The sequence below is a fragment of the Dermacentor variabilis genome, chromosome 2 (genome assembly GCF_050947875.1).
Source record: "Dermacentor variabilis isolate Ectoservices chromosome 2, ASM5094787v1, whole genome shotgun sequence".
Classification (NCBI taxonomy): domain Eukaryota; kingdom Metazoa; phylum Arthropoda; class Arachnida; order Ixodida; family Ixodidae; genus Dermacentor; species Dermacentor variabilis.
Window position 1 is genome coordinate 192497385 of NC_134569.1, and position 60948 is coordinate 192558332.

The 60948-nt window shown below is 49.1% G+C and overlaps 1 protein-coding gene across 1 annotated transcript; it reads right to left on the reverse strand.

The window, feature by feature from the left end:
* Positions 1 to 31520: 31520 nt before the first annotated feature.
* On the reverse strand, positions 31521 to 60336 carry LOC142570612 (uncharacterized). Its single transcript, XM_075678978.1, has 2 exons — positions 59136 to 60336; positions 31521 to 31660 (listed from the first exon to the last, which is right to left on the reverse strand). Exons 1-2 carry the CDS (start codon positions 60334 to 60336, stop codon positions 31521 to 31523), a joined length of 1341 nt encoding a protein of 446 aa, XP_075535093.1.
* Between the last annotated feature and the right edge of the window lie 612 nt (positions 60337 to 60948).

A 60948-nucleotide genomic window follows, 5' to 3' on the forward strand; every position in this document is an offset into this window, starting at 1 on the left:
TCGCCATAAGAACAACCCCTCATCATTGATATAGTGAGCGGATTGTGGACGACCCGATGGTACATTTAAGCGAGAAAGCAGAGAAAGTCCACGAACTGCCTTAATGATGTCAAACCGTCGCAATCGTTACGACCCCCAGGTATTCAGCTACTGGCTCGATAACCTGGGCCAAATACACTTTCAACCTGCAGAGCTGAAGAATCGCTGCACACCTACCTGGACTCATCACATTCATATGCCTGTATAACCTTACTCTATCACCCTTCGGGGTAGCGGAGTACCTAAGGCGCTAGTATACTCGGCTCGAAATTGCGGGCTAATCCCCGGCTCCGGAGATTTCAGTTTGAATGGAGGCAAGCTGCGAAGGCGCCCGTGTGCATCGTAGCGCAGGTTAAAAATCCCCAGTTCGGCAAAATTCTCCGTAGACCTCCACTATGGCGTCCTTGGGACGTAACCCACTCCCCCCAATTGGCTATAAAACTCTCGTTACATTAACCCGTCTGTTCCTAGAAAATTCTTTTCCCGAACTTGTTAAAAAGACGCCTATTTTTTGCCACAGCGATCGGCCCATGTGGCTAACAATTATCTTACGTACCAGTGAGAGCAGACAGAATAGTGAAATTATCAATGTTGCACGAATGCCTTTCTTTTTTGTATAACTGACTACTTGACTGATCTTCCAATTTCACTACATTGAAGTGCGGCTCGTACATAGAGGTTCATGTTGGGGCCAGCAAGCTTTATTGAAGAGGGCCACATACCTCTTGGCCCATCTCCAGTGACGCAAATGCTCGTCACTTACGGAAGTTCCTTGCAGATTGGTACACAACTAGTTTGGTATGCCCACTTACGCAAGTTTTAGTGAGTTAGGTTGTTTGATGAAAATCACATGGCAGTGGCACCTACGATGTGACCGACATTCACGTCAAAGATGTACATTGAATCTGGCACTAGCCTGCTTTCATCTATTCAGTCATGCAAGTCTGACTGAGCCCGTTTTGTTCAAGAAAACCACATGAAAACTGTCTCCTTTTCAGTTACACTAATTCCCGTTATGTACTTTCATTGAATTGTGGCACACACCCAGTGTCGGCAACGCATTTAAAGTGCGGTTACATTTTTTTTGTGAAAGGTCTACGTGTTATCAGCGAAATATAGCCAGTAAAACAGGTTCGCGTCAAATGGGTCAGCTGAGGAGAGCTGCACATGCAATGCCACATACCTAGGACACAACCTGTTCAGCCTATCGGCTAGTAATGCCGTTTCGCCATAAAAACAGCCCCTCATCATTGATATAGTGAGGGGATAGTGGACGACCCGATGGTACATGTAGGCGAGAAAGTTGACAAAGTCCTCAAACTGCCATAATGATGTCAAACCGTCGCTATCATTACAACCCCCATATATCCAGCTACTAGCTCGACAACCTGGGTCAAATACACTTTCAACCTGCAGTGCTGGAGAATCGCAGCACACCTACCTAGACTCATCACATTCATATGCCTGTATAACCTTACTCTATCACTCTTCGGGGTAGCCGAGTAGCTAAGGCGCTAGTATACTCGGCTCGAAATTGCGGGCTAATCCCCGGCTCCGGAGATTTCAGTTTGAATGGAGGCAAGCTGCGAAGGCGCCCGTGTGCATCGTAGCGCAAGTTAAAGATCCCCAGTTGGGCAAAATTCTCCATAGACCTCCACTACGGCGTCCTTGGTACGTAACCCACTCCCCCTAATTGGCTATAAAACTATCGTTACTTTACCGCGTCTGTTCCTAGAAAATTCTTTTCCCGAACTTGTTAAAAACACGCCTATTTTTTCCACAGCGATCGGCCCTTGTGGCTAACAATTATCTTTCGTACCAGTGAGAGCAGACAGAATAGTCAAATTATCAAGGTTGCACGAATGCCTTTCTTTTTTGTATGACTGACTACTTGACTGATCTTCCAATTTCACTACGTTGAAGTGCGGCTCGTACATAGCGGTACATGTTGGGGCCAGCAAGCTTTATTGAAGAGGGGCACATACCTCTTGGCCCATCTCCAGTGACGCAAATGCTCGTCACTCACAGAAGTTCCTTGAAGATTGGTAGACAACTAGTTTCGTATGCCCACCTATGCAAGTTTTAGTGAGTTAGGTTGTTTGATGAAAATCACATGGCAGTGGCACCTACGATGTGACCGACATTCACGTCAAAGATGTACATTGAATCTGGCACTAGCCTGCTTTCATCTATTCAGTCATGCAAGTCTGACTGAGCCCGTTTTGTTAAAGAAAACCACATGAAAACTGTCTCCTTTTCAGTTACACTGATTCCCGTTAGGTACTTTCATTGAATTGTGGCACACACCCAGTGTCGGCAACGCATTGAAAGTGCGGTTACATTTTTTTTGTGAAAGGTCTACGTGTAATCAGCGAAATATAGCCAGTAAAACAGGTTCGCGTCAAATGGGTCAGCTGAAGAGAGCTGCACATGCAATGCCACATAACTAGGACACAACATGTTCCGCCTATAGGCTAGTAATGCCGTTTCGCCATAAAAACAACGCCTCATCATTGATATAGTGAGCGGATTGTGGACGACCCGATGGTACATGTAGGCGAGAAAGTTGACAAAGTCCTCAAACTGCCATAATGATGCCAAACCGTCGCTATCATTACGACCCCCATATATCCAGCTACTAGCTCGACAACCTTCGTCAAATACACTTTCAACCTGCAGTGTTGGAGAATCGCAGCACACCTACCTGGACTCATCACATTCATATGTCTGTATAACCTTACTCTATCACCCTTCGGGGTAGCCGAGTAGCTAAGGCGATAGTATACTCGAATCGAAATTGCGGGCTAATCCCCGGCTCCGGAGATTTCAGTTTGAATGGAGGCAAGCTGCGAAGGCGCCCGTGTGCATCGTAGCGCACGTTAAAGATCCCCAGTTGGGCAAAATTCTCCGTAGACCTCCACTACGGCGTCCTTGGGACGTAACCCAATCCCCCGAATTGGCTATAAAACTATCGTTACTTTACCGCGTCTGTTCCTAGAAAATTCTTTTCCCGAAGTTGTTAAAAAGACGCCTATTTCTTGCCACAGCGATCGGCCCATGTGGCCAACAATTATCTTACGTAACAGTGAGAGCAGACAGAATAGTCAAATTATCAAGGTTGCACGAATGCCGTTCTTTTTTGTATGACTGACTACTTGACTGATCTTCCAATTTCACTACATTGAAGTGCGGCTCGCACATAGCCGTACATGTTGGGGCCAGCAAGCTTTATTGAAGAGGGGCACATACCTCTTGGCCCATCTCCAGTGACGCAAATGCTCGTCACTCACAGAAGTTCCTTGCCGATTGGTAGACAACTAGTTTCGTATGCCTACCTATGCAAGTTTTAGTGAGTTAGGTGGTTTGATGAAAATCACATGGCAGTGGCACCTACGATGTGACCGTCATTCACGTCAAAGATGTACACTGAACCTGGCACTAGCCTGCTTTCATCTATTCAATCATGCAAGTCTGACTGAGCCCGTTTTGTTGAAGAAAACCACATGAAAACTGTCTCCTTTTCAGTTACACTGATTTCTGTTATGTACTTTCATTGAATTGTGGCACACACCCAGTGTCGGCAACGCATTTAAAGTGCGGTTACATTTTTTTGGTGAAAGGTCTACGTGTAATCAGCGAAATATAGCCAGTAAAACAGGTTCGCGTCAAATGGGTCAGCTGAAGAGAGCTGCACATGCAATGTCACATAACTAGGACACAACATGTTCCGCCTATCGGCTAGTAATGCCGTTTCGCCATAAAAACAGCCCCTCATCATTGATATAGTGAGGGGATAGTGGACGACCCGATGGTACATGTAGGCGAGAAAGTTGACAAAGTCCTCAAACTGCCATAATGATGTCAAACCGTCGCTATCATTACAACCCCCATATATCCAGCTACTAGCTCGACAACCTGGGTCAAATACACTTTCAACCTGCAGTGCTGGAGAATCGCAGCACACCTACCTAGACTCATCACATTCATATGCCTGTATAACCTTACTCTATCACTCTTCGGGGTAGCCGAGTAGCTAAGGCGCTAGTATACTCGGCTCGAAATTGCGGGCTAATCCCCGGCTCCGGAGATTTCAGTTTGAATGGAGGCAAGCTGCGAAGGCGCCCGTGTGCATCGTAGCGCAAGTTAAAGATCCCCAGTTGGGCAAAATTCTCCATAGACCTCCACTACGGCGTCCTTGGTACGTAACCCACTCCCCCTAATTGGCTATAAAACTATCGTTACTTTACCGCGTCTGTTCCTAGAAAATTCTTTTCCCGAACTTGTTAAAAACACGCCTATTTTTTTCCACAGCGATCGGCCCTTGTGGCTAACAATTATCTTTCGTACCAGTGAGAGCAGACAGAATAGTCAAATTATCAAGGTTGCACGAATGCCTTTCTTTTTTGTATGACTGACTACTTGACTGATCTTCCAATTTCACTACGTTGAAGTGCGGCTCGTACATAGCGGTACATGTTGGGGCCAGCAAGCTTTATTGAAGAGGGGCACATACCTCTTGGCCCATCTCCAGTGACGCAAATGCTCGTCACTCACAGAAGTTCCTTGAAGATTGGTAGACAACTAGTTTCGTATGCCCACCTATGCAAGTTTTAGTGAGTTAGGTTGTTTGATGAAAATCACATGGCAGTGGCACCTACGATGTGACCGACATTCACGTCAAAGATGTACATTGAATCTGGCACTAGCCTGCTTTCATCTATTCAGTCATGCAAGTCTGACTGAGCCCGTTTTGTTCAAGAAAACCACATGAAAACTGTCTCCTTTTCAGTTACACTAATTCCCGTTATGTACTTTCATTGAATTGTGGCACACACCCAGTGTCGGCAACGCATTTAAAGTGCGGTTACATTTTTTTTGTGAAAGGTCTACGTGTAATCAGCGAAATATAGCCAGTAAAACAGGTTCGCGTCAAATGGGTCAGCTGAGGAGAGCTGCACATGCAATGCCACATACCTAGGACACAACCTGTTCAGCCTATCGGCTAGTAATGCCGTTTCGCCATAAAAACAACGCCTCATCATTGATATAGTGAGCGGATTGTGGACGACCCGATGGTACATGTAGGCGAGAAAGTTGACAAAGTCCTCAAACTGCCATAATGATGCCAAACCGTCGCTATCATTACGACCCCCATATATCCAGCTACTAGCTCGACAACCTTCGTCAAATACACTTTCAACCTGCAGTGCTGGAGAATCGCAGCACACCTACCTGGACTCATCACATTCATATGTCTGTATAACCTTACTCTATCACCCTTCGGGGTAGCCGAGTAGCTAAGGCGCTAGTATACTCGGCTCGAAATTGCGGGCTAATCCCCGGCTCCGGAGATTTCAGTTTGAATGGAGGCAAGCTGCGAAGGCGCCCGTGTGCATCGTAGCGCACGTTAAAGATCCCCAGTTGGGCAAAATTCTCCGTAGACCTCCACTACGGCGTCCTTGGGACGTAACCCACTCCCCCGAATTGGCTATAAAACTATCGTTACTTTACCGCGTCTGTTCCTAGAAAATTCTTTTCCCGAACTTGTTAAAAACACGCCTATTTTTTTCCACAGCGATCGGCCCTTGTGGCTAACAATTATCTTTCGTACCAGTGAGAGCAGACAGAATAGTCAAATTATCAAGGTTGCACGAATGCCTTTCTTTTTTGTATGACTGACTACTTGACTGATCTTCCAATTTCACTACGTTGAAGTGCGACTCGTACATAGCGGTACATGTTGGGGCCAGCAAGCTTTATTGAAGAGGGGCACATACCTCTTGGCCCATCTCCAGTGACGCAAATGCTCGTCACTCACAGAAGTTCCTTGCAGATTGGTACACAACTAGTTTGGTATGCCCACTTATGCAAGTTTTAGTGAGTTAGGTTGTTTGATGAAAATCACATGGCAGTGGCACCTACGATGTGACCGACATTCACGTCAAAGATGTACATTGAATCTGGCACTAGCCTGCTTTCATCTATTCAGTCATGCAAGTCTGACTGAGCCCGTTTTGTTCAAGAAAACCACATGAAAACTGTCTCCTTTTCAGTTACACTAATTCCCGTTATGTACTTTCATTGAATTGTGGCACACACCCAGTGTCGGCAACGCATTGAAAGTGCGGTTACATTTTTTTTTTTGAAAGGTCTACGTGTAATCAGCGAAATATAGCCAGTAAAACAGGTTCGCGTCAAATGGGTCAGCTGAAGAGAGCTGCACATGCAATGCCACATAACTAGGACACAACATGTTCCGCCTATAGGCTAGTAATGCCGTTTCGCCATAAAAACAACGCCTCATCATTGATATAGTGAGCGGATTGTGGACGACCCGATGGTACATGTAGGCGAGAAAGTTGACAAAGTCCTCAAACTGCCATAATGATGCCAAACCGTCGCTATCATTACGACCCCCATATATCCAGCTACTAGCTCGACAGCCTTCGTCAAATACACTTTCAACCTGCAGTGCTGGAGAATCGCAGCACACCTACCTGGACTCATCACATTCATATGTCTGTATAACCTTACTCTATCACCCTTCGGGGTAGCGGAGTAGCTAAGGCGCTAGTATACTCGGCTCGAAATTGCGGGCTAATCCCCGGCTCCGGAGATTTCAGTTTGAATGGAGGCAAGCTGCGAAGGCGCCCGTGTGCATCGTAGCGCAGGTTAAAAATCCCCAGTTGGGCAAAATTCTCCGTAGACCTCCACTACGGCGTCCTTGGGACGTAACCCACTCCCCCCAATTGGCTATAAAACTCTCGTTACATTAACCCGTCTGTTCCTAGAAAATTCTTTTCCCGAACTTGTTAAAAAGACGCCTATTTTTTGCCACAGCGATCGGCCCATGTGGCTAACAATTATCTTACGTACCAGTGAGAGCAGACAGAATAGTGAAATTATCAATGTTGCACGAATGCCTTTCTTTTTTGTATAACTGACTACTTGACTGATCTTCCAATTTCACTACATTGAAGTGCGGCTCGTACATAGCGGTTCATGTTGGGGCCAGCAAGCTTTATTGAAGAGGGCCACATACCTCTTGGCCCATCTCCAGTGACGCAAATGCTCGTCACTTACGGAAGTTCCTTGCAGATTGGTACACAACTAGTTTGGTATGCCCACTTATGCAAGTTTTAGTGAGTTAGGTTGTTTGATGAAAATCACATGGCAGTGGCACCTACGATGTGACCGACATTCACGTCAAAGATGTACATTGAATCTGGCACTAGCCTGCTTTCATCTATTCAGTCATGCAAGTCTGACTGAGCCCGTTTTGTTCAAGAAAACCACATGAAAACTGTCTCCTTTTCAGTTACACTAATTCCCGTTATGTACTTTCATTGAATTGTGGCACACACCCAGTGTCGGCAACGCATTTAAAGTGCGGTTACATTTTTTTTGTGAAAGGTCTACGTGTAATCAGCGAAATATAGCCAGTAAAACAGGTTCGCGTCAAATGGGTCAGCTGAGGAGAGCTGCACATGCAATGCCACATACCTAGGACACAACCTGTTCAGCCTATCGGCTAGTAATGCCGTTTCGCCATAAAAACAGCCCCTCATCATTGATATAGTGAGGGGATAGTGGACGACCCGATGGTACATGTAGGCGAGAAAGTTGACAAAGTCCTCAAACTGCCATAATGATGTCAAACCGTCGCTATCATTACAACCCCCATATATCCAGCTACTAGCTCGACAACCTGGGTCAAATACACTTTCAACCTGCAGTGCTGGAGAATCGCAGCACACCTACCTGGACTCATTACATTCATATGCCTGTATAACCTTACTCTATCACTCTTCGGGGTAGCCGAGTAGCTAAGGCGCTAGTATACTCGGCTCGAAATTGCGGGCTAATCCCCGGCTCCGGAGATTTCAGTTTGAATGGAGGCAAGCTGCGAAGGCGCCCGTGTGCATCGTAGCGCACGTTAAAGATCCCCAGTTGGGCAAAATTCTCCGTAGACCTCCACTACGGCGTCTTTGGGACGTAACCCACTCCCCCCAATTGGCTATAAAACTATCGTTACTTTACCGCGTCTGTTCCTAGAAAATTCTTTTCCCGAACTTGTTAAAAACACGCCTATTTTTTTCCACAGCGATCGGCCCATGTGGCTAACAATTATCTTTCGTACCAGTGAGAGCAGACAGAATAGTCAAATTATCAAGGTTGCACGAATGCCTTTCTTTTTTGTATGACTGACTACTTGACTGATCTTCCAATTTCACTACGTTGAAGTGCGGCTCGTACATAGCGGTACATGTTGGGGCCAGCAAGCTTTATTGAAGAGGGGCACATACCTCTTGGCCCATCTCCAGTGACGCAAATGCTCGTCACTCACAGAAGTTCCTTGCAGATTGGTAGACAACTAGTTTCGTATGCCCACCTATGCAAGTTTTAGTGAGTTAGGTTGTTTGATGAAAATCACATGGCAGTGGCACCTACGATGTGACCGACATTCACGTCAAAGATGTACATTGAATCTGGCACTAGCCTGCTTTCATCTATTCAGTCATGCAAGTCTGACTGAGCCCGTTTTGTTTAAGAAAACCACATGAAAACTCTCTCCTTTTCAGTTACACTGATTCCCGTTAGGTACTTTCATTGAATTGTGGCACACACCCAGTTTCGGCAACGCATTGAAAGTGCGGTTACATTTTTTTTGTGAAAGGTCTACGTGTAATCAGCGAAATATAGCCAGTAAAACAGGTTCGCGTCAAATGGGTCAGCTGAAGAGAGCTGCACATGCAATGCCACATAACTAGGACACAACATGTTCCGCCTATAGGCTAGTAATGCCGTTTCGCCATAAAAACAACGCCTCATCATTGATATAGTGAGCGGATTGTGGACGACCCGATGGTACATGTAGGCGAGAAAGTTGACAAAGTCCTCAAACTGCCATAATGATGCCAAACCGTCGCTATCATTACGACCCCCATATATCCAGCTACTAGCTCGACAACCTTCGTCAAATACACTTTCAACCTGCAGTGCTGGAGAATCGCAGCACACCTACCTGGACTCATCACATTCATATGTCTGTATAACCTTACTCTATCACCCTTCGGGGTAGCCGAGTAGCTAAGGCGCTAGTATACTCGGCTCGAAATTGCGGGCTAATCCCCGGCTCCGGAGATTTCAGTTTGAATGGAGGCAAGCTGCGAAGGCGCCCGTGTGCATCGTAGCGCACGTTAAAGATCCCCAGTTGGGCAAAATTCTCCGTAGACCTCCACTACGGCGTCCTTGGGACGTAACCCACTCCCCCGAATTGGCTATAAAACTATCGTTACTTTACCGCGTCTGTTCCTAGAAAATTCTTTTCCCGAACTTGTTAAAAAGACGCCTATTTCTTGCCACAGCGATCGGCCCATGTGGCCAATAATTATCTTACGTAACAGTGAGAGCAGACAGAATAGTCAAATTATCAAGGTTGCACGAATGCCGTTCTTTTTTGTATGACTGACTACTTGACTGATCTTCCAATTTCACTACATTGAAGTGCGGCTCGTACATAGCCGTACATGTTGGGGCCAGCAAGCTTTATTGAAGAGGGGCACATACCTCTTGGCCCATCTCCAGTGACGCAAATGCTCGTCACTCACAGAAGTTCCTTGCCGATTGGTAGACAACTAGTTTCGTATGCCCACCTATGCAAGTTTTAGTGAGTTAGGTGGTTTGATGAAAATCACATGGCAGTGGCACCTACGATGTGACCGTCATTCACGTCAAAGGTGTACACTGAATCTGGCACTAGCCTGCTTTCATCTATTCAATCATGCAAGTCTGACTGAGCCCGTTTTGTTGAAGAAAACCACACGAAAACTGTCTCCTTTTCAGTTACACTGATTTCTGTTATGTACTTTCATTGAATTGTGGCACACACCCAGTGTCGGCAACGCATTTAAAGTGCGGTTACATTTTTTTTGTGAAAGGTCTACGTGTAATCAGCGAAATATAGCCAGTAAAACAGGTTCGCGTCAAATGGGTCAGCTGAAGAGAGCTGCACATGCAATGTCACATAACTAGGACACATCATGTTCCGCCTATAGGCTAGTAATGCCGTTTCGCCATAAAAACAACCCCTCATCATTGATATAGTGAGCGGATTGTGGACGACCCGATGGTACATTTAAGCGAGAAAGCAGAGAAAGTCCACGAACTGCCTTAATGATGTCAAACCGTCGCAATCGTTACGACCCCCAGGTATTCAGCTACTGGCTCGATAACCTGGGCCAAATACACTTTCAACCTGCAGAGCTGAAGAATCGCTGCACACCTACCTGGACTCATCACATTCATATGCCTGTATAACCTTACTCTATCACCCTTCGGGGTAGCGGAGTACCTAAGGCGCTAGTATACTCGGCTCGAAATTGCGGGCTAATCCCCGGCTCCGGAGATTTCAGTTTGAATGGAGGCAAGCTGCGAAGGCGCCCGTGTGCATCGTAGCGCAGGTTAAAAATCCCCAGTTGTGCAAAATTCTCCGTAGACCTCCACTACGGCGTCCTTGGGACGTAACCCACTCCCCCGAATTGGCTATAAAACTGTCGTTACTTTACCGCGTCTGTTCCTAGAAAATTCTTTCCCCGAACTTGTTAAAAAGACGCCTATTTTTTGCCACAGCGATCGGCCCATGTGGCCAACAATTATCTTACGTAACAGTGAGAGCAGACAGAATAGTCAAATTATCAAGGTTGCACGAATGCCTTTCTTTTTTGTATGACTGACTACTTGACTGATCTTCCAATTTCACTACATTGAAGTGCGGCTCGTACATAGCGGTACATGTTGGGGCCAGGAAGCTTTATTGAAGAGGGGCACATACCTCTTGGCCCATCTCCAGTGACGCAAATGCTCGTCACTCACAGAAGTTCCTTGCAGATTGGTAGACAACTAGTTTCGTATGCCCACCTATGCAAGCTTTAGTGAGTTAGGTTGTTTGATGAAAATCACATGGCAGTGGCACCTACGATGTCACCGACATTCACGTCAAAGATGTCCATTGAATCTGGCACTAGCCTGCTTTCATCTATTCAGTCATGCAAGTCTGACTGAGCCCGTTTTGTTCAAGAAAACCACATGAAAACTGTCTCCTTTTCTGTTACACTAATTCCCGTTATGTACTTTCATTGAATTGTGGCACACACCCAGTGTCGGCAACGCATTTAAAGTGCGGTTACATTTTTTTTTGTGAAAGGTCTACGTGTAATCAGCGAAATATAGCCAGCAAAACAGGTTCGCGTCAAATGGGTCAGCTGAAGAGAGCTGCACATGCAATGCCACATAACTAGGACACAACATGTTCCGCCTATCGGCTAGTAATGCTGTTTCGCCATAAAAACAACCCCTCATCATTGATATAGTGAGCGGATTGTGGACGACCCGATGGTACATTTAAGCGAGAAAGCAGAGAAAGTCCACGAACTGCCCTAATGATGTCAAACCGTCGCAATCGTTACGACCCCCAGGTATTCAGCTACTGGCTCGATAACCTGGGCCAAATACACTTTCAACCTGCAGAGCTGAAGAATCGCTGCACACCTACCTGGACTCATCACATTCATATGCCTGTATAACCTTACTCTATCAGCCTTCGGGGTAGCGGAGTACCTAAGGCGCTAGTGTACTCGGCTCGAAATTGCGGGCTAATCCCCGGCTCCGGAGATTTCAGTTTGAATGGAGGCAAGCTGCGAAGGCGCCCGTGTGCATCGTAGCGCACGTTAAAGATCCCCAGTTGGGCAAAATTCTCCGTAGACCTCCACTACGGCGTCCTTGGGACGTAACCCACTCCCCCCAATTGGCTATAAAACTATCGTAACTTTACCGCGTCTGTTCCTAGAAAATTCTTTTCCCGAACTTGTTAAAAACACGCCTATTTTTTTTCCACAGCGATCGGTCCATGTGGCTAACAATTATCTTTCGTACCAGTGAGAGCAGACAGAATAGTCAAATTATCAAGGTTGCACGAATGCCTTTCTTTTTTGTATGACTGACTACTTGACTGATCTTCCAATTTCACTACATTGAAGTGCGGCTCGTACATAGCGGTACATGTTGGGGCCAGCAAGCTTTATTGAAGAGGGGCACATACCTCTTGGCCCATCTCCACTGACGCAAATGCTCGTCACTCACAGAAGTTCCTTGCAGATTGGTAGACAACTAGTTTCGTATGCCCACCTATGCAAGTTTTAGTGAGTTAGGTTGTTTGATGAAAATCACATGGCAGTGGCACCTACGATGTGACCGACATTCACGTCAAAGATGTACATTGAATCTGGCACCAGCCTGCTTTCATCTCTTCAGTCATGCAAGTCTGACTGAGCCCGTTTTGTTTAAGAAAACCACATGAAAACTGTCTCCTTTTCAGTTACACTGATTCCTATTATGTACTTTCATTGAATTGTGGCACACACCCAGTCTCGGCAACGCATTTAAAGTGAGGTTACATTGATTTTATAAAAGGTCTACATGTAATCAGCGAAATATAGCCAGTAAAACAGGTTCGCGTCGAATGGGTCAGCTCAGGAGAGCTGCACATGCAATGCCACATACCTAGGACACAACATGTTCCGTTTATCGGCTAGTAACGCCGTTTCGCCATGAAAAGAGCCCCTCATCATTGATATAGTGAGGAGATAGTGGACGACCCGATGGTACATGTAGGCGAGAAAGCAGACAAAGTCCAGGAACTGCCCTAATGATGTCAAACCGTCGCTATCGTTACGACCCCCAGATATTCAGCTACTAGCTCGAGAACCTGGGCCAAATACACTTTCAACCTGCAGTGCTGGGGAATCGCTGCGCAGCTACCTGGACTCATCACATTCATATGCCTGTATAAGCCTACTCTATCACCCTTCGGGGTAGCCGAGTACCTAAGGCGCTAGTATACTCGGCTCGAAATTGCGGGCTAATCCCCTGCTCCGGAGATTTCAGTTTGAATGGAGGCCAACTGCAAAGGCGTCCATGTGCATCGTAGCGCACGTTAAAGATCCCCAGTTGGGCAAAATTGTCCGTAGACCTCCACTACGGCGTCCTTGGGACGTAACCCCCTCCCCCCAATTGGGTATAAAACTATCGTTACTTTACCACGTCTGTTCCTAGAAAATTCTTTTCCCGAACTTGTTAAAAAGACACCTATTTTTTTGCCACAGCGATCGGCCCATGTGGCTAACAATTATCTTACGCACCAGTGAGAGCAGGCGGAATAGTCAAATCATCAAGGTTGCACGAACGCCTTTCTTTTTTGTATAACTGACTACTTGACTGATCTTCCAATTTCACTACAATGAAGTGCGGCTCGTACGTAGCGGTACATGTCGCGGCCAGCAAGCTTTATTGAAGAGGGGCACATAACTCTTGGCCCATCTCCAGTGACGCAAATGCTCGTCACGGAAGTTCCTTTCAGATTGGTACACACCTAGTTTCGTATGCCCACTTATACAGGTTTTATTGGGCTAGGTTGTTTGAAGAAAATGACATGGCAGTGGCACCTATGATGTGACTGACATTTACGTCAAAGATGTACATTGAATCTGGCACTAGCCTGCCTTCATCTATTCAGTCACGCAAGTCTGGCGGAACCCGTTTTGTTGAAGAAAACCACATGAAAACTGTCTTCTTTTCCGTTACACTGATTCCCGTTATATACTTTCATCGAATTGTGGCACACACCCAGTCTCGGCAACGCATTTAAAGTGAGGTTACATTGATTTTATGAAAGGTCTACATGTAATCAGCGAAATATAGCCAGTAAAATAGGTTCCCGTCAAATGGGTCAGCTGAGGAGAGCTGCACATGCAATGCCACATACCTAGGACACAACCTATTCCGCCTATCGGCTAGTAATGCGGTTTAGCCACGAAAACAGCGCCTCATCATTGATATAGTGAGGGGATAGTGGACGACACGATGGTACATGTAGGCGAGAAAGTTGACAAAGCCCTCAAACTGCCATAATGATGTCAAACCGTAGCTATCATCACGACCCCCATATATTCAGCTACTAGCTCGAGAACCTGGGCCAAATACACTTTCAACCTGCAGTGCTGGGGAATCGCTCCGCAGCTACCTTGACTCATCACATTCATATGCCTGTATAAGCCTACTCTATCACCCTTCGGGGTAGCCGAGTACCTAAGGCGCTAGTATACTCGGCTCGAAATTGCGGGCTAATCCCCGGCTCCGGAGATTTCAGTTTGAATGGAGGCCAACTGCAAAGGCGTCCGTGTGCATCGTAGCGCACGTTAAAGATCCCCAGTTGGGCAAAATTGTCCGTAGACCTCCACTACGGCGTCCTTGGGACGTAACCCCCTCCCCCCAATTGGGTATAAAACTATCGTTACTTTACCACGTCTGTTCCTAGAAAATTCTTTTCCCGAACTTGTTAAAAAGACACCTATTTTTTTGCCACAGCGATCGGCCCATGTGGCTAACAATTATCTTACGCACCAGTGAGAGAAGGCGGAATAGTCAAATCATCAAGGTTGCACGAACGCCTTTCTTTTTTGTATAACTGACTACTTGACTGATCTTCCAATTTCACTACAATGAAGTGCGGCTCGTACGTAGCGGTACATGTTGCGGCCAGCAAGCTTTATTGAAGAGGGGCACATACCTCTTGGCCCATCTCCAGTGACGCAAATGCTCGTCACGGAAGTTCCTTGCAGATTGGTACACACCTAGTTTCGTATGCCCACTTATACAAGATTTATTGGGCTAGGTTGTTTGAAGAAAATGACATGGCAGTGGCACCTATGATGTGACTGACATTTACGTCAAAGATGTACATTGAATCTGGCACTAGCCTGCCTTCATCTATTCAGTCACACAAGTCTGGCGGAACCCGTTTTCTTGAAGAAAACCACATGAAAACTGTCTTCTTTTCCGTTACACTGATTCCCGTTATATACTTTCATTGAATTGTGGCACACACCCAGTCTCGGCAACGCATTTAAAGTGAGGTTACATTGATTTTATGAAAGGTCTACATGTAATCAGCGAAATATAGCCAGTAAAATAGGTTCCCGTCAAATGGGTCAGCTGAGGAGAGCTGCACATGCAATGCCACATACCTAGGACACAACCTATTCCGCCTATCGGCTAGTAATGCGGTTTAGCCACGAAAACAGCGCCTCATCATTGATATAGTGAGGGAATTCTCGAGAAAACAAGCTATACCTGTGGAAGAATCGGAGGAGCGACGTCTTGCTGCACTGCGCGTCGTTGATGATGATGTAGCTGTGCCACCACCTTGCAGTATGATGGTTCTTGTGGAGAATGAAAGGTTTTGCGACCGCGAAGGTAAGCGGATGGCAACATAGAGCTCCTTTTCAACAAAAATATTTGCGATGCTCGGGGTCTTGTTCCGGAATACGAGGTGCGCTACGTGCTGAAGGCGGATAGGCAGCCGGTGGTTCCAGCAGACGAGGTGCATTGCGTACTGTTGGCGGGTAGGGAACAGTCGTCGCAACCACTCCACTACTGTGTACCGCAGGTTGCCTGAGTACGTCGGCGTATGTTGGGGTGCGCAGCATCGGCTGTGGCTCACGCTCTGGATCCCGTGTGAGCTTACTCAGTTCGTCCCGGACAACGTCGACGATTGATTGTGCAGTCGGAGCCTGAGGTGTGTGCAACTTGAGCTCTCCCTGATCACTGACCCGACGAGCTTCCGCAGGGCTTCAAGGTCGTTTGGCACGCCTCCAGAGAAGACATGGGCAGGTGCACAGCTTCCCTCACGGTTTTATTGCCAAGCCCGCTGTTCCAGCGTCTTTTCGATGGTCGTTGCTTCGTATATGAATTTGGCGACCGTACGCGGTGGGTTGCGGACGAGAACTGCGAAGAGTTGCTGCTCAACTCCAGGCATGAGATGGCGCAGCTTCTTATCTGCACTCGTGTTTGGATCAGCACGCTTCAACAGGCGGGGCATGTCCTCGATGTACGTCGCCACGTTCCCGTTTGTGAGCTGTTTCCTAGCTTGAAGTGCAATTTCCGCCTTTTCTTTACTATCCGTGCTGGCGTACGTTGCTAGCAGTTGTCGTCGAAATTCCTCCCAAGAGAAAAAAGAGGGTTCGTGTTTTTCATACCACATTTTTGCGAAGTCCTCCAAAGCAAAATATACGTTACGGAGCTTCTGTCTATCATTCCATTAATTAAATTCGCCACTCTTTCGAACAGCTCCAAACAGTCTTCCACGCCTTCGAACAAGTCGCCATGGAATGCTGGCGTCTTGCGAGGTTAGCTTCCGACCAGCTGTGCCGGTGTTACCTGGCTAGTCATTGTGGCGGCGTCCGTTGTCTGAGTTTCCCTTGACTTAAAGAGAAGAGGGCCGAATTCGGGAGAGTCACCTCGAAGACGGCGGCTTGCCCGCTGGTGTACAGGTGTCAGTTCCACGGGATGGACTCGCTGGTGGTCGGGGCTACGCGGACTTCCGTTCGTGGGTCTTCGACTCATCGGCACCTCCACTAGAAATACCCAGCACCTCCACTAGAAATGTAACGATGCTAATAAAACAACGATATCTATTAAGGGCAAACTTGTGCCCACACGTAAAAATCACTGCGGCCGTGAAGAAATCCCCGGCAGTCGCGTTCTCGAACTGGCCTCGAGCCGTCATCCTCTTTCTTCTCGCGTGACACATCGTGCGCGGTGCGCGTGGCGCATGCGAACCGGGTCTAACCAGCTATCGCTGCCTGTTTCTGAACAACACCACGGTACGCGTGCACAGTGTCCAATAGGAAGGGCGCGCAACAGCTTGAATGTGACCAAGTTGTCGCGGTCATATATATATATATATATATATATATATATATATATATATATATATATATATATATATATATATATATATATATATATATATATGAAGAGAGATAAGGACAGCTCCTGAGTTTAGGAAACGTCCGGCAATATTAAAGTAATATTGTTTCAAATTTCGGAAAAAAGAACACAAGAACGTAGAAAAGTAATGGCTCTACAAAGGGTGAATACCTTTTAAGGCATGAGAAACATCTAACACAAAAAATAAGCAAAATCTAGGGAAAGTAAACATGAGCTATCAAATACCTGACTTATCAAAATAGCTACATCATACAAAATTCTTAAGGAATTGTAAACTTGGAATGTATACATCCTGTGTAGTTACGCGTAATGTTATGGAGACATTGTTGTTCTTTGGTATAAGATTCAATCAGAACTAAGTATTTTTTTCTGTAATACAAAACGCGCGTAACACAGAAAATGCACTCTAAATCTTGCCTTGCGTCCATGTTTTTGTGTATGTTGAAGCAATGCTATCCATTGTGTGAGATGTTTTCACAACCTACAAGTGCAATGCATCTTCTGTTGTATGTGTAAATTTATATAGTATCACGTAGTCTGTAGTGTGTGCTACTGTAGAAGTGACACGTTCTCGTAAGTCTAGGGCACTGTAAGGTTTCGCGTCGTATATTTTATCTTGTTCAGCACAAGCTTCTTTAGATGTTTTGTAACTGCATCCCTCCGAACAGATAGGGTCAGAGGCCTCGTCAGGCACTAACTGCCTTTAGCTTCTCTCTCTGCATCATGTTTTAGATTGTCTGCTGCTGTAACTGAAATGAATTATATATATATATATATATATATATATATATATATATATATATATATATATATATATTATTCATTCTAGTTACAACTGCTCGAAACTGTTGAAGTGGGAAAAGAATGCTAATTACAATAATAAACACCAAAATGGCGCTAAAAGTGGACCAGATTTAACACTATCCTGACTATAACAGAACGATTACTACGTCCGCGAATAATCTTGGCCTCTGTGACCAACGCCACGCACGATCTGAACATGGCGAAATACCAGAAACCCCTGCGGAAAAGCAAGCGGTCGACTCAAGTTTTCAAGCATCAACGCTTACCAGAGAAGGCTTAGCAGAAGAGGAAAAGCTTTCAGCTGTCACACAGACCACCGAACACAGCGGGGCGGCGTCAACTGCAGCCTGTATTGCCGCACTAAATCGACAGACTGGTCAACCACCAGGGTACAAACAGCTGTCGTAATATGCATTGTTTTTGCTCACTTGCACAGAGCGCTGAAATAAACTTTGGCAGAAGAGACTCATCTCTTTGCACTCTTTAAGAAAGTATCTAGATGTCGATTAAAACACGGAAACCAGAGTGGTGATCGTGTGGAAAGTCACAGTTTCGAAGGAGCGAGAAATTCTCAGCAAGCTTTCGATACCAACAGCTGTACATGACGCACCGAAAAAACTCTCACAAGCGAATTTGAAGTGGTGGACTGCGTACAAAGATGTTTTCTCATGTTCGTCGGCGCAACTCATATGATGTTGGTACGTCTGGCCACTGGTGGCCCATGCAATGTGTCATGTCACATAAGCACAAGACTTTCAGCCGCGGCACCAGTTTAGAAGACATGCTACCAGCACACCGGAGAAAGGTACCTTAAAGGTAAAAAAAAACTACGCGCTATTAATGCGATTCCTTATTCCTTCAGGCCCTAGAAGTATGACTCCCATGAAGACAGCAACCAATGTCCTTAAAATATAAAGAAACAATTTGTTTCAGCGCATGAAGTGACTACACGGAAAGCTGAAGCAAGAGAAATAGAAGGTTATGGCCATCTCCGACGCAATTATTTATTTATTTCTTCAAAGGTCTCTGTTGAGACATTACATGAGGGAGTCAGGAGTTAGCGACAAAGATAGATACAAATTAAAAAGGGTTATTTCCGATGAGTCGCTTCAATGCAAGTGACTCGATGATAGCGGCAACTTCGGCGGGCCGGCCATTCCTGCCTCGTGCTGTGCGAAGAAAAGATGATTGCTGAAAAGTAACGGTATGGCCTTGTGGGGGATATACTGTGTTAGAGTGACTGGGGCGGGCAATGCGATGTGCTCTTTTTATGTACGAGTTGTCAAAAGGCAAAGCATGAAAAAGTTTATGAAAAAGGTTAAGGTTATTCAAGAAATACTGGACATGCCAGAGTTGCTTCCAGCTCAGCGTATTGTAATCGAGGAATGCCTTTCAGCTATCAGAGTAACTACGAAAAAGAATCAACGCTACATAGATTCATGGCTTCTCCTAAAAGTTCTCACCCCATATACGCAGCCCGTCTTCCTACATATTCCTAAAAGAATATTACATTCTTCCCCTTCCAAGCGTGTGGACCGCTAGGAAATACATGAGTACGGTATAACTGGACTGTATAAGGTTCCTTGCAGCAATCGAGAAAAAAAAATTACTACGAAGATCTGTACTAGTGCCATGGCATTCTAGTATTCGATAAAGAAGTTCGTAATAAGATAACGGAGACTATTATCCAATCAACGACGATCTTCGACGCTAGCTTCGCTAACCTCGTCAAGGGACCAACCACACGCGGAGAAGTAACCGATCACGTACAAGTTTCCATGTTTGGTCTGTTCGGAGACCGCCAGTCGAAACCCGTAGGCGCGTTCACAACCAAAACCCCAATGAAAGGATGTGACCTTGCTCGGCTTGTCATGAAGCGAACACTCATTCTTGAAGAGGCAGGTGTATTTGTCTACGCTTTAATTTGTGAAGGTGCAGCAACCAACCGGCGATGTTGGAGGTGGAATGAGTTTTGCGTCAGACGACCACATGGATTATCCCAGCAACTCGTGTGTTCAACCACTTGATGACAAGCGCAAAGTTTTCGTGTTTCCTGATGCTACGCATGTAATCTCTGTCTCCGCAATTGACCTTTGAGGCAGAACACCGATCACGTTAGATGACAACATGTCTGGTGGAAACATTACAAACAGCTCTTTTCTGTACTCAAGTAAGCCTGGATGCTTACGAATGTGTCCAATGCAGTGCTTTTACATATAAAAACCACAAATCCAGGAGAAAAATTAGGACAAAACTTGCGATGCGGATATTCAGTTGGTGCGTGGCGCCTGAATTGAGGTATTAACACGACAGTGATAAGGGCCCCATGTCGCAGAAAATCCGATGTCGGTGTCCGCTATCGGCGGCGTTGTCGGTTAGAAAAAATCACCCCGAACCACAATTACGCGGGCCCTCCGCGTGGCGCTGTGATGTGTTGTGCGCGACATGGTGCGGTGATCAGGACGTTCAGGAGCAGACGACAACGAGTGCGCGCGCCGAGACAAATTGCGCGCTGGAAGGAGAAAAACGACAACGCCGAAGAGCGTCCAGCGCGTGAACGCGCGGCGCAAGAAAAACAACTAAAAGATGAAAAGCAAACCAATTAGGAAAGACCACGGGGCGTCAGGCAGCCAATAGGAGAATGCCTAATCGGCCAGAGAGAAGAAAAAATTGGAGGACGCTTAAGCTTCGCCTTCAAGAGTGGAACGCGACAGCGTTCCCGTCGACCCGCCAAGGGGTGTAAGTCAATGGGCTACGGCGCAGTGACTACGCGCCCCGCATCGGACGCGGTGAGCATCGAGCAACGCAGCGTTCGGCGCGACAACGAAATGTGCGCCTGAGCAATCGACGCACGCCTGAGCCTTAGAAACAGCTCGTTTCTAAGGCAACACCGCGTTCACTAGTGGTGGTGGTACAAGCTTTATTTAGTGAAGGCCAAAAAAAAAGAAAGGAAATGAAGATGCCGCCGTTCCGTGGGTGGCCTTCAGGCTGCCGGTCGTGGCCACCAGATCATGCCTGGCGGCGACTTCCGCTGCCCAGATCGTTAGCCGTAGCTGGACATCCGGCTCCGAGCTGGCCAAAGCAGCCTCCCACAGCTGCGGACTAGATACATGCCAAGAGGCAGGGGGGAGTGTTTAGGGCACGAATACAGAATATGAGCATAGTCTGCTCGTGGGTGACTGCAGAGCGTGCATTCAGGTGAGAAGGCACCGGGGTGAATAAGGGTAAGTCGGGCAGGAGAGAGGAAAGTGTGGGCCTGTAAATGGCGCCATGTGCTCTGTTGGAGCTTAGACAAGGATTTGTGAGGGGGAGGGAGGGACAGGCGAGAATTGCAGTAATGAAGCGTGATGTCATGGAAGGTGAGGAGGGAGTCACGCGTGCCCATCCCGGAGTGGAGGGGGCCAGCTCGGTCTGTCATCTCGCGAGCGATGGCATTTGCCGCCTCGTTGCCAGGGTGCCCCGCGTGAGCCGGAACCTAGAGGAGTCGGATACGACGAGAAGGGGGAGGGGAGTGCTCAAGGATGCGGAGCGCGGAGGAGGAGATGCGACCCTTCGCAAAGTTGTGGACTGCAGCTTTGGAGTCGCTGAGTATGAAACGGGCTGGGGTAGTGGCAATGGCGAGCGCAATAGCTGCTTCCTCTGCGGCAGTGGAGGTGGGGGCAGGTACAGTGGCAACGTTCAGGGGAGAAAGTGTATGGGAAATGGTGGCAAGGGCGTAGGCGGGGTGGGAATTGTATGGCGCCGCATCGACATACACAGCGTTAGACTGTGTGCCGTATTGGCGCCAGAGGGTAGAGGCACAGGCAAAGCGGCGGGCGGCGTGATGCTCAGGGTGCATGTTCTTGGGAAGAGGGTTGACAGTGAGCATGGAAGATACAGAGGAGGGTAAGGGGTGGGTTACACAGACAGGGGACACAGGGGTCAAGCGGAGGAAAGAAAGAAGGGCTCTACCAGATGGGGTGCGAGAAAGGCGGTCGAGTTGTGCCGTGCGATGGGCCTCCACAAGCTCTGAAAGAGTATTGTGGACGCCCATTGCAAGCAGACGAGATGTGGGGGTGTAGGTGGGGAGCGCAAGGGCTGACTTGTAGGCTTGGCGGATGAGGCAGTTCACCTTGTCTTCCTCGGCGCGAGAGAGAAAGAGATAGGGGAGGGAGTAGACAAAGCGGCTCAGAACGAACGCCTGGACAAGACGACGGAGGTCGTGCTCACGCATGCCGTGGTGCCCGTTAGCGACACGTCGAATAAGTCTGACGGTCTGGTGGACGGTGGTAGTTAGGCGGGAAAGGACGGCAGTGTGTTTGCCGTTGGATTGGAGAAGGAGACCCAGAATGCGGAGGCAGGAGACAGAAGGGACGGGGTGCGCGTCAATAATGATGCTAAGGGTGGGGGAAGAGGTGGAGGGCGTGCCTCGAGCCGGGAGGAGCAGAAGCTCCGACTTTGACGGGGAGCAGGCCAGCCCGACTGCGCGAGCATGACCGGCAACCACGTCCGCACCCGCCTGGAGGACGGCCTCCATCTCTCCAATATTTCCGGTGGTTACCCAGAGGGTGATATCATTGGCGTAGAAAGCATGGGACAGGATGGGAATGGCAGCGAGAGTGCGTGCCATGGGGAATAGAGTGATGTTAAAGAGAAGGGGGGAGAGGACGGAACCCTGGGGGGTGCCCTGATTTCCAAGAGTGAAATTTGGGGAAGTCAGAGGGCCGAATGAAATCTCAGCGGTGCGACGGGCAAGGAAAGCCGTGACATAACCATGGATACAAGGACCCACGTTAAGGGTGGAAACAGCATCTAGGATGGCGGAATGAAGGACGTTATCAAATGCTTTCGTCATGTCCAGTGCCAAGACCGCACGAGTGCGCTTGGCGTGAAGAGGGTGAAGAACTTCTTCGGAGACCTGGAGCATGACGTCATGGTTAGAAAGGGAAGGGCGAAAGCCAAACATCGAATCGGGGTAAAGGTGGTTGTCTTCTAGAAAGTTCTGCAAGCGGTCGAGAACAACGTGCTCCAAGAGCTTACCGAGACAAGAGGTGAGGGAAATAGGGCGGAGATTTTGGATGTCTATTGGTTTGCCAGGTTTGGGGATGAAAGTTACCTTAGCTTGGGTCCACTCGGAAGGCAGAGTGCTTTCATGCCAATGTTTGTTAAAGAGGTCAGTGATGGCCTCGAGAGATGGGGTGTCCAGATTACGGAGAACCTTGTTAGAGATTTGGTCGGCCCCCGGTGTGGAGGTGGTGCGGAGCTTATGCAGTGCGGCACGAACCTCACCCAGGGTGATATCTGCGTCGAGCGCAGAATTAGGGTTGCCGGCGTAGGAAGGGAGAGAGGAAGGGGGGTTGGTGCAGAGATAGCGATCACGAAGAGCAAGAAGAAAGTCGGAATCAGAGAGTGGAGATGAGTGGAGGAGGCGCGTCACGTCCCTGCGGTGCGTGGCCTTGGAATGCGACGGGTCAAGGAGGACATGTAGGAGAACCCACGTATCCCTCAGCCCGAGGTTACCGGCCATGCGCTCGCAGGTCTGGCCCCACTGCTGTCTGGTGAGAGAGGAGCAGTGCTCCTCCATGTCCATTGCCAGGCGAGCAAGGCGGAGGCACAGCGAGCGGTTGTGTTTCTGGGAAAGCCAGCGGCGGTGCAGGGAGTGATACGCCTCCCAGAGGTGCAGGAGGTGACTATCAGCCGTGTAGGAGTGAGGAGGGGTGGGGACGGTGGAGGTGGCAGAGGAAACATCCTGAAGCAAGTTAGTGGTCCACTGAGAAAGGTCTGAGATGGAGGTGGAGGCTTGTTGCCGCGACTGGCGGAAGCGATCCCAGTCCACCACCTGCACCAGACGCTTGCGGGAGGAAGATAGGGTGGGAAAGAAGAGACGGACAGGATATTGTGGTCGCTACCGAGAGAGACCCAGGTGTTCGTCCACACCGCGTCCGGGATATTTTTGCAGATGGAAAGGTCCGGATTAGTGTTCCGTTGTACGCTGGAGCCAATGCGGGTGGGTTCCGAGAAATCGTTAAGGACGGTCAACTGTTCGTTCTGCAAGAAGGTCCATAGTGCCAGGCCCTTCCTGCAGTTCTTGGGGTAGCCCCAACTTACGTGATGAGCGTTCAAATCCCCAAGAATTAGGAGCGCGTTCCGGCTCGCGCGTGAGATGGCGTTGCGGAGAAGGAGGAGGAGGGGAGCTGCAGGTGTGCGGGGAGGGCTGTACACATTAAGGAGAAAGAGGCTGGCATCTTGCCGCCGCCGGGGAAGGAGTTCCAAGAAGAGGTGAGTGCACTCCGGAACGTCGAGCGGATGCTCGATCGCCATGTAGGCGCGATGAACTAGCGTGGCAACGTTCGGAGGTGAAGGTGAAGCAGGGTGGAAAGCTGTGTAGTCCAGTAGTTTTACTGGGGAGAAGGTTTCTTGAAGGGCGATGATAGCGGGGAGGTCGGAGGGAGGGATGTTCTGGAGGTGGAGCTGCAGCGTGTTCCGCTTTGCGCGGAAGCCGCGGCAGTTCCACTGCCAGAAATTAAGGCGCGGGGGGTGTCTGGCAATCTTGAGGCCTGGGTGCCCCTGCTGGTGCAGGGTGTTTGGGAGATGAAGATCAGGGGAGGAGGGATGAGACATTAATGGTCGTCTGGGCAAGATCGGCCTCGAGGGAACTCTGGAGGGGCCTCAATTTTGGCCATGCGGTTGTTAATTTGAGCCATCCAGCTCTGCGTGTCCGTACGCAGAGCTATAATGGCGGCCATGATGCGTCGTTCATGTGCCTCGAGGAACGAGGCCGTGTGGCGGATGACAGCCTCCATCTCCGGGGTGGCGGCAGGTTCGGTAGAGGAGCGCCTCTTATGTGGAGGGCTGCGGGAGGGGGAGGCGGCACGAGAAGAAGCGGCCGAAGAGGAGGCGGACATAGGGGCGGGAGGTGGTGGCGGTGGGGTCTGGAGAGCGATGGGTTGTGAGGTTAGGTGAGGGGATGAGGTGGGGAGGTGGGGGCGCGCGAGCAGCGCCTGCAGCTGTTCTTTCAGTAGGGCAATCTCGTTGCTCTGGGCTGCGATTTGAGCTTTGAGCTTTTCTTTTTCGGGGTCGTGTGTGGGAGGCTGCGATCGCCAGCTCACCTGGGAAGCAGTCGATGGGTTGTCTTGCCCCGGTAGCGGTGGAAATGAGACGGAGCGGTGGCGGGGGCTGCGGTCCCGGCTTGATCGGGAGCTGGATCGTTGACGGGGACGCGATGAGCGGTTGTCTTTGGCGGATGGTGTTGACTGCGCTGAGTTGAATGGCGTTGACTTGGGACTGGATGCGAGTGGGGAGGGACCCCCCCGTTCGAAGCGGAGCTTAAACGGGCGGGACCCCGTGACATGTGTGCCGCTGCACAAGATGCATTTAGGAGTGCAGTCAGGGGGGTCCCGAGCCGCGTGCACAGCTCCGCAGCGTGGGCAGCGTCCGGCCCTGGACTTGGTACATACGTCGGAGCGGTGACCATGGCTCCAACAATTGAAACAAGCTTCAGCCTTGGGGCGGAAGGGGTGACAGATGAACAGGCCGCAGTTGAACACCACGGTGCGAGGGAGTTCTTTCGTGCCGACGAAGGTGATCAGGATGGACCGGGTGCGACCCATCTGCCTTGCGTCGGCGATGGCGTAAGTGCTGCTGGGATTCATAGCCTGCAGGTCCTCGATTATCTCCTCTTGGTTTCGATTGTCCACGGCGTTGTAGAAAATGCCGCGGAGGGCGTTGTCAGGTGCGGCCACATAAGCGCGCAGTGGGTACAGCTGGGTGGCGAGATGCAACTCAGAGGTTCGCACATACTGCCGGGTGCGTTGCTCCGAGGGTGTACTGACGGTGAAAGAGTTGTAGTACGGGTTTACGCGTACGCGGTCCTCGACACGGGCGTCGCCGTACTCAACGCTGGCGCTAGAACAGAGTGAGGCAAGGAGGGCTCCATTGGTGGTTGTGCGGAGGTCGAGGCCACCTCCAGGGCGGAATACGATTTTGTAGTCTTCCGCTGGGAGTCGAGGCAGCGGGACGTAGCGGCGTAGGCGGTGAGTCTTCAGCGATGGCGGGGGTGCCATGGCGGACTTGAGGTGGGCGTTCGTGGCTGAAACGGCTTCCTTTGGATGGGCCGCGCGGTGGGCTTGGAGCATTCGGGACCAGCGAGGGTCGCCATCAAATTCTTGTTGGGAGATGAGTGTACCGTCGACTATACTTTTCATATCGGCGGTTTCCAGACAAGGGGAGCGAGTGCCGGCGCAGCGGATGCCGGTGCGACGCTAGGTGCAGCTGCGCGCTGCGGGCGAGGTGGCGTTGCGGCGAGCGTTGGGCTTAGCTCGGCAGCCCCGTGGCTGGTCAAAGATGAGGTCCTGGTGAAACGTTGGTAGGCGGGTCCGGACAGATGAGGTGTCAGGAAGGTCCTTACACCTCCGGGTGCTCGGTAGCAGAAACTGGAGAATATCCCGGGCGAGATGCTAAAACCAGAAGCAGAAATCGCGGAGCCCATGCGAGGCACGTCCGAAGAACGCCGGGCGTGGGTTGCGTCTCCTCGCGTTCAAGAGAGGCGCTTTTGTACCGCTTTGAAGCATTGCACTCGTGGTTCAGAGGTAACGTCTCCGTCTCACACTCCGGAGACCCTGGTTCGATTCCCACCCAGCCCATCTTGCAAGTTGTTTTTTATTCATGAAGTGCCTGCTGGGATTTATCGCTCACGGCCAGCTCCTTAACGCTGTCGCGTTAAAACCGTGGTGCGCTGGCACAAGGGGGAGACGCAAGGGAGACGCAGAGGAGACGCCAAGAGAGTTCCAGGAAGCGACTCCAGGAGGAGGTCAGCCACCGGAGCGGGAGTTGAAGACGGGCCGTCGCGTTCCGGACCCGAGCCACCAGGAGTTCACCCGACCGGGGCCTCCTGCCAGCCCGTTCCTGTGCGTCGCCCGTCTCCCCGAGCGTGCCGCCAGCTGCTCAAGGCCGGTGAGCTTCTGTGCCCGTTGGCAGGACGACAACAGTCGGGTTTCGGGCCGGAGCTGTGGCTCGAGTTCTACGCCAGCTGCCCGGCCAGAACGCCGCCCCCGTCTGTCGTGCCGCCTGCTGTCCGAGGCCGGCGTTCGAGCTTCTGTGCCCGTGGGCAGGACAAGAGCGGTCGGGCTACGGGCCCGAGCTCTACACCCAGCTGCCGGGCCAGAACGACGCCGCCGTCTGCTCGTGCCACCAAGCCGCCTGCTTTACCTCTACAAACCAGAGCTGCCGCGCTCCGGTCGCCCAGTCTGCCATTCCACACCACGCGGACGCGAATTTGTGATGACCCTAATATGGGGGCAAAGGCTCGTCTACTGAAAGGTTTTAACGGTTCTCTTAGGCGGAGCCTCCGAGAACCCAAATGAGGACAAAGCCGTTGGTTTCGAACACACACACAGACTTTTAATCAAACTAGAAACGTAAAATAAATTATAGAAAGAAATAGAAAGAATAAAAGAAACACTCAGACATCACGGCGGTAAGACACACTTGGGGGCTAGCGTGGAGCTAACTAGTGCGCGAGTCCGGGCTTGCCACGACGGCAGGGACACAACAGTCTCGACGCAGCAACAAGCTGACAAAAGGAGTGGCGCCGGTCTCACCAAAGGTGATGGTGTAAGTTGATTGACCGGTCCACCGGAGCTGGCCAGCTCTGGCTTGGGGAGGAAAAGCAGGCGGCTTGGTGGCACGAGTAGACGGCGGCGGCGTTCCGGCCGGGCTGCTGGGTGTAGAGCTCGGACCCGTAGCCGCACTCGTCGCTCAGATGTAACGTCTCCGTCTCACACTCCGGAAACCCTGGTTCGATTCCCACCCAGCCCAACTCTGCAAAGCGTGCGAGGCCCGCGCTGACCTCGATCATATTATCTGGCAATGCCCCAAAGCCTCACCCACCAACACCTCCCACACTAACACACGCATAACTACGGCCGAGCAGTGGGAGACATTGCTGCTCAGCTTGGACCCAGAGGAACTGCTCTGGGCCGTCCGAATGGCCGAACACGCCGCCAGAAAGCAAGGACTGGCCGCCGTCTGAGGTAGGGGGGATTGGGGGTTAGTCTCCCGACCCCCGCCAACCCTGAACCCCATCAAGGACATAACAAAGTTTTATCTCTCTCTCTCTCTCTCTGCCCACGGGCACAAAAGCCCGAACGCCGGCCTCTGACAGCAGGCGGCACGACAGACGGGGGCGGCGTTCTGGCCGGGCAGCTGGTGTAGAACTCGGGCCCGAAGCCCGACTGTTCTCGTCCTGCCCACGGGCACAGAAGCTCACCGGCCTTGAGCAGCTGGCGGCACGCTCGGTTAGACGGGCGACGCACAGGAACGGGCTGGCAGGAGGCCCCGGTCGTGTGAACTTCTGGTGGCTCGGGTCCGGAACCCGACGGCCCGTCTTCAACGCCCGCTCCGGTGGTTGACCTCCTCCTGGCGTCGCTTCCTGAAACTCTCTTGGCGTCACCCCTGCGTCTCCCTTGCGTCTCCCCCTTCTGCCAGCGCACCACGCTTTTTCTTCTCTCTGGCCGATTCGGCATTCTCCGATTGGCTGACGCCCCGTGGTCTTTCCTTGCTTTTCATCTTTTAGTTGTTTTTCTTGCGCCGCGCGTTCATGTGCCGGACGCTCTTCGGCGTTGTCGTTTTTCTCCTTCCAGCACGCAATTTGCCTCGGCGCGCGCACTCCTTGTCGTCTGCCCCTCACCGTCCCGATCACCGCACCATGCCGCGCACCACACATCACAGACGCATAGCCATTAGCGAAATAACTGAATTGCTCAAAATAAACTCCTTAGAAAATCCGTAAAGCCTGACTAATACATAAACTACAAAGATAATAGCATCGCATTGTACTTTATTTATAAGCGAACACAATTTTAACACAGTAGAACACAATTTTCTTACGCAGAAACACATACACAAACCCTTTTTCCTTGCTTTTTTTATTTGAATATACTGCAGGCCCTTCACGGCCCGTGCAGGAGTGGAACAGAGATGCAATGAAAAAAAAATCTTGATGACAAGTCAATACACTGAATGCAGTTAATAAAAGAGTGGATGTTATTGCAACACACAATATCGTTAGTTACCTGGTTCCACTGGGAAATGGCCGACGGAAAAGCGAATGTTTGTGAACATTACCACGACTTGGGGGAAGATAGATTTTTTTAGAGTGATTAAGTCTGGTTGAACGTTTTGGAGGATCTTGCAGGTAATGAGAACGTGCTATTTGGAAATGACCATGGTATAATTGATAGATGAATTTTAGTCGCGAAATTGCTCTTCTCTGCGAGAGGGGTTTTAGGTTTGCCCTTGCTAGCAGACCTGAGATACAGGACTGCCTTTTGTAGTCTGAATATACAAACCTAATTGCTAATTTTTGAATGCGTTCTATTTTATTTATAAGGCATTTTTGATGAGGGCTCCAGATTAGATCAGCGTATTCTAGGCATGGTCTTATTAGTGTTTTGTACGCATTTAGTTTGAGGTGTGGTGGTGCTGCTCGCAGTTTCCTTTTTAAAAAGGATATTTTGCCTATGGCTTTTTCACACATGGTCGAAATATGAGGCTCCCAGTTAAGGCTAGGCGTTAGTTTAATGCCTAGGTATTTTACCTGGTTGCTTTTGTGGATTGTTGACCTTCCGATCGAATATGAAAAGTTAAGCGGGAGTTTCTTATTTGTGAAAGACATGTAATGTGTTTTGGTGTGTTCAGTTGCATGCCCCAAATGTTGCACCAAGAGTAAATTGTTTGAAGTGAATTAAGAAGTTCTATCTGGTCTACTTGGTTGTGTACGACTGCGTACACGACACAGTCATCAGCAAACAGGCGCATCTGAATTGAGTTTTTAACGCAAAACTGGATGTCGTTTATGTACATCGAGAACAAAAGTGGTGCCAGAACTGATCCTTGAGGTACTCCGGAGTAGACATCGAATGGTTGTGAAAGGTTATTATCGATTGAAACGCTCTGTTTACGATTGGTTAGAAAACTGTTGATCCAGGATATTATTTTATTACTAATACCGAAAGCTGATAATTTTGTAATTAAATCCTGGTGCGGAACTACGTCAAACGCTTTAGCAAAGTCTAAAAAAACTGCATCTAATTGGCCATCATTATTAAGTACGTTAGCTATGTCATGAGTTAGCTCTGCTAGTTGGGTTATGGTTGACAGGCTTGATCTGAAGTCATGTTGTTGTTTATATAGGAGTTTGTTTGTTTCTAGGTGAGTTATTATGGCCCCAAATATTACGTGTTCCATTATTTTGCAGCATGAGCTTGCTAATGACACTGGGCAGTAGTTATTTAAATCTAATTTCGAGCCCGATTGATGCATTGGAATTATTGCAGCCTTGAGCCAATCGTCTGGTAGCACTGATGACGGGGGGGGTTGGTATGAGCCATTGATGAGTCACTACTTGTAGTCTCTACCTGCTGCTCATCATGGAAGCAATCAGCACCATGCTGCCAGCTGACTACCCGATCCGACCCATCTGCGTGCAGGCAGTGGCTTGCCATCAGCCAGCCAACCACCATGGCTGATCAGCCAACAGCAAGGGAAGGTCGCCGCCGCCCGAGTGTTCTTCATTGGAACACTGACTCTCTACGGCGGCGACAGGCAGACCTTTCCCTGCATCTCCTGCAGAGCGACTACAACGTGCTTGCTCTGCAGGTGGTGTACGCGATGGCTGAGGACCTGCGACTCCGGGATACAACTGTTACTCAGGCGCCACCACCTGCACGACACGCGGCTGCACGGACGCGCCGTGCCTGGACGACGCCCACCAGCCCGGCAAGCCACGGACAGCCATCTACGTGCGGTGCAACCTGCCGCATGCTGTGGTTCCAGTGGCCGACGTCGTAGGAGGCCCCCTGGAGTGTTGCCCTGCCACGGTGCGCCTCGCCAGCCAAGACACGACCGTGGCGAGCATATACATACGACCAGGAAAGCCATGGGACTCCTCCATCCTTGACCAGCTGGCTCTCCGTCTGGGGAGGCACGCAGTCCTGTGTGGCGATTTCAACGCCCACCACACGGACTGTGAAAGTCGTCGTTGCTCCAGCCGATGCCGAAGCCTCCGCGACGCCATCAGCAGAGCCGGACTGGTGATCTTGAATAGCGAGAACCTACCGGACGTTCGCCGAGGGGTGAACTCAGCCATCGATCTCTCCCGCACCACAGAACAGTGCTCCTACTCCTGGGACACAACTCAGGATACTTGGGGTTCGGACCACTTCCCCATTGTGATGACCTCTGTACACGGAAGTAAGCCAAAGACCAGAACTTTCCACGTAATAGACTGGTCTCTGTTTAGGAAGCACTGCAGTGAGGTCGCCGATCGTTGTGAATTTCTAGATGCCGTCGCGGAGTGTGCCCAGGCGGCTACCATTCAGTGCTTTGCGTCATCGAACACCCCTGCCCCGGATCTCCGCCTACTCAATCTCCGTGCCTCCATGCGCCGCGCGGAGCGCAGAGCAATTCGGACAGGGAAGGCAGAGCACTGGACTGAATACAGACGAGTGGACACCTGCTGTAGAAGACAGGCCCGGCAAAGGAGGAACCAGAGCTGGCTGAGCCTGTGCTCCAGCATCAGGGACCGTTCAAAGGGCCCCCTAGCCTGGCGACTACTCAAGTCACTGACCGGCAAGAGGACGAGCCGTCAACCCGTCCTCGCTGTGGCCATCTCGCTAGGAATCAGCGAAGAGGCCCTCGCGGAACTTGTGGCGGACCGGTTCGCCCCTCCCGTGCCACAGAGTGCCGCCATGCTGCCGGTCGGACACCCCCCTGCCCAGCTGCCCACCTGTCTACACAACATCCAACCTGCTTGGACGTGCAGGTAGGTCGCTGCCCTCTGCCAAGAGCCACTAGCACTGCACGAGCTCCAGGCGGCTCTGAGGCGAGGGAAAGGCCGCAGCGCACCAGGAGCAGACGGTGTAACGCCACAGATGCTCCGCAACTTGGCCACCAGCGAGCAACAGCGCCTGCCCGAATGCTTCAATGAGATCTGGCAGTCAGGGCAGGTGCCAGAGGCACGGCGCACAGCCATTGTGGCACCCATCCTCAAGGCCAGAAAACCGGCTAGGGAACTGTCATCCTATCGACCGGTCTCCCTCACCTCCGCTGCCTGGAAGGTGATGGAGGCCATCGCTCTGGCACGACTGGACTGGGTGGCCCGTGCTCCCGGCTTCCTGGCAGATCAAAGACGGGCTTCCGGCGGCTGCGGTGCACTGCGGACTCCACTACCGATGGCCTGCACGAGTTTAACATTATGTCTTTGGGGCTCTGCAATGCTCCCGCTACATTCGAGCGCATGACTGATACCATCCTTCGCGGACATAAGCGGAAGACTTGTTTATGTTACCTGGATGACATAGTTGTTTTCTCACAGGATTTCCCGACACATCTCACCCGTTTACATGGCATCCTGACCTGTCTCAGCTGGCCTACGGCTGAACCTCAAGAAGGGGCGTTGCGCTGCCCGAAAATTAACTGTCTTGGCTTACTTTGTCTTGAAAGACGGCATCCTTTTTGATCCCGACAAGCTTCACGCAGTCGCCGAGTTTCCGAAGCCTACATCTATCAAGGTCCTGCGCAGTTTCATAGGTCTGTGCTATTGTTTTCAAAGCTTTGGGCGCTACTTCGACTTCATTACCGCACCTTGACAATGCTACTTGCCGCAAGCAAAGGCATTTCCGCGGGGTCATCAGCATGCGATGAAGCCTTTGACAAGTTCTTCGAGTTGCTGAATTGACCGCCGATACTTCGCCATTACGATCCAACTGCGCCGACAGTGATTCACAACAACTCCAGTGCTGTCGGCCTTGGGGTGGTCTTGGCCGAACAGACAGCTACGATTGAACAATGCGTCGTGACTTATGTTAGCCGTACCGTTAAACAAAGCTGGGCTTCATTACACCGTTAGAGAGAAGAGATGCTTAGCCATCATTTGGGTATAGGGCATGTTTGTTCCTTGTCTATACCGGCGTCCTTTCAGAATCATCACTGATCATCACGCTCTTTGCGGGGTCTGCTCCTTGAAAGACCCGTCGGGCTACCTCGGCCGTTGGGCGCTTCGCCTGCAGGAATATGACATTCGTGTCGTATACCGCTCTGGTCGAAAGCATCCCGACGCTGAAGCACTCTCCCGCTCGCCGATGACGCCTGATGTGGCTTCTTTATCTGTTCCTTCTTCGACCTCAGACCCGTCACTACTGACGACTTTTGACATGCCCTCCGAGAAATGCAAGGACCCATCGCTTGCCCTGCTGCTAGACTACCTTGCTACTCCAACAGCCGCCTTTGCCGTGCGAGATAACACACTCTACCTTAGCAACTATATGCCTGACGGTCGGAAATGGCTTCTGGCTATCCCTCGTCATATGCGCTCCGATATGTCCACGTACTTCCATGCTGACCCTCAAAGCGCCCACGCTGGCGTCCTAAAAACCTTCACAAGGCTGCGTCAACAATATTACTCACGTGGAATGTATCGGTTTGCGCAGCAGTACGTTCGATCATACAGCGCCTGCCAGCAAAGCAAAGCTCCCTCACTGCGCCCTACTGGCCCCCTCCAGCCGCTACCGTTCCCTGCTCGGCCGTTCGACCGCGTTGCTTCTACCTCTATGTCCCGCTCCCATACAGCGGATGTGGAAACCGCTGGATTATTGTTGGCGTCGACCACCTGACGCGCTACGCCGAGACCGTGGCTATTCCCACCTCGACCGCGCGCGACGTTGCGATGTTCAGTCTTCGCAACTTCGTCCTTCGCCACGGTGCTCCTCGAGAACTACTCAGCGATAGGGGTCGTGTCCTCTTGTCAGAAGCAATACAATCCCTTCTTCGCGAGTGCCAGAACATTCAACGGAGTACGACCGCGTATCACACCCAAACGGTCTGAAGCGGTGCTTCAACCGAACACTGGGCGACATGTTGAGCATGTGCGTCTCGTCCGACCACACCAATTGGGACCACCGTACTACCGTTCGTTACTTTCGCTTATCGTTACCCCGACAGAAGCGACCACTGGTTTCTCACCTTTTTTTCTCTTGTATTAGCGTGCGCCTTCGTGTCCTCTGGATACCATCCTGCTCTACCGACCTGACGCTTCCGAGTGAAGAACTATTTCAGAAGTCGCCCGATAGCTGAAGATTGCCGCCAGCTGGCTCGTTCACTGACCAGCGAAGATCAGGGGCGTCAGAAGACAAGACGCGACAGTCATCAGGCCACGCCTACCTTCCCTGCTGATTCGCTTATTTGGCTATGGATACCGCCTCACATGTCCGGCCTTTCTTCTAAACTACTTGCGCGGTAGCACGGTCCGTACCGGATCATCGACGCCTCCTCCCCTGTGAACTATATCCTTGAGCCCGTCACACCATCGCCGGACGTTGGTTGTCGAGGTCGCGAGACAGTGCATGTTAGCCGGCTTAAGCCTTATTTCGACCCCCTCATCTTCCCTGCTCCCCGAGTCGCCAGGATGGCTCTGTTTTACACCCGGGGATAATGTAATGAAGCGGACGCGCCTCGTGATTTCGACAGCAGTTCGGAGACGACGACGACGTTCGTTGCTGCTAGAGGCTGCTGTGGACCTGGTGCTTTTCAGGTTTAATAAAACAGCATTAAATATATATATATATATATATATATATATATATATATATATATATATATATATATATATATATATATATATTGGCACGCACTAGTTACGCTAGAGGTCGAGGAAGAAGAAGTGTGCGTGGTAGCAGCTGCAAACACGAACTGTAAACGGCTGTTCGCTTAGAACTGACTGGCTGGCTTTTCCGCTCGTGACAAACTGGTGGAGGTGCGGGGTACGCATCCATCGTATGCCTACGGGTCCTGAACCAGAAGCTACCGACGCCAGTACCTCGGGGACGGCAGAAATCTATCGAAGCAGCAGTCGCCTCCAAGGTCTTCCACCGCAATACAGTCCCCTGGCAAGCTCCGTGAGGAAGATGTCAACAACTACCGAAAGCCAAACCGAGGTGATCCCAAATGCTCCCGTACCATGCATTCTCAACGCGCCTCGCACGCCTAACCCGTTCCATGGCGACGCCTTTGAGGACGTTGAAGACTGGTTGGACCATTTCGACCGGGTCGCCGCCTTTAACGACTGGGACGATCGCCGTAAGTTGAAGAACGTCTACTTTTCCCTTTTAGACGCGGCGAGAGTATGGTACGAGAACCGCGAAGCCTCATTTACCAGCTGGCAGGAGTTTTACCGACTGCTATGCGAAGCCTTCTGCACTCCCGAAAGGAAAGAAAGAGCCGAACAGGCACTGTCTTCGAGGTTCCAAATGCCAAACGAAACCGACGCCATGTTCGTCGAAGACATGACGCGATTGTTCCGTCGGGCGGACCCACTAATGCCAGAAGACAAGAAGGTGCGTCTGTTAATGCGAGGCGTAAAGGAACAGCTCTTCGTGGGCCTCGTGCATAATCCTCCTGCAACAGTCTCTCAGTTCGTTCGTGAGGCAACAGTCATGGAACGTATGCTTCGGCAGCGGCTCTCGCAGTATCAACGCCAGACCACCATGACTGCTTCATGCTCTCTCGTACCTGCAAATGATGACAGGGAGTCACTTACCGAGCTAATACGACAAATTGTTCGAGAAGAACTGCAAAAGTCCTATGCATCGGCTTCGACACCTCCTAGTGCCGCGGTTCTTACGGATGTCATTCCAGAAGAAATCGGCAAAGTGGTTCATCCCTCGCCACCAACACGACCCGAACCTCCCACGTTCTCGTATGCGGATGCTCTTCGGGCTTGCGCGCCGTCAACGGGCCGTTTTTCGCAGCCGCCTGCTGGGATTTCTCGACGCTCCCAAAGTCCAATCCACCGCACGAATCCGCCAGCACCCTTTCATCCTGGTCCGCGCAAATCTACAGTATGGCGCGCCCCCGACAACAGTCCGTTGTGCTATCACTGCGGGGAGGCTGGTAACATGTATCGCGATTGCCAGTACCGACGGATTGGTCTGCGGGGATACCATCCGGACGCCCGATGCCCGCGCTATGGCGAACGCCCGCACGAAATCGAGAAATACTTAGAAAGTAACCGGCTTCCTCCTGCCCAACAGCGAAGACCGTCACGGTCGCCTTCACCTCGTCGGTACGCGTCACCGAGCCGTGCTCGACCCGCCTTTGATTCCGCTGGAGTCAACGGTGGAAGCCCGCGCCGGGGAAACTGAAAACGGCGACCTCCGGGGGTGAGGCCGCTGTCATGCGAACCGTCAAATATCCTCCGCCGACGCCATCCCCTCGCGACGTACCACTCGCGACGTACGCCTTCATTCGCAACTGCAAAAAAAACCTTCTGCTGCTATTACTGCTTGAATCGACGGTTATCCAGTAACTGCACTTGTAGATACGGGAGCTGACTGCTCGGTTATGAGTGCCTCACTGGCGACTCGGCTACGCAAGGTGCTGACAGCGTGGGACGGCCCACATCTGATTACGGCCGGAGGACACCTCGTGTCACCCATTGGACGATGCACCGCCAGACTTGCAATTTCTACTTCGACTTTCGTAGCGTCTTTCCTTGTGCTGCCCAAGTGTTCTCGGCTAGTTATACTGGGCATGGATTTTCTCCAGGAATATGGGGCGATCATTAACCTTCGTGACTTGTTCGTGACTTTTTCTAACTATGTTTCTTCGGATTCGAATGTGGCGGATGAACATCACCGCGCGGCTTTACGCGTGGTCGATGACTGCGTGACGTTACCGCCTCGAAGTAGCATCTTCGTCCTCGTTGAATGCCCTCAAGAACAACTAGGAATAGGCATCGCCGAAGGTAACCTCACCATATTGCTGGATCGCGAAGTCGGCGTCGCACGAGGTCTCGTAGAGCTCCAACATAGGCAAACCACGATTCTAGTTACGAACTTCAGTGGCGAATACAAACACTTTGCAAGGCATACCACCATGGCCTACTTTGAAACGGTGGCCGAGTCCAACGCCTGTGCTTCGGTAACGACAATCTCGATTCCGGAACTCAGCGATGTGGACTTGACCAGTCACATCAACGTCAACCCACAGCTCGACCAAGGCGAGAAGGAGAGGCTCCTTACTCTGCTATCGTCATTTAGCGACTGTTTCGCCACCACGTCGAAGGTCAAACAGACTTCTTTAATCAAACACAGAATCATCACTGAACCGACCGTCCAACCTGTTCGCCAACACGCTTATCGCGTGTCGCAAAGAGAACAGGATGCTATTCGTCATCAAGTGAAACAAATGTTCGACGATGATGTCATTCAACCATCGACAAGTCCTTGGGCTTCACCTGTTGTATTAGTTAAAAAGAAAGACGGTTCACTAAGATTCTGTGTCGATTATCGCAAACTGAACAAGGTCACGAAAAAAGACGTTTACCCACTTCCTCGAATTGACGACTCCTTAGATCGCCTGCGACATGCCCGTTACTTTTCTTCAGTGGATCTACGTAGTGGGTACTGGCAAATTGAAGTTGACGAACGGGACCAGGAAAAAACGGCGTTTATAACACCCGACGGTCTCTATCAATTTAAGGTCCTCCCTTTTGGATTGTGTTCCGCTCCGGCCACATTTCAACGCATGATGGACACAGTTTTATCTGACCTCAAGTGGAACTCGTGTTTAGTCTACTTAGACGATGTAGTTGTTTTTTCCACCACGTTTGAACAACACATCCAGCGGCTTGAGGCGGTTCTTCAAGCTATCCGCACCGCCGGCCTCTCCCTGAAGCCCGAAAAATGTCACTTTGGCTACGAGGAGCTCAAATTTCTAGGTCATATTGTCAGCAGCACCGGTGTGCGCCCTGACCCTGACAAAGCCCTGGCAGTTGCTCTGTTCCCGATACCGAAGACAAAACACGATGTCCGCCGATTTTTAGGGCTTTGCGCGTATTACCGCCGTTTTGTACCCAATTTTTGTGAAATTGCCGAACCTTTGCAACGACTCATCAAGAACGACGTCACATTTGTTTGGGGCCCAGCACAATCCGACGCCTTCCACGACCTTCAGCGACGTCTACAGACACCACCTATCCTTGGTCACTTTGACACCGAGGCTGACACAGAAGTGCATACTGATGCTAGTAACGTTGGTATCGGCGGGACACTCGTTCAGTTTCAAGCTGGTGTTGAGCGCGTTATTGCGTATGCCAGCCGAACCTTGTCCGCTGCTGAAAAAAACTACTCAGCAACTGAAAAAGAATGTCTGGCAGTCATATGGGCTATCCAGAAGTTCCGCCCATACCTGTACGGACGCCCTTTCCGTGTCGTCAGCGACCACCACTCTCTCTGCTGGCTGGCGAATCTCAAAGATCCTTCAGGCCGTCTCGCAAGATGGAGCCTTCGGTTAGAGGAATTTGATGTGACCGTCGTCTATAAGTCTGGCCAGAAACACACTGACGCCGACTGTCTCTCCGGCGCCCCCGTCGAACCCGCACCACTAGATACTGACGACGATTCTGGTTTTCTTTGCACTCTTCCGTCTTTAAACCTTGCTCAACAGCAACGCCAAGATTCCGAGCTCCTGCCCTTGTTTGAATACCTTGAAGGACGCCGCCCACAACCCCCACGGCTGTTCGCGCGCCACTTGTCCCCTTTCTGCCTACGTGGCGACATCCTATACAAGCGGAACTTTCACCCTACGGCAGCCGTTTTCCTGCTCGTTGTTCCCGCTACTCTCCGTGACGACGTTCTACGTGCATGCCATGACGAACCAACGTCCGGGCATTTTGGTTTCACGCGTACTCTCGCGAGGATCAAGCAGAAGTACTATTGGCGAAAACTCACAAAAACCGTGAAGCAGTACGTCAGAAGTTGTCGAGATTGCCAGCGCCGCAAAGTTCCACCACTAAAACCAGCCGGTCTGCTTCAGCCTGTCTAACCTCCTTGCTCACCTTTTGAACAAGTCGGGATGGATTTACTTGGCCCATTTCCCAAGTCTTTGGCTGATAACCGCTGGATCGTCGTCGCCACCGATTACCTCACTCGATACTGCGAAACACAAGCCGTTCAGCGAGCTACTGCTTCAGATGTTGCTAACTTCTTTATCAAAAATATCGTCCTTCGACATGGTGCTCCCGCTGTCGTCATCACAGACCGTGGTACGGCCTTCACTGCCCAGTTGGTCCGAGACATTCTGCAGCTGAGAGGAACAACGCACCGTACGGCAACTGCGTATCACCCGCAGACTAACGGTTTAACAGAGCGTCTCAACAAAACGATTGCGGATATGCTTTCCATGTATGTTGCCACGGATCATAAAAATTGGGACGAACTGCTCCCGTATGTGACATTCGCGTACAACACTGCCTTACAAGAAACCACCGGGTTTCCTCCTTTTCGTCTGGTCTACAGACGCGACGTCACCACTATGCTCGACGTGATGCTCCTACCAACTTCGTCTCAACCTACCACAACCTATACAGACGCCTTTGTTCAGCGTGCCGAAGCGGCGCGGCACCTTGCGCGGCAACGAATTCTACCCCGACAAAGTCAAGATGCTCGTCGATACAACAACATATGCCATCGAGACGTCACATACAACCCGGGAGATCTTGTATGGGTTTGGACCCCTATACGTCAACGAGGCCGGTCAGAAAAATTATTGCGCCGATACTTTGGACCCTACCTACTTTTGCGTCGTCTAAGTCCTGTCAACTACGAAGTTATTCCAGCCGACACTTCGCACCACTCCCGTAGACCACGTTCCTCTGACATTGTTCATGTTACCAGGATGAAGCCTTACCTTTCGCGCTCACTCTCATCCACAAACTTTGTGATGCAGCCCCTGTCGTCTCGTCCGTTGTCTTTCTCATTTCTTTTATTTTTCCTTGTGGCATTTAACATCTCCCCAACTTTATTTATTTATTTCTTCTTTTTTTTTGGAGGGAGGGGTAATGGCACGCACTAGTTACGCTAGAGGTCGAGGAAGAAGAAGTGTGCGTGGTAGCTGCTGCAAACACGAACTGTAAACGGCTGTTCGCTTAGAACTGACTGGCTGGCTTTTCCTCTCGTGACAATATATATATATCGCTTTAATGCCTGATAGGTTTACTGAGTATGAATTGCATATTATCTTGCTTCGGTACAGACAAACATGCCATGTAAATTCGAACCAAGGACTTAGGGAAAAACTACGCAGCAGTAAAACATCCAGCAAGTTTAATTTTGCTGGAAGCAGATGCAATGGGGAAGGAGGTGCACAAAAATAAATACAAGATGCGTTACTAAATTCTACATGTATGGTGCCTGTCTGAATATGTGCCTGAATATGCGATTTTTATTTATTTGTTACGACTATGTTAGAGTGGTAGCTACCGAAGACTGAGAGGTGCAACGGAGGGAAAGAAAGGAAGTCATGCACTGTGTTGTATGGAACATAGGGGTCGAGCACGTGTAGCAAGGCTCCATGCTCGAAGCATGGACGACGTAGGTTCTGGAAGCAACGAGGTCAAAAAGCGCAACACGCAAGCACGAGTGGTTCGCATGATATGTTGTTCACTTGCAGGTAGCTGTTCGATAAAGATTTTTGGTGCTTCTGCGAAGCGGATAAGTGGAGCATGTGCGATCTCACGCGTGTAATCAGTCAGGGCAGCATCGTCACGAGCATCTCAACTGCAATGTATATCTCAGGGGAGACGTGGTACGTTCCAGTATACGAAAAAAAATGTCACCGCCGCTTTTAGTCCGTAAACCTGATCGAACAGCGAAGCTGTGTTAGCTGCACTGACTGTTGCACCAAGGAAGACAAGCCTCCCAAGCAGTCTATAATATAAATATTTTGTTTCATCATTCTTTCACCTCATTTTCGGTTTGGCGTATATCGCGTGGTGAGCATGCTTTAGGCGGGCTTTTTTCTCGCGGTTCTCCCAGAGCTTTTTTTTTTTGCGTGTGAGGTTTCTGTTTGTATTTTCGCGTTCGTTTTTTGATGGTCTGCCTCTTTTTTGCGCGGCCAGTTTTTAGAGCGAAGTTTGGCGGTAGATAGTTTCTTACTCAGGAGTTTGTACTAGTCGTGGCGTTCTCATATTTCTAGATAGGGCGGAATGTGCGGAATCCCAGGGGTGAATCTAGCGATGGCTGCCATTGGCTGTATTTAGGTAGGCGCTCTTTAGACGCTAGCGCGAAGGTGACCTTCAGTTACGGCGCTAGCAGGAGGGCGACATATAGGTAAAATGGAGGCGCACAACATTGTTTACGTTGTCATGGCAACAGGAACAGCAGAGGCACGGCGTCTCCTCACCCTAGAGCTTTGTATTTTTCTTTTTGTTTTGACGACCCGCACCGCTCTCTTTGCACCCTTCCCCATGCCCTGCGCAGCTTCACTTTTTTTTTATTTTTGCGTGTCCGTGCGGCGCGTATTTCTTTTATCGCGCGCGCAATACGCCAGACATTGGCATTGTGAACTGGCGAGTGGTGCACCGTGAGTTCTTTGTGTTTGCAAGTACGCAGTCTCGTCCATACTTTCACTATGTAAGCATATGCCACAACATATATATATTTCACTTCCAAGAGAACAGATCTTTGGCCTCATTTTATTGACTTCCGTTTCCGAAAACAAACATTCTCGCATAACTTGGTATAATACGCGCTCAGAAAATGAACAAATGAACAACTGAAGAATGCATGAGATGTACATGAATACTAAAGAACACAAAGTTCACAGACAGTGAAGTAACAAAAGAAATAAACTGAAGAAAACGCGAAGGGTGTTTGACGCACATATACAGAAAACAGATTTTTATATAATGCCCTATACACCAAACTGTAGAACAGCTTCTGATATACGCTCTGAGAGCGGATATACTCACTGAGATATTGCACAAAACTGGACACGTATGACAGTTATGACTACTAAAGGAAAGAAAAATTCACAGGTAATGGCAAAAACAATGACACGGAAGATAGCTAAAAAATAAAATAAAATGCTCAGGAGTGTTTCATTGAGAGCCATAAAAAATAAGAACTTACTTATATACCTGCACAAAGGTATATGAAGTGCGTGACATGTTTATTACTGCTCAACAAAATGAAAAAGACATGGCAGAACAAAATAACTTTCTACTAAAAACGAAAATACACATTATCGCATTACTTTGCACTTGGCTACAACTTGGGTAACGGTGGCAAGGGGGAGAAGAAGGTAGTCAGCTTTTGCAGCAGCACATCAAAAACCTTCGCAGAAAGGTCTATTCCTGAATGAAAGACCAAATGGAATAAGCCAACAACACGACTTTTCTTTCACCACGAATGCAATAGGAGTTAAATTACCTCACTGAGTAAGAGTGAACTGCTGGGCTAGCTGGTTATCCGACATAATAAACAAGTTTTGCTCGAGGACCAGAAACACAAAAAAACGTCCGTGATGTCTCCTTTCTTGTGTGCAGTTTTGGCGCAAAACTCGTTTATTATGAATGAATAAATGAATGAATGCTTTATTTAGACAATAAATTGTCTTGGATGTAGGGGCTAAAGGCAGATGCAACTGCCTGACAGAGGCCCCCCTACGCGTACATTGCTCAGGGGTTGGAACATCATGAAAAGACAGTGCAACAAAGAAACAAGAAAAAGTCCAAATGTATGCAGCTAGCAATCAACTATACAAAGAAGTAAGATTGTTACACTTTATACATAATATGTCATCAGTAATGCGCGAGAACATGGAAATATTTAAACAAGCAAATAATACTGATCAGTGTTACGAAACATTGTATAGCAAATAGGAGAAATAATGTAAGAAAAAACGACTAAAATAAAAAGAAACGTTATCTAGACCGCAAGGACAGTTAAGTTCATTAGGAACTTAGCAAAATATAATTCGTAACCTTCTTCGTTAGACTGTGAGCAGATCTGCATTTCTGAATCCTAGTAGCGATTTCTGAATTATTATTTAGGAAATGAGGTACTAGGTAGGCGAGTGTCTGGGTACCATATTTGGCTCTAAGCATAGGAGTTCTGAGTATGTTATGCCTAAGGTGATATTGTGAGTTGTCGGATGACAAAAATGTGGACAGCGTATTTGGGTCACGCGGAATTTCTCTATGTGTATACATAGCAAGCCTTAGTTAGAATAGATGATCTATTTTGAGTATGTTTAGCTTGGAAAAGTATGACGGAGTGTGGTCACTACGTTGAAGATTTTCTGTGCAACGCACAGCTCTTTTTTGTAGGATTATTAACCTATCTAAATTTGTCTTAGTAGTTGTACTCCAGATTAGTAGACATGAGTGTACATGGGAATGAACAAGTGCATAGTATTGCTATAGTTTTAACCATTTTGGCACCAACGTTCTGGTATTATACAATATGGAAACTGACCTGCACATATTTGCATGTACCTTGTTTACTATTGGTGTCCACCTCAAGTTTTCTTCAAAGACGACACCCAGAAACTTATAAGTAGAAAGCCGTTCGATACCACAATTTTTAAATCTAATACATGTACTATATAGTCATCAGGATTATTACGGCCTTTCAAAATAATATATATAGTGTTTTTTTACATTTAGTTGAAGTTGATTTCCATGCAACCAGTTTGACAGATTAGTTAACCCTGTATTAGCTGCATTTTCAAGTTCAACTAAATGTTTTCCGGTAAAAAAAATACTTTTGTCGTCTGCATAGAGAACTATGTCAGGAGTTCGCGGTATGTTCACAAGATCCCCCATTTATATAAAGAATAAAGAATAATGGTTCAAGTATAGAGCGTTGCGGTACGCCATATTTTATCGGCTGTAATTAGGAACGGTAACCACTTAGGCTAGTAAATTGCAGCCTGTCGGATAGATAACTGCGTATCAGGTTTAATACCAAAACTCTCACACTGTAGTGTGGGAGTTTGTCAAACAAAATGGGATGCTTAATAAAATCGAACGCCTTTTTAAAGTCTAGAAATAATACAAGAATGTATTGCTTATTATCGACATTGTTAATGTTTCTTTAATATCTAAGAGCGCCGTTTCGGTTGATTTCTTTTCACGGAAGCCAAATTGCTGCTTGGAAAGCATTCGGTGGTTGCCAATAAACTTCATTAGTCGTGATTTTAATGTGGTTCTAACACATTAGAAAATAAAGGTAGCACAGATATAGGCCGATAGTTATAGTTATTTAAGTCATTATGAGAGCCACCTTTGTGAATGACTACAACTCTGGCTATCTTCATGCCTTCAGGAAAGGTACTACGTCATACCTACTGAGCACTCCTATGTGTAATAAACACGAACTTCAAACAGGACACTTGCAATACTCATGCTTTGAAGAAACAAAAAGCGTATAATGCTTACACATGAAGGCTGTTCGCGCAGTTTTCCCATCGGCAATTACTGAGATAATACGTAAACATGCACAGTAATGTTTCAGCTGTTAGTACACTTGTAGAACATCGACACATAGAAAGACCACTGAGAGGGGAATGGAAAGCTTGGCGAGTTACTGAAGTTGCATAATAAGACTTGGCAGAGAAAAACGCGTCTTTGACCAGGGGACAATGAGGAGCGACATCTGTTTGTCAGGTTTCTCTACTGGTAAGAGAGAAGTGTAGCACAATCAAGGCGCAACGACGTCCGTAGACTAATGGAGCATATAAATGCACAGGGCCGTGTTCGTGTACATGCCCCTTCTGATGCCCTTGGCTCTGAACGCTCACCCGTTGTCTTTAGGCAACCGGAAGAACCTTGCAGGGCTTGTTTTTGAGGTACTCGTGCACCACTGCATGACGCACGAGCGGTGCGGGCCGTGAAACGGGTGAGACATCGCGGAGCACAAGCACACAGTTATCGAGGACCCCGAAACTGACCACGCCAGTCCAGGCACAGCAACGCGCGCTTCCCCATAACAGCGAAGAACGGAAGATGAAACTTCATGTACCGGGCTAAGCTGGCGCCGGGCCAGCGGGCGCGCGGAGACAGTCGAATGTGAGGGAGCCGCCGATTCAGGAAGTCGTGCATGGGGTGCGGATTCACTTTCCCACTCTCCTGATGGATGGCGCCAGATACTGAGGCCGGTGCGAAACCACTAATCCAAAGCTCCGTATATTGGGCGCAAGGACCACCACTGGAGAAGCGGGCGCTGTAGTCGTTTTGAGGATCGGTGGGATTGGTTTGAGGACTGACGTGGCCTCCTTTCTGGCGCTAGAAGGGTCGACAGCCACGCGCTCCCAGTATCGCGTTTCAATCGCTGGACACTGTTCCTTGGCCGCAAACCGCCAGCGTATTCTTTTCGTTCGAAATTGTCGATAACTTCGATGCCCTTCTGGCTCGATCGCCGAAAATGCACCATGTGACAACCATACAAGATACGCGTAAAAGATAGAATTCTCACAGGGGGAAAGGGGTCACTCCATCCCTTTCCCCCAATTGAGCTCTTGTTTTCCTATACCGCTAGGTCACGTGGCCCTTTTTTAGCGAAGTACGACAATTTGGCACAGCGTCCGCAGAAAGAGCTTTACTGTAAAAATATGATTAAGCAGCGGTGTCGTAGCCTGAGGAGTTACGTGGGAAGGCGACCAACGACAAAGATACGTTCCTATCCCGATGATGAGCGGAATTGTGCAACGACAGCGTGTCGGCTACCATGTGATCAAAACTTACGTTAGGGTCGTTGAAAGTGTGTTGCGCCAGCACGGTCGAGTAGTGTCAACGATGGCATTGGATAAAAATTGGTGAGCTTGGTACGCGATCAGTGTTCGCACTTTAGAGACACCTTGAAACGGCTAGGCATGCTGGCATAGCAGTTCGCAGCTAGCAAAATGCCAGAGGTGAGCGACGTCCTGTTTCGAGAATAAAAATCACCGCCGAAGCACTCCGTACGGGCGCTGAACCAGCGAAGCTGAAACGTCAGGCCCCGGTGTTTATCACTAGGTTATTCGCAACGGTTCATTAAACGACCAGTTGGTAGGCTGCGAGATCCTCGGTATAATATTGCTGCCTGCGCCCGGCTGAACGAGCCTGTTCTTGTGCCCAGGCTGAAGCATCGGCAAAGCGTAGACGAGCTCGTTTCCGGTTCTGCTGGCGGAGTTCCTGAATAAAAGCTGCCTGCTTGCCAGGAGTACGTATGACGCGTGGCCTAGCCTTTTCGGAGCCAGAGAGAGACTGCTGCGCGCGCGCTCGGCTGCGACGCATAGCAACGACGGCACTACTGACGCCGCCAATCACGTGCCTCTCTCTTTTTTCGCGCATGCGCATGGGGTTGCGCCGGATGAGTTTATGGCGTGCAGGCGTCAGACGAACGTACGACGGACGAAGCGGCTAGTGATATACAGCTCCCCTGTAAAACATGACCAGAAAAAAAAAACCGTTCTCTCTACTCATTGTCTATTGGACAGCGCTTGTTGCTCTTCTAACGACGCGAATACGACGACACGACGGGTGAAAGAAACTCAAAGCCATAATAATGTTATCGACCACAGTATGTAGCACAGAAATTACACACAATTTACAGGTTAAATTGTGATAATGGAGTGTAACTATGTCTTCGGAAGACGTTTTCGACTTGGCAAAGACGAGAGTGGGCGAGACTATTGGTTCTTCTCTTCTTGGTCTTCAGTGAAGCAGCTGTGACTCCCGGTGCTGTGCAAATATTCTATTGACACCGTTACAACTCCACCAGTGATTGCGCGTGTCTGAACTTTCTTAATGCAACCACCAATTTAAAAAGTGTACTGGCAAAAAAAATATATAACAAGCACACGAAGAAAGGGAGCGAGTGCGTCTGAGACGCAGTGATGGCTGCTGCTGATAATAGCAAATGAGGAAACATAAGGTAATCGTTTCACCTCCGCCAGGCCGACAACATTATCCCATTACACAATCACTGAAATGATCGAGCTGTGTCATTAATGTTGCACATGACAGCACAGGTGACAATTCCTACTTTCCCCAATATTGTTAGCCTGTTCGTCTGCAAATGTAGTTTACAAATGCGCCCGAAGAAATTACAAAAGGGATGTTTGTGGCCTCAGAATTGATGCCCGTGTCGCTTACGATTTGTTGAACGGTGTTTATTAGCAGGGTGCCTATTACGTGCTCTAGTGCTATGGGATAGATAATTACAGCAGTCTCCATATTCCAAGAAAATTGTGCTGAGGTAAAGGAGACGAACTGTCAAAACTTAAGCAGTGTGTGAGACCAGGCTAGTTGGTATTACATGCTGAAGTGACTAGCGCAAGAGTGGACACGGGACACTAACAAGGCGACAAGGACAAGCGCTTGTCCTTGTCGCCATTTTAGTTTTCCGCGTCCGCTGTTGCGCTAGTCACTTCAGCGTGTCAAAATTTGTCAGCTAGTAGCTTTTGTTATCAACAGACGACAGAGAGCACGACGAGCAACGCAGAGAAAAGCCCAGCATGCTACCGGCCACTCGTAAACGTGATACTTCGACACACCTTTCTCCGCCAGCTCAATACCACCACGTCGTCGTGTGCATTGCGCAGAAAGGCTATCGTATTTCTGGCAGCATGCCATTACATGGCCTGCCATATATAGATCATACCAGAGCGAGAACAGCAATGACGAGGCTGCGTTGATATGAAATGCTCCACGGCCTTTTCTTCCAAATACCACTTTCGAAACCGATTACAAATTATGCTTTACCATGTTGCGCTCCTAATGTGTCAAATTATGTGCAGCTTCTCCCTGGTTACGGGAAAACTGGACGTTGACAGGGCACCGAAGAAATTAAATGACGCTCAATATCAAATCAATGAAAATCTATCTATAGACACTTGAAAAATTCTTCGAGCAAAGCTAAAGCTTCTAATAATTGGCCACTACAGAAAATATTTCACGAAACTTAAAGAAGGCATTTGCAGTGCCTGTGCTAATCGATATGGACAGCAGTTTCTCCTCAAGATTAAAGGCGAGCGGTGCCCTTTGTGCAACTGGTGATTACAGATAACAATGCGCCAACTACAACCGGATATAAGCATGAAATGTGCCGATTCTTTTAAGGTAGTCGGGTTTTCTGTGTGCCTGATTAAACTTGCGTAGACAAAATTCTGGGAGAACTTTTTTACCTTGCCTGCTAAACATTTATTTATTGTTGTGACCTCGAAAAACATATGCATACCATGGCGATTCCTTGTTAGTGCAACGATGGCATTGTTGCGTTTAGTGTAGAATCCGCGCATAAGCACTATCATCACGAAAATTTAATAAAATGACATAAGCATACGCGAACACACGCTTGTTACTGATAACTGCACAGCATTCTGCACGCACAATACTCAATAAGCACCTTAACTTTCAATCAAAGCAATGCAGACCGCGTTGCCAGCATACAAACTACAATAGTAGGACTTGGTAAAAACTTCAAACGCACCGCCAACGGTGGCGTCAACGATGCCAGCCACTTGCTTAGATATTGTTGTAGGGTTTTGATTAGGCAGGAAATTTAAAACCGTCGGGGTCCACAGTTTCGGGGCTTTGTGACAGCCACAAGGTTGGCGCAACCGCACAGAACCACGTCATCGGAGGAAAGCACGGGCTCAAGGCGAAGGGCGCCGTCCTTGTCACCGTCTAGCTCTACGGAATACCTGGCGGTCAGCGCGATTGCACCTTGGTATCCCTCTGGATGACAGATGTGCACGTGAATATATTCAGCGGTTGGATACCTGATGCACAGGCGGTCCAGCAGGTCGTGCGCGTTGCTAAATGTCATCTCTTTTAGCGTGACGCACAGCCGCCGTAAATTGGGAGCTGGAACGGCCCTGGTATCCAGGAAAGACAGGTCCAGAGTTTTGATGGTGCTCCCAAATTTCAGACTTCTGACCTCCAGCATAACCTAAAAAATGAAAATACCGGCCACATATACAGTCAAACGACTTTATAACGACACGCTCGGACATATAAATTCCGACGTTATACAGGTCGCCTCGTTGTAAAGATAGCACACAGTACCACTCACATCAGCACGCTAAGCATACCTTCAGCAAGAGAAAAGCATTCAGCGTCATCAGCATGACAAAGTAATCGAGAAATCTACGCAGAATAATTAACTTCTATATATGTCTCTGATTGATCATGAACAGGTATCTGATTCAGTATAGATACCAACTGTCATGGAGGCATTGGATAATCAAGAAGTACAGGAGGCATACTTGAATATCTTGGGAAATATGTACAAAGATGCCACAGCTACCTCGGTTCTCTGCAAAAAAAGCTGAAAATTTCCTATCAGGAAAGGGGTCCCCGCAAAGGCACACAATCTCTCCAACGTTATTCATTGCATGCTCAGAAATATTTGAGCTATTACATTGGGAAGGATTAAGTATGAGCATCAACAGGGAATATCTCAACAGCTTCCAGTGCAGGAAGAATAAAATGAGCGACGCAACCTAAAATGAAAGGGGAAGGTACATTGACTAGTGCAAACCTTCTGTTATTGTCCTGTGCAGCAACACTGGGTATGAGTTGCAACATTATTGAGGATCGTAATCGAGAATTTGTTAGAACAGGGTTGCAGATTAATGTGCAGTAGACAAATTTGAGCAGCCTTGCATGAGAACAAGAAGTCATGATCTCCAGTCAGCCTCCAGTCTTTGCAGGAGTACGTTTATCCCGGTCAATTACTCACAGGGGATCGTTGTCAGGAAAAGGAAATTTACAGAAGAATGAAAATGGCTTGGAGTGCACACGGCAGGCGTTACCAACTCCTGAATAGAAGATTATTATTTTCGTTGTCGAAATGAAAACTGCGCAATCATTGCATTTTACTGGTACTAACATTAGGGACAGAAACTTGGACGTTAGCAAAGCAGCTGGTGAACAAGTTATGGACCGGGCAAAGAGCGTTGGAACTAAAAATGCTATGCGTAACGTTAAGAGAGAGGAGGAGAGCGATGCGAATCAGAGAACAAACGGCGATAGTCGATATTCTATTTATTTATTTATTTATTTATTTATTTATTTATTTATTTATTTATTTGCTCACACGGCCGAAGCATTACAGAGGGGAGTGGGTATACAATAAAGCATAGTGTACAATAATATAGCAAGGCATAGTAAGGCATAGTAACTTCGAATTATTCAATCTTAGCTAAAGCAGAATTAAGTGGGATGTTATCATAGATGGAAGCAATGTCGCAAGGAAAGCGATTCCAATCTTGTTCTGCCTCAGTATTCGTTTAGCACTGAATTATACCGCTAGTCATGTTTCCTTGTGCACAGCGTGCAATATCGTGCTCTGCGCGAACGAGACAACAGCTCGCGCGTGTCGCGGTCAGCGGAAATGTGCAATGCAGAAAAAGAAATGAAGGCGGGACCTGTGACGTATGCGTCACGCGATCCTCGAGGCTTGGTATGTGAGAACGCAGGGAAGGCATTTCGCTTGCAAAGGCTAGACGGGGCGAGTGGAGAGAGTGTCTAGCTTGGCAGTGGAGCCCGCCTGCTGAAATAATGGCTTCGCGGCACTGAAATATTTATTGCTTGGCCTTTGATGAGCCGATTTGAAACTTTTTTACGGCAGAACGCTCCCTGGAGGACAGTTAACAACTTCCAGGGAATAACCAAAGTTTGCTATGGGGCTTGGTGAGGGGCCCTTTAAAGCGATGGTCCACAAGGTCCTATATACAGGGTGTTTCAGAGAACACTTTCAAAATTTGTTGAAGGTTGCCTGTGGCACGTAACTCAATTCTGTTTATGAACCAGTCTACTCGAAGCGGCGGACACTACTTGCACAAAAAAATTGAAATGCAAAATCGCCTAATTAACGAGAATTTACGAATTAACTTTTTAGCTAATTATCTTATGACGGATATCGCAATTTACAAATTCTGGCAGTAGACTTCCTGAGGCGGATCCACTTGGAACGAATTCGCAGGACAACGTCAGTTTCGAGATATGAATTCCTGAACTTTGCGGAGAAATGCATTGGCGTTCCAGTTACTTGTGTGCTTCAGTGCATGCAACAACCTTTTTGTAGCAAATTAACTCGAACGCCAATGCATTTCTCCGCAACGTTTGCGAATTTATATCTCGAAACTGGTGTCATATTGAAAATTCGTTCCAAGTCGATCCGCCTTGCGAACTCCACGGGTAGAATTTGTAAATTGCAATATGGGCCATAATATAATTACTTACAAGCCTAATTAGTGAATTTTTATTAATTGGTCGATATTGCATCTCAGTTTTGTTGTCCAAGTATTGTCCGCCGCTTTCAGTAAACGAGCTTATCAACTAGAATTGTGATATCTTGCCACAGGCAACTTTTAATGATTTTTGAAAGTGTTCGCTGAAACATCCTGTGTAATGTAGCTGAAGAATGAATTCGTCACAGAAAGTTGGGCGATGGTAAAGCCGATGAAAAATGTTCAAGGGAAAATTTTTTGGCGGGATGCTAATCACGGAAGAGAGAACCGATTTCATGGAAGTTATGCTGGCAGCGCGGTTATAACAGGAACAGATGAAGCGAGTAGAGCGATTTTGTACCATCTTTAGTTAAGTAACCAAATTGTTAGTGTTTGGATCCCAGACTAAAATGGCGTATTCTAATTTAGGGCGAATGAGAGTATAGTATAACAAGAGCTTTAAGACGAAGGAGCTGCTGAAAAGTTATGGCATAAGTAACCTAACGGTATTAGCATTGTTAATTATCTTTTACACATTCAAAGATCTACTTAGATTAGCTGTGATATGAGCACCTAATTATTTATAGGAGGTAGACCATGAGAGTTACAGAATGAGCGCTAAGGGAAGGGAGTGCAGTCGAGGACGGCAGAAAATTAGGTGTGATGATGAAATTAGAAAATTAGCACGCGCAAGTTAAAATCAGCTCGCGCAAGACAGGGGTAATTGGAGATCGCTAGGAGAGGCCATCGTCCTGCAGCGGAGACAAAAATTGGCTGATGGTAATGGTTACTCCAAGGTTGACAGAGCAATACGCGGCGAAACGCGGCAGCGACGAAAAGCGAAGATGCGCATCTTCAAATCTCCCTATCGCCAGCCTCGCAGTCCAAATTCTCGATTAGTTGACTGCGGCTTAGATTAGATCACTGCGACATTTGTCGACATTTTTGCATGTTTTCAAACCAGAGCTAGCTTTGAAGACATCGTCGGGTCACGGCTTGCGATTATATCATGAATTCGTTGTCAACTGCTACTTGCTACACTGCCGTCGCACCTGTTGCTGTAATCCAAGCAGCTTGCGAATTCAGCAGTTCCTGGAGCTTAGCAGCATCACTAACGCTCACTGAGATCGGACGAATTGTGAACTCGGTGGTTTGCGTTAGGTGGAAAATGCAGCTCTGGGGTTAGCGGAGGACAGTGGCAAAATATTTATTACAGCCCCAATAAATTATTTAGTTGCATTTATGCATTCGCTAACCAAAGCGTTTCTGTAGTACGTGGCCTGTCAGCCTGTGAACATATTAATAGCGTTGACACCTGAATCAGAAGCCCACTTTGGCAAGAAGACGCTTGCGCTGTGCGCGTTCTTGATTAGCCCTGAATCAAGGCTGCAAACAACGACAAATTCTTGTGTAACGCAGCGGGCGCGGAGCACATGTATGCGTGGCGGTTATTCATCGCCACATTGAATTTGAATAGCACCGCCAGTACCGGCATGGTCGATTTAATTCGATCGCGAAGCTCCTGTCGAAAAGTGGTCCAGAAGCAATTGTCCCGACAGAATCAAGACCGGTTATGGTAGTAGCGATTGAAGTATAACTGGGTGAATAGGAATCAAGCATTTCCAAAGGAAACGCGTCTTTTGATTGAAACCAAAACAACTTGATTTCAATTCAACGAAAACCAAACTCTTCATTATTTTTGTATGCCAGTGGCGAGGAAAGAACTCACAAGTCTTTCACTTTATCGCCAACTTTAGATGCCCATTTCCCAGCTGGCTTGAAAAAGAGGCAGGAGAGGGGGGGGGGGGGGGTGCGTTCCCACAGGCGTCCATTACAACTTAACGCAACTATATAGCGTGGAAAGGCGCGTTAATATACCTTCCGCATCTCTCCAATGTTGTTTTCCTTGCTTGTCGACGTTTCTCTGATGGAATGCTGGTGACGTCTTTGCGAAATGCGCTTCATCATGGGTCAACGCGTTCAGTCAAAAGTAGGGAGTTAACACTACCGGACAATTGTTTACTTAGCTGCCTTCGTGTAGCTGCTCTGGCCAATGGGCTAGTGACCTGCACTCGACACCAAAAGCTTTCTTCGGAGAGCAAAGGAGCGATGCTGCCTAGGTGTAAATGCGACACCCGTACGCCGGACGTTTCGCTGCATCTGTTTCCGGCTAAAAGCTCAAAAGACCCGTCGAATCCAGTTGCGGCACCTCTGAATATACTGCTCTAATGGCTTGCCACGAAAAAAAATTGGTGTCTTGACAACAAAAAGGATAACACTCATTTTTTTTTAACGGATATGGAGTGGTCTTATTTTTCTCCGGCGGAAGTGCCCCCTCTTTGCACAGATGGCGTAAGCACTATGAACGGGCGATGAACGGCAATGTCTTATACATACGGGCTTCTTGGAAGTTTCACTGCCTGTGAAGTTTACCTTTGTAAGCGTCTCAGACGCGTGCGCAAGCCAGAGGTTGGCAATTGCGATTCACGTATGCTTAGGTGCGGACTTAGTAATTTTAAACTTGCTAACTGTAACTGAAGTGCAGCAATATGCGTGATTCACGCATATGCTTTGCTTGATCAATAAATTACACGAGCAATGTTTATAGGCCGGTCATATGTCTAGGGAAATATTTACCTCCTAAAACTAGGGGGCCGCCCTGGCGATCCACGAACGGGCTCCCGTTGGCTACATTCGCGTGTCCGCCGAGTGATCTCGCCCCGCACGGACTGTCGGTCGCGTCGGATAAAAAGCGATTAAGACAGTTAGAGTCAAGGCCTGATGGCGTCGCCACACATTCAAACCACAAGCTTTGACAACGGGCCCATCATAGTATGCCTGAACATGCGCAGTGGTGCCTGAAGGCACAGCGTCGTGTCGCCTGCTACAACTCTTGGTTTTGGCCAGTATGATACATTCAAGCAGATCGCTGTCGCCGGGAAGCCAGCCTTATGTTTGTGCAGAGCATCTGAAGGGCCGGCGGTGCCCCAACTTGAGCCTCTATGAACAACATACACGTCGATTATCCTTTCCATCGTGGAAGTTCAATTTCGCTCCTTCCGTTGCCTTCAGCTGTTCACAAAAGGAGAGAGATCGCCTTTGTCGAAGGTGAACATTATGCTCGAGCTGATGCAGTTCATTCATGTTCGGGTGGGGCATCCGCAAGTCGTTTACACGCGACGCGCAGACGGAAGGCTGGCTTCGAAGCTATGACTGCACTCTTGCAACATTGCTGCGACTGCAGTTAGTTTCAAGGCGTGCAACTTTGTCGGAATGTAGCAGCATAAACGGAGTCGAGCGCTTGTGGCGTCTATTTATGTTTCAGAGAAAACGAAGCCACCCCTCCAGGTGTAGTACATGCATGCTATGCGCGACCGCACTGGCTGCACTGGAGCTCCGCATAGCGCGGCGACGCACTGTCGTGTTCCCCCTAACTGTGTTCATCGCTGTACCTATGACGCCTGGCGCTCTTCGGCCGCACTAGCTCTTGCACCATAAAACATCACACATCATCATTATCACGCATGACGCCTGGTAACATCCGCAGTGCGGTTTACTCTGGGCAGCAAACACCACAGGCACCACGTGTTTGCTATCGCTGTCGTTGCTTCGCTCACCGAGCGAATGTAATCAATCGGAGACTGCACGTTTATGGACGGAATACATATTTATAATTGTGAATGTGCAATGAAGCTGCTTTGGCTCTTGGAATACGCGTTGAACTTTCGTGCCATCACCAATTCCGTTGAAAAAGTGGTGCAAAAACACTTCGGGCTAGTGGGGGTTTACCTGCGAAAACTAGGATGATGATGATTTATTGGAATCTCCTTTGAATTGGTGCGGTGACAACTAGGCACCTGGCCTGTTTAAGTTAATCAGATATGCTTTAGATGCTTTTCATTCTGGTATTTTCATACATTTCCTCAACCTTTTTTTTTTTTTACTTCCACAAAACATCTTTATCTACCTTGTACTGCTACCATGCCTCTAATGCATCATCGGCGTGGCCCGCGATACGATCATGAGACACGGAATCGTGAATAAATTTGACTACTTTCAGTACAATAACGTGCGCCCATTGCAGGCTACACGGGCGTTCTTGTATGTCGCCGCTATCGAAATACGGCCACCATTGCACGAATTGGCTGTAGCACCTTCAGGCTTAGCGGCGCAAATTAAGATAATAGATGAAGCAATTTAATTTTCTAAATCTTTCTTGGGGCAATACAAATACGTCTGCATTAAAATTTGGATATGTATGCACTGCGTCTGTGCTAGCTTATGCAACAAAAAACATGGTTTAAGACTAGCACTATCATTGCCTTATCAGATGATTTCATACCACGCACTTCGAGAGCAGGCACACACAGAATAAATGAACGAGCAAAATGGCATACATGTGCGGACAGAAGTGACTAAAGCTCTGTAGATACAACGAAACTGCATGCCAATGCCCTCTAGCACCCTCGGTGAACAATATTTGGTCACGCATGCGCACAGAGTAGTGCTGACAACAAACATGTTCACACCTCCCAATCGCTTTCCTTGTGAATCGGAGCGTCATTCAGACCTGCGAGGGAAAGGTAGGCATAGCGTGTAGCGCTATTAGCTGTTTCTGGAGTTGGCAAGCATTATAGACTACACGCGACGCCCCCACTACACAGACGAGTGCAGGTATATGTTATTAGCGCCATCACGCTCGCAAGTTTATAGCCGCAGGAGGTGCAAATGGCGCTCCGATGCACCTTAAGAAAGCCGGACTTAGATGGGTGAACTGGCTGTCAGTGCGCCTGCGTGACACACGTTGACGACAACAAATTGGAAACACCAAATTAAGCGTTCGGTTAAACTTTCTGTTGCAGAAGTTCAAGCCACGTCGCATTTACAGGCTGTTTAAGCCTCGATCTGCTGAAACCTGATAGCTCCTAAATGCCAAAATGCGTTTGCACTTGAAAGGAAGTTACAACTTATGGACATTCATCTTTAGCGTAAAGGTTACATCTGTCCATAAGCAACCGACTGTTTACTGAATATTTAATTTATTTTTATTCGGTTAAAAAAATATCTGCAAGTGAAAGGTGTCCATCGTATGAAAAGTGCACCTATGTGCCATTCGCAAAGAGAATCGTTAAAGGGTTAAGATGGCTGTATGGATAGGCTAAGATTGCAAGAAAAACTGGAACGTTCAAACAGTTTATAGGCATTTGCAGTAAGTGCTTAGCATTACTACAAACTTTTGCTATTAGTTAGATCTGGGTTATGTTCAGCAAGCAGCTTTTACCAGAAGAGGCAATATTGACAAACCGTGATTGTAAACCCCTGTGGTCAGGCAGTTGACAACGTAAACAAAACCAATCGACAATTGCCAAAATTTATATCCACCTAAGCTACGATGCTATCACTGAACCACATAATTATCTGCGTAATAAGAAAACAACGGTTGATTTATCCTCCTCTGCCTAAACACACAAACATACGAAACTTAAAAACAGATTTTCCTTTCTTTCGGTCCTTAACGATACGCGACCTAGCAAGGAGTAAAATCGGGCCTTACCTCTTTCATTGCGGTCCTGCTTTCTTCCGCCTCGTAGGGGTTGGAGTGCAAGTTCTGGAGCCTCAGTTCTCGCACGACGCATCGCTTCAGGAACACCAGAGATCTTACGTGCGACAGATTGCAGAGGGTGAGACGTAGCAAGGGACAGAGCTTCCAAAGCGGCTGCAAAATTTCTGCGGTGCACGTGACTGCAGCCGCGCAGACAGCGCAAATCGCGAACTGTTTAACGGGCGGAGCGCGCACGTCTAGTTCGTCGAGTCTGAAGCGGGCCCTGGCAAGGGGCTCAAGCCGCCCCTTCCAACAAAGGGCACAGGAAGGCAGGGCGAGCGCCTTCAGATTGTCCAGACCGGCATCGGCGAGGATGGAACAGCAGTCCACGTTTGACTCGCAATGGAATGAGGCCAGATTAAGCTCCGCCAGAAAGGGGAATCCCCTAATAAATGCGAGAAGAGGGTCCGCATTGGCCGGGTGTTGATGGCGTGAACGTACCTGCCCCGACAATGAAGGGGATTCGAGCACGAGTGCATGAACGTGACAGTAAGGTCTTTGGCAGGCCGCTGACTTCAGTGTTGCAAGAGGGTCGCCGCGTACGAAGACGGAAATCTGCGAGAACAGCTCCGACAACCGCAATGGTTTCACTCCGTCCAGGATCAGGCAGTTACCAGCTAGCGACGGGTTCAGACGCACGATTACGCTAGAAGACACAATACGACATGCGTCGAACACGCCAAAAAGAGATGAAACTTGGCTTTCTGCATGCTGTTGGTTCCACAGCGCCCTTAGATTCGCTTCGCGGACTGGAACGGCACTGTCGTTTGTATAGGTGAAAGTTGTGAAGTTCCCGCAGGTTCCAGTGTGGTAGCTCAAGAGCACATCGTGCGCTGCCGTGGTGTTTCGCTTGCGGAGCAACCTCTCGTGAAAGTGCAACTCGCGGAGACAGGAGCGGCGCTTGAGCATGACGCACAACAGCCGAGTATTACGTCCGCACGAAATTTCTTCTACGTACATCGAACGCAGCGTGTCCGGCAGAATTGCGTGGGCATCGCCTACGACTGGCCCCTGTAGAAAGCGACGTACGTCTTCGCCGACGTGCTTATTTCCCAGTAGAGACCACTCGAGGGATTTCAGGGAGTGTAGCCGAGTCCTTAGCAGCCGGATTAACGTTGTCGGTAGCAGGCGAGTGTTGACGCAGCGCAGGGTGGTTAATCTGGCGCATAATTCGATGCATGCTTCGAGCGTTCTTGAAGAGGCTGACGAACAGCCACTGACGTCGAGTTGGGATATTACGTCTGCCCGGTGCTTGTCGAAGTACTCCCTAAAGAAGCTTGATGAGTAGTGCGGAAGGAAACGCACGGTGTGCACGGCGTAGGCAATGCGCGCTAGACGTGCGAGCTCAGGAGAGGTTCTTTCTACTACCAACAATTCGTCCGGGTTCAAGTACCTGAATATGTGAATAATAGTCTCCGTGGGCAGGGTAAGCAAACCGCAGCTTTGCATGGCATCGTTCATGATCAGTGTTAATGCAAGTAGGACGGCAAATTTCTTCTTGCACAATTGAAGCGGCTGGGCCCTCCGAAGCAACTGTCCCTACGCGTTGCGGTTACACGTAGCCCTTACTGAGGTGTACGGAATGCCTACGAATGAATTCTTCATAGTCACAGTTTTACCACGCATATTCAGTCCATGGTGTCACGGCGGATTTTGATCATTTAATCTTTCTGTCGGCTTGGCGCATTTTCCAGTGATAAAAAAAGGGCTCGTTAAACGCGCTGCTCTTCTATCGTAATGTTGCGACGTTGTTATCTGCCACAGACAATGAGTAAAAATGGGTGACTCTCGCCGCCTATCGTGACAAGATACTATTCACAGCTACGCTCGTCTTGCTGCAGTGTCCCAGCTGAAACCGTGGACGGTACATATACCATGAGGGGGCGCACCGTGGCGCCGGTTCTCCGATATAGTACCGGTGCGCATTTCTCTAAGGTGCGCCATTGTGCCCATTGTCCTGACAGGTTAACTTCAGCGAGAGAGAGAGAGAGAGAGAGAGAGAGAAACAACTTGATTTACCACTGCAGGGTAGGAAGTTAGGGCAGGTAGGCCTAGTGTGGCTCCCTGGTGGGAGCAAGGTCTTCGGCCTACGAGACGAGTGCGAGTTGCGTTTTCTTGTCTGCTCTTGTCAGCAGCTGGTTCCAACCCTCCTCAGAGGGAGCTGGCAGTAATGATTGTGGGGGAGGGTTACCCTCGCATTCCCAGAGAATGTGTGCCTGAGTGGCGAACACTCCATGGTCCACTTAGTACGGACGGGGTCGTAATCACCGCCAGTGATTAAATAAAGCCTAGAATGACTGATAATGAAAATGGTCTGCAGTGTGCGAAGCATGGTGGCTTGAGCTCGGTCAAAGTCGGGGTGGGGAGGCGGGTACACGCGTATCGTCTCCTTGTAGAAGTTGGTAATGTCAGCATAGAATTTGGGGGCCTCTGCGAGAGCATCCGGGTTCGACGGGCCGGCCTCCCGGTTAGTTAGGCCTCGGGCTAAACGGTCGACCCCTTCGTTCCCAGAGTTCTCCGCGTGAGCAGGTACCCACACTAAACTTACAGTTCTGTCGAGAGCGCAACTGCGGAGATTGTGTGCAGCGGGGAGGCAGAGTGAGATTTTTTAGAAATTTGGGATGGCTTGGTTTAGAGTCACTAAGAACCGCGTGTATGCAGGGATCCGCGATGGCTAGCGCGATCGCGACCTCTTCGGCAGCGGTGGAGGCGTGTGTGCGCACTGTAGCGGCGCTGAAGAGAATGGTGGTTGGCGTCGCTACGCAGGCTACCTATGTGTGAGTCGCATTTCGCCGCTTCCACGTACATATGGCACGTTCGTCAGCACAGTAGGTGTCGTCTAAGGCTTGTGCCTTCAGTTGGCGGCCCCTATCATGGCGGCCAGGTAGCATATTCTTGACAATGGGTTTGATGACCAGCCGACTGCAGACTCCAGTCGGAAGGGGAGCAGTGGAGTGGATGTCACCTGTAGGGTTGATGTTAAGACGGTTAAGAATGTAACGACCGTGTTCGGTGCGAGAAAGATGGTGTATCTGTGCAGTTTTGTGTACATCTATCAGCTCTTTGATGGTGCTGTATACTCCAAGCATGAGGAGATGCTTTGGGCTGGCGGACTGGGGCAGTCCCATTGCCGCCTTGTAAGCCGAGCGGATGATGCTATTCACCGCCTCTTCGTCTTTGCGGCGCACGTGGTAATAAGGGTATGTGTAAACAATCCTACTAATGAGGTAGGCTTGTGTGAGGCGGCAGAGGCCGGTCTCCCGCATTCCCCTGCGGCGAGTGGCAATGCGGTGGATTAGGCCGCTGATTTGGTGGGCTGTGGTTCGGAGGCGTTGAGTGGCTTCCGAGTTCTGCGTGTTGTTCTGCAGCAGCATGCCTAATACGCGGATGGTCTCTACAGGGGGTATGGGGTGGGTGGCAATGTGGATTGTGATCGGCTCTTGAAGGTCGGGGATGGGTCGGCGAACACGTCTCTCTCGTACAACTAACAGTTTAGACTTGGTGGACGAACAAACGAGACCATTTGCCTGCACGTAAGTGTGGACGGTGTTGATTGCCTGTTGCAGTGAATCTTGTATCTTCCCGTCCGAGCCATAGTTTGTCCAGAGGGTGATATCGTCGGAGTATATTGTGTTCTTAACGTGGGGTATGGTGTCGAGAAGTTTGGGAAGACCTCGCATACTAATGTTGAATAGGAACGGGGACAAAACAACTCCCTGTGGTGTTCCCCGGGTGCCCATGGTGACTTTGTCATTGCAGATGTCTCCAATATGGAGTTCAGCAGTGCGGTTGTGGAGAAAGTTGGCACTATAGTTGTAGGACCGAGTGCCTACATTTATCTGCGAGAGGTTGGTCAGTATAGAAGCGTGCGACATGTTGTCGAATGCTTTACTGACGTCGAGGCCGAGAATCGTGCGTGTCGCCCGCATGGGACCCGGGTCGAGTATGTTTTGTTTGATCTGCCACATGATGTCCTGGGTAGAGAGTCCAGCCTGGAACCCAAACATGGCGGGGGGGGGTGGAGTTGGATGAGATCTTCCTTGTATGCGTGAGTGTGAAGTCTGTTTAGAACTACATGTTCCATTATCGTCCCCATGCATGACGTAAGCTAGATGGACCGGCGGTTGCCCAGATCGAGTCGTTTGCCTCGTTTGGGTATGAAGGTTACTTTGGAATGCTTCCAGAAGTCAGGAAGGCGACCCTCATGCCAGTGGTGGTTGAAAAGGTCCGCAAGTGCAAGCATCTTGTTGGGGTACGGTCATCGCCGGCGGCCGCGGTAGTTTTGATGCGGCTGAGAGTGGCGCAGACTTCCGACGCCATGATGTCTCTTCCATGTCTGGGTTCTGGGAGCCTTTGTAACTTAAGGGGGTTGGAATGTCGGTGGTGGTGTTTATGTATTTGTCTTTCAAGGTAACGAGGAGTTCCTGGTTCACGCCTGGAAACGCGTGTGTGACGCGGTTGAGATTCTTGCCTGATGCAGGCTTTGTGTGGGTCAGATCAAGCAAGTGCTTGAGCAGAAACCATGAGCTGTTGCATCCCAACTGGCCGGCGATTCGGTAGCAAGTCTGATGGCATTGTTCCGGACTAAGTTTGGTAGATTAGGCTTCAATCTCTCGTTC

Excerpts from the sequence above, each read along its gene's own strand:
- LOC142570612 (XM_075678978.1), bottom strand. The coding sequence starts at position 60,336 with ATGTTTGGGTTCCAGGCTGGACTCTCTACCCAGGACATCATGTGGCAG. Across the intron at positions 31,661-59,135 it reads TGCTGACGAACGTGCCATAT|ATCTCATTGAAGCATTCGGG; the intron begins GTACGTGGAAGC and ends CCTGACTGCCAG.